A 72,089-nucleotide genomic window follows, 5' to 3' on the forward strand; every position below is an offset into this window, starting at 1 on the left:
CCACTTAAATTGAATTTATTTACTTATAAAATGAATAGACCATATAATCTCTAAAAACAATCAAATCAGTGTAAAATATCACCTGCTTTACGGCCTGCTTTTCTGATTTACATTCAGGACAAAGCAGATTACAGCATTTAGTTGAATCCTAAACAGTAATTAAATGAATACATAAAAACTTCCTCATTGCTGTCTCATCACATTTCTCTTTTCCTCGCTCATCATTAAAATCCCAACACAAAATATCCAAACCAAAAGACAATATATAGATCCCTCATCTCCCATAATCCCACTAATAATCCCATGTATATAGCAGACCTAAACCGGTGCCTGCCGTATCTCGACATCTGTCTGCTCCATATACACACGGTCTAGTCGATCCTAATGAGTCCCACATTTTATGCGATCACAGCAGTAACTGTGGCACTGATCCTTAATTTTCCAACATTTTTCACAAATTGATTGCATCTAATACAAATAACTACAGCGCTTAGCGCATTGCAGATTCCCTCAGAAGCTCACTTACTAGCCTGGCACCTTGTAAGACTTTCCTTATCCTAAATCTCCTAGGCAGGGTTGGCTCTAGGCTATGTGAAAACCGAAATTAGTGAACCCCTTTTGTGGCTGCTCTGGCACAGTACTCCCTCCTTTGGCTGTGGTGGTGACTCTGGCATAGTATGCCCATCTCCCCCGCCACCCTCCGCACAGCACCTGTATCCCTTCTGTCCCGCTCCTTCCCCGTTCTCACAGTGCCCATCATCCTCCTCCCTCCCTCCTTTCCTGCACAGCAGCAATACCCGCTCATTCTCTCTTCCCCTCCTCCTCTCAGCAGGCTGATCCTTCACAGCATTCCCGAGGGGGCCGGTCCCGTGATGATGGTGCAGGAGGGAGGGTGTGCGGTGCCAACCTGAGCATGGCGCACAGGTCGCACACGCCAATAATACCAGGCAGTTACCCTAGAAAACTGGAAACTGATAATGCACCTAGCTCTGAGGTCTTTCTACAGAGCCATGTCTTTGATCATTGATAAAAACTCTGCCTCGTCTCTGATTTCAGTTGGCACGGAAGACCAGAGCTGTGGCATTATGCCAGTGAATGATTTATTTCTAGTGCTAAGGCTGGGCCTGTTTAAGGAGATGTTAAGAGGGTAAGAGAAAATACTTGCAGGACACAGCCAGGTCCTCACCAAATGGAGAATAAGTGGCTGAAAATTAGAACTAGAAATGTGAAGGCAAAAACTGAACTAGAAACCCCAAGAAAGCCAAACAGAAATGAATTTCCTCCTGTACTATGTAAAATACAAAGATACTGATATGCATATTTCCCAAAGCTGACAGAGGAAATTTGAGGTGGAAATATGGGGGAAATTCCTTCCAATAAAGTAGCAAGAAAAGTGAAATGCGCACTAGGTTTTCCATGGTGGTGCCTCAGCTTCAAAGTCATCTACCCCCCCATATTAGAGTGGAAACGAATGAATTTGTCTTTTAGGAAGCAGTTACAAGAGGGGGCTGTCGCTGGATAAGTTTTAGTGGGTGGAAGGGGAGGCGGGGTATTTTATTTGTTATAGTTTTGTTTTGTTTTTTTCATTTGTTGGAGATTAATTTTTTTTATTGTACACTGCTTTGGGCAGCTTGCATTGGTCGGGTGGGCGGTTTATAAAACCCAATGTTGATTCTAGAGCAAATGGCTCCCTCCTCCCCCCCCCCCCCCCAACCCCCAGCCATGCTGCATTCTTCTACAACTTTCTCTCTGCCCCCCCCCAATACTCTTCTACCACTGACCTGAGACCAACTGGGGTCAACAAGACAGGGGTGGAAAAAGAAAATGTAGGCACTAGCCACATATTTGTAGGAGCTGGGGACGTTTTGTTTTCCTTTTCTCTTTTTTTTTTTTGCTCATTTTAGTTTGCTCTTTATAGTTTCATTTCTTTAAGGATTATTTTTTTCATATTTTTTCACTTTTTTTTGTTCTTTCTCCAGGCATTCTCTCCCTCCTTCTCCCATCCCCCCCGCCCAGTAGGAACCTCGAGATCTCACCTCGCCACCTCTCAGGATCATCTCCATCCTCCGCTGCCTTTTTCTGTTCTCTCTTGGGAGGGTTGCAGCAGCAGCCTGATGACTCAGGGGCTGCTGCTTATTCACAGCCGGCAATCAGCAGGGGGGATGCTGCCATCGGAAAGGCAGGGCTGTTTGGAGCGTTTTAGGTTATAACTGAAAAGCCACATTTTCTTTTCTGGGGTGGTTCATCGGCGGTGTTTCAGTTGTAACAGAAAATCAGAAGCTGAGTAGCAGGACTTATTTGTGGGGGGAATGGCCTGGAATGGAGTTCCAATCCGTTCTTTTCAATTTCAAGAGGCAGCCTGCAGGGACGTGCAGGAGAGGTAGGGTTGCCACCTTTTCCTCAGACCAGGACTGGACACTGGGGGAATGGGGGGGGGGGGGGGGGTTTACAGGCCTATTTCCATAGATTTTAATAAGTTTACTCCTGCCTGTGAACTACCTTCCAGTCTCTCCATTTCTTAGCTCAGCTCCATGGGGCAGGCTGCTATAGATCCCTACAGAGAAATTACACGGTAGCAGAATCCCTCACCTCGGTCACACATGCAGAACATAGACAGACCCTCGCCAAATACACAATAAACAGACCATAAAATACAAACATGCAGATAAAATCTAAGGGGGTCATTTACTAAGCATTTTTCCCATAGAGGCAGAATGGGAAAAAACCTTTAGTAAACAGGGCCTTAAGCTAGAAACTGCAACAAGCTGGACTGTATGCAGTGCAATTGTAAAACAGAAACATCACTATTCTTCATAATACAACAATAAAAGCAAGAAATAGAAATCATCAATCATAACAGTAAAACCATACAAATAAACAGAAATAAATATTTCAAAACAACTGATGAATAGAACATGCAGTAATCAAAAATGTAGATGTTTTAAAAATTTCCCTAAACACCCATAAAGTATTTCAAAACAGCTGACACATCAACTAACACACAGGCCAATGCATTATCGGCGCGTAGAAAGCAGGCACTCAATGCTGAGCGCCCACTTTCTTAATGCACGCCCAGCCACCTCTCCCAGGGACCTGATGTAATATTCAAATGACCTGCCATGCTAAAAAGGACATGCTAGGGAAAAATGTGCAACCTTAGTGCCTCGGGTACCTAGGAGACATGGCTGGGAGCCCTGTCTGACCTGACCTAAGCTCTCTCCCCGCAAGGTCTGGCCTCCGATTGCTCCTTTCCACTGCCATTTAACTGTGAAAAGGACCAATCCCCTTTCAGGACAGCCTTTTGAAAGGTGATTGGTCCTTTCACTGACGTGACAGTGAAAGGACCAATCGGCAATAAGTGAAGGACTGAATAAATCAATATTAAAGTGTCTGACAAATGTCAGTGAAAATGACCAATCGGGAACAGCCCTGGAAATACAGAAAAGCATGCTCCCTTCCTCACACACTCTCTCTCGCACATCTCACACACTCTCACACATGCTCTCAGGGGGATGCTGGGCAGGGAAGGAGGAAAAGAAAGTCAGCCAGGACTGTCAGAAGGGGTTGGCACTGGACAACTGCACAAGATGCAATGTACAAAATCTGGGAGGGAGGCATTGATGCACTCATCAGGGGGCTGGGTGCCAGCACTGCATGCCATAACTGGCATGCAGTGCTGGCACCCAGTCCCTATGCAGTGCTGGCACCCAGTCAGCAGCTGCATAGGGACCCTTAGTCCCTATGCAGCTGCTGACTCATCTGAACAGTCATGTCATCCAAGGACCCACATGACCAGCCATGTTCCCTGGGACTGCCTGGGGCACAGAGCAGCCAAGGAACAGGCCTCAGGAAAGCAGGGTGATACTGGGCAGGGAAGTGGGAGACTGGGTTCAAGGCTGGGGATGCTGGGCAGGGAGAGGAGAATAGAGGGGATGCTGGTCAGGGAGGGGGGGGGGGTCACTGCAGTGCACTACATTTATGTTTAACACTAGGTAATTCCAGTTTGCTAAGGGGTAAATTAAAATGGTTTCTGTTTTGTTTTTTCCTTTCTTTACAAACATGACTGTTTACCTCACTGGATTGCCTGGCTTTGGCTGCCACAGGAGAAGAGATAACAGCCAGGCATCGGAGGAGGAAGAGTGCCAGCAGAGGAAGTAGAACAAAGAAACAAGAAAATAGGTAAGGAGCAGAGGGGGGCCTGCCAGCCCATAGTGCTGTGAGGCTAAAGCGGCCAGGCAGAGTGAGACCGGAAGGAAATAGCTGAAGGCAGAGCCTACGTGCATAGCAGAGAGGCAGCCATCGGCTGAGCAACCTCACAGACAGCCACAGTGAGGTGGGAAGAAGAGACTGCAGTTCTGAAGGGCCGGGAAGGGGAAGGGATAGCAGCAGTGCTGGGGCAGCATGACCGATTAAGCTGCAGGAAGTAGAGGCAGAGAAAGGTAGCTGTGAATTCAACTCCAGCGTGCATGCCAGAGCTTCCCAAGCTGTGGGCCGGGACCCCAAATGGGGTCATACATCCTTCAGTTGGGGTCTCAAGTGCCTCAAGTGACAGCACATTTTAGGTGCCAGCAGCATTAGTAGTGGAAGTCAGCATGGGGCCTGTAAATAAGCACACACTCATATTTTGTGCAGTGGCACAGCCCTTGCATGCGTTTCTGTAGTTGCAGGAAGCCCTGCGCAAGGAGGGATCAGGGCCTGATGCGATCAGCATGTGGCAGCAGCTTGGGACCAGCCATGAAAGAAGGGGAGGGCTGTGTGCATGGCCAGTGGAGATTTTCACTGCCACCCTCCCCTCACCAACCACTGAACCTAACCAAGAGAAAAATGTTGCCTCTGTCATCAGCCTGCTCTCTCTTCCCACTTTTATCATCCACCTTTTGTCCAGAGCCCCAGGAAACTGTTATCATTGATCTGGCCAGTGAGATGTTTGGAAGAGGGGCTATTTGAAGAAAGGGATGAGAGGTAAGAGGGATTTTTTTTGTGTTGGATAAGGTGGGGAGGGATTACTTCTGGAGAGTGAGAGAGAAGGAAAGACAGAAATCAACTGACAGGATGTAAAAAGAATGGAGATGTGAAAAAAGGGGTGGAGGGAGGAGTTGAAGCTGGAAGGTTTCAGAGAGAGGATGAGAGGGAGGAGGCAATGGGAGATGGCGTGAGAGGGAGCGGATGACAGAATCAACTGGGAGATATGAAAAGGACTGGAGGAGGTGAGAGAGAAGGGGTGGGCTGGGGAGTGAGAGATACAGAGATTGAGAGAGGGGAGAAGTTTAAGAGAGCAATCAGATGGAGTACAGGAAGAGTGAGAAGGAGTGATTGATAGAGGGGAACTTCATCACCGCTAATTTATTTTGGTCATCCCCTGGGCATACTTGGGAACTCTCCGGATTTGTCCTGGAGACTCCGGAATTCTGAAGGAAATGCCAGGTCTCCGGGCCAACACCCGATAACTCCGGGTGCCCTGCTGCAGAAGGCTGGAAGGAAAAGGGTCTGGAGCAACGCAGGCTCAAGGAAGGAGGAGCGTCAGTACCTGTGCCTCAGGAAAATGGTGTGAAAAGCGAGATGAACAGGCGCGCTGCCCTCCCCTGCAGGAAACAAGAAACTACAGATGCAGGAGGAGGAGCAACAACCTTGGGCCGCACTGCAGGAGGAGGAGGAAGTGGAGCACATGTCCTGCGGGCCTGGGGAAAGAAGAGGCTCCTGTGGCTAATAAGAATCGAGGTGAGAAGAGAGAATGAGAGTGCATATGTGTGTGGAAGAGGGAGAGAAGTAAATGAGTTGTATGTGTGTGAGTATATTCATTTATGGGCGTATGTGGAAAAGGGAGAGGAGTGAGTGTGCATGTATATGTATGGAAGAGGAAGAAGAGTGAGTTTGTGTTTGTGGAAAACAGGAGTGAGTGCATGTATGTGTGTGGAAGGAGAGAAGTGAGTGTGTATGTGTTTGGAAGAGAGTGAGTGTGTGGGTGTAAAAGGGAGAGGAGTGAGTGCATGTGTATCTGAGTGCTTGTATGTGTGTGGAACAAGGAGAGAAGTGAGCGTGCATATGTGTGTGGACAAGGGAGAGAAATGAATGAGTATGTGAGAATGAGCATGTATGTGAGTGAGTGAACATGTGAGTGTGCTAATGTGTGAGAGAGAAAATTTGTGCATATGCTGCTATCGCCTCCCTCCCCCCCTTCCCCGACCCTCGACAATCTCAAGGTGAAAGGAAATCAAAAGTTCTCAGGTATGCCTCTGGGGTCATATGAATTTTCAAGTTCCAAAATGGGGTCACTTTGGATAAATGTTTGGGAAGCCCTGGTACATGCACAGATTCTGCACACCTCTCCCTCCCGCACCTCCTGTGGCTGCGTCAGCTGCCTGAGACAAAGAACAATCAGCTTATTGGAGGACTGATGCCAGAGTCATGTATACCAGGTTCTGATTGGCTGTGTGCAGCCAACATAATTCAGACACTGTCCTAGGGCCATGCAAGCAGCTTAGACTGGACATTACAGTGTCCAGTTATCTCTAACTGGACATTGTACAGTTACCTTGAAAACTGGACAGTCCAGTCCCAAACTGGGCAATTAACCACCCTAAGGAGAGGGGGTGAGTCTGCATCACACAGAGCAAAGAACAGCAACTCTGCTGCCTAATCCAACCCCTTTCCTCCTCATTCACCCTCCCCTCTTGTTCCGCAAGAATGGGAGGACTGGTGGTTGATCCTGAAGCAGATATTGCAGCTCAAAAACAGACACAAAGGGTTCGAATTAGAACAACTTTCAAACTTGTGCAAATTCATCCTCCTTTAATATCTGTAGTAGTAGTGGGGATTCGTTGCTGGAGACTAACTTAGTTTAGTATTAAACATTTCTGCGGATTTTATGAATCTGACTTGAGATGAGCAGGTTATATCCTGGAATAGCACGCTGAAAAATGCTGACAATCAAGTAGCTCCAATTTTTTACTGCGTGCCTAGAATGGATAATTGTTCCTTATGGTATCATTCAGGCTCATGACTCTTGAAACAACAAAACCAGTCTATGTGAAAGCAGTGGCAGAGAGGCAAGTCTGACTTGTTGAAAAGTAGCACTTGATAATACCTTATTTCAGAAAAGCTACAGTGAAGCAGAAAATAGATCCCGACTACTTTTAAACTGGTTTCACAGGTTGCTTCTAACCATACTAGAATAGTTTTTCATCTGGTTTACCCTCAACAGAGGACTTTGCCTCTGTTTTTGACAAAATGCAGGGCAGAATTTTCTACTAACGCTTAAGGGTCCCTTGTAGAAGTAAATGGTGAAGCTCCAGCAAACTAAACCATTCAATCCAATAACTGTCATGGGTCTTCAATTGGTCTTGAAACAGATGAATTTAACTACTTCTTTGTTTGATCCCATGTTTTTAATATACTCAGGTCTGGATCTTTCTCCATATTATCCTGGGTTATTAATTCAAGTTTGGAGCAAAGGTATATTCCGGAAATCCTAAAAACTACAGTAACTTGTCCAGTACTGAAAAAAAAGATGATCTTGATTGTACTATCCCAACAAATAGTAGGCCTATTTGTAATCTTCCAATTTTATCTAAGGTTACAGAGAAAGTAGTTTTAGATCAATTTTTAGACTTTCTTGAGAAGATTTTTTTTGTATCTCAGCCTAGGCAGTCTGGTTTTAGGAAAGGATATAGCTCTAAGTTGGCATTAACTGCTCTTCTAAAAGTGGTTAGATTGAATTAGACAAAGATAAGGATGAAGTTCAAGGAATGGTCTTAATCGTCGAATGAAACGCGGAAAAAAAAAGTGTTACACTACACTTGAAATGTGATAGGAAAAATAAGGCTTGAATTAATTTTAACTTCAAGAATAATAAACAGATCTTTAAGAGGAATAGGAGACTTGGCCATGAAGGGATGTGAAAGTTTACAATTATCCTTCTTCCTAGAAATCCACATGGTGTCTGATTTCTTGGGGCTAACTTTTAACTTGACAAGAGAAAGCCAATCTGTGATTTCTGTCAAGCAATCATTGAATTTGTTTAATGAATCAGCACAACTAGAGTCTAAATAAGCAATAATCTGATTGTCATCTGCATTAAAAAAAACAAAACCTGGCAGTTTAGAAGAGAGTATTGATCCTTGTGGAACTCCGCAGGTTAAATGACATGGTTGAGAGAGTTTTGAATCCAAGTTACCTGATATTTTTTATCTTTTAAAAAAGAAGTAAACCTTAAAGCTAAGCTACCTGATATTTTTTATCTTTTAAAAAAAGAAGTAAATCTTAAAGCTAAGCTACCCCAAACTTTAAAAAGTAGTTGATGATCAATAGTGTCAAAAGCTGAGCTCATTTTGAAAAGAATAATAAGAACAAGACTTGAACACATTAATGGGGCAACTAGTCACCATTAGCACTAATCATAGTCAGCCACTGTGAGCCTTCTAGATTAACATAAACCACCTGGATTATTGTAACATTCTTTACGAGGGCTTGTTTTATGGCATCTGTTGTTAATGCTGTTGGAAAGAGAATATGACCGTGTAATTCCATTATTACAGGACCTCCACTAGCTTCCAATTATTTTGGGAATAAGATTTACGATCTTATGCCTTATGTTCAGGGATCTCCTTCTTAGCTTGCAAATTTTCATTTACCTAGCAATTTGTTATGTTCTTCACAACAAGAGTTATTAAGACTTCCTTCCCCTACAGAGATCAGGTTAGAAGGAAGCCATGAGTCAAGTTTTTCCTATCAGGCACCTCTTCTTTGGGGCTCTTTACTGCTAGGCATTTGCCTTGAAAAATAATATTTTCAATTTAGGAATCACATCAAAGCCTGGTTATTTACTCAAATATTTTACTCATAGTCTGTTTTAGTTGTTGTAAGCTGTTTCATTATTTTTAATAATGGTATTTATAGTTATTTATTGTATTTGCTTTACTATTTATTTATTTATTTATTTATTTATTTATGTGGGGGTTTTTTTTATACCGAAGTATTAGTGTTGGCCTTCACTCCGGTTTACATTTAGAAACAAGTCAATACATTAAAACATGGGTGCAACTTTAACAGGGAGCAAACATAAGAACTTTGGGATAACAATATAAAATAATATATTAATACTATGACAGGTAAAATTATAATGCTATAAATGATGTGAGACACATTGTTCATATGAGGGTGTTAGTTGTAGGAGATTCGGAGGGTGAAGCTGAGGGTGTTTTGACAGAGTTCAGTGTTTAGTAGAGCGGCCGGGGGTAATGGTGATAAATGGGTGGGAGGTAGAGAGCGGAGGTGACAGCCAGGGTTCACCCGTCTTTCTGCTGGGGTCTCTGTGGGAATAATGACTAGGTTTGCCACCTTCTCTTAAATGCTGTGCTTACATTTTATTGTATTTGGATTTTATAATTATAGTACATCACCTTGATTTCTAAATTAGAAAGGTGATTAAGTAAATAAATAAACTTAACTAAACTAATCCATTACTCATAGCACTCAACGCTAGTGCAGTCTGGTTGCCCATTGTTGACTGATTAATGCTAGTGGGGACTGGCTCACAGTGTTTTGACTAGTTGCCCATGATGGACTACGGCTGCCAGTGGTACTATAACTGAATCACTTTGAACCCCTTCCAGAAGCAAGCATAGGTCCACATACATGATCAACAATATCAGAAAACATATACAGCCAGGGTTTACCCGTCTTCCTGCTGGGGTCTCTGTGGGAATAATGACTAGGTTTGCCACCTTACCACAGGTAAATTGAACAGGCTAGCCCAGTTCCGGTTTCACCCTATTGCATACTTGGGTTCGCAGTTATGATATTCCTATTGATTTTCCTAAGAAAATCAGAGTTACAAATTCATGCATGCAATAAGGCAAAACCAGGACTGGATCAACCCATTTGGTAGTAAATCTAGTTATAAGTCTAAAGCAGGAATTCCCCTGCTAGCAATTCTATGACTCAGTCTGAAGGAGGAAGGATGGATACAATCCTAGCATTTATCACAGCTCAATAAGTAGCTTGTACAAGATAATACTCTCTTCCGATGGTACTGAATGGCATCCCCCTTTCTTCAGAGAAAGACCAAGTTTCATCTGCCAAAATTCAGTTTTCATGTGCAGGCCTGCCTTACCCAAGAGAATCTTATCTCAGTTTAATACCACGGAATTCTGAATAACGCAAGCAATAATTAAAGTAAGCATGGGAGGGAGGCTTCCTTACTCCTGGCATGCTTGCTGTAGTTTCTGGGAAGGATTCAGTTTGGGCTTGGTTAATGCCTTGAATTAAATTTAGAATCCTGATCGTGACACTGCAGTCTCCTCGCTGGAAAGGTGCTTGGAAGATAGCCAGATTTCTTAAATTTTGGGAACTGAAATAAAGAACTCAAATCCTGAAGCAAAGAGCTCAGTCTCCCAAAAGTGGTAATTTAAAGTCTTAGGAACTCGCCTTCCCAGACGGTTACCAGGAATAAAAAGATGCATTCCTAAACAGATTAAGCAGAGCATTGTGGAATAAGAGACACAGATTCTGTGATTAAGGGTGGGGAAATATTTAAACTTGCCTAGGTGCAAAGTTGCACCCATGGACCTTTTACCTGATTTTCAAAGAGAAAGAATGCATAGACTTTACCTTTGAAAATTTGCCTATGGGTACAAAGTACCTGCAGGCTTTGCACCCACTTTTGGTGCAGGTGAAATTTTGATGGAAAATAACATGATCCAGTCCCATTTCATTTTAGCTGGATTGAGGGGGCAAGATTTTCAGACTGTCCAAGTCATCTGGCTAAATAGCTTTGAAAATGACTCTTCCCCGGAATAGACTCTGAAGAATTCAGAGTCTCCAGGGAATCAGGGCTCAGGGAAGTAACAGACCAGGCATTGAATGTCTGTTTTTCCCTCTGCTGTAACACTTGTTTGAGACTAGGGAGAGGGTCATAGGATGGGTGAGACCAGTTGCAGGTACAGAGGGGTTCTCAGAATAACAAGGTCACAACATAGTTGTATTTTCACTCAATTATTTTTTATTCTGGAATTAGCCATTTAGTCACAGAATAAGTTTAACTTTTATTTTACCTTTCCTTGTGCTTTCTTGCAAAGATTGAAGGGTAACTAACAGATAAAACTGGAGCAGAAGCTAAACTGAATCATTTTCAGCCATTTTCACCACAATCTGCTTGCTTTGCAGAAGAGTCATTACCGATCCCTCAAACTTTAATCTTTCTGGGTTCATGAACCATACATTTTGGGTTTTTTTATTTTTTAGTTTATAACTATGATGGACAATTATCATAGACAGAGCATGCGGACCCCAAACTGAGCTCTCTCCACTACTATAACTTCATTGGTTTCACACCCACTGCTCCCATGCTGAGTCCTCCCTAGTAATACAGCCTCATGGGTTCCACACCCACCATCCCCAGGCTGAGTCCTCCCCAGTACTACAGTCTCATGGGTCCCACATTCAATGATCCAGACCGAGCTCTCAGTACTACAAGCTCATGGGTTCCCCATCTTACTGTCCCTAAGCTGATCTCTCCTCAGGCACAGCTAGTAGAAGTTTAGTATCTGCATTATTCTGGTGCCTCATTTTTCTTTCCTTATTTTTATCTTCTCCATGATTCATTTCTCCATAAGACTCCCAACGAGAGCAAATGTTACATTGAAAACATAGTTTCAAAAATTCAAGATCAAACCATGAATTGCTGTCATAGACCAGGCACAGCAGAATACTAGATGATGAGTTAGATTTATTTTTCATCTTTTCAGCTTGTTTCTCCTTTATTTAGGTTTTTTCTGTATTCCTTTTTCTTTGTTGTCTTTCTCCTTTCTTTCTTTGTTCCTGCACCTCTTTTGCTCTCTTCACTCAGTTTTACTTTTTCTCGTCTTCCCTCATTCTTTTTCTTTGTTGCAGTATATGTGAATATTTATTAAGCTTCCTTTTTTCTGTCACACCCCCTCTCCCACAGGCAAGGAAGTTTTCATGAAGACATGATATCTCGCCTTTGGCTATGCAGTAGCAGTAGTCCTCTCAGCTAGCCGTTACTGTCATTTCTGCCAGTCTGTCAATGGAAGTGTCTCTCCTTCTTCTGTGGCTCTGTTCGGAGTAGGCTGTCTCATCTAGGAGGGAACGTACGAAGACAGCATAGATAGACTGCTTCACCTTCTTCTGGAAGTCTAGGCCCATGAAGAAATAGAGGAAAGGGTTTACACAACTGTTAAGGTAAGCCAAGGAAGAAGAAAGAGGACTCCCTATGGTCATGGCTAGACCTTTCACATTCATAAGCTTGAGGAGGAGGAAGATATGATAGGGTGTCCAACATAGGAAGAATGTCAAGATGATGGCTAAGATTACTTTGAATGGCTTCTTAGACTTAACAATGTTCTTTTGCTTTAGTTTGATAGCTATGATTATGTAGCATGTGAGAATGATCAGGAATGGAATCAGAAAGCCAAAAATAAATCGGTAAAGAAATATCGCCTGCTTATTGAGCTCCTTGTCCTGTGAGAGTTCGATGGAAAGCGTGATTGAACATTTGGTTTTGTTTTTGGAATCCAGTGCCACACCACGGAAGATATAGAAAGGCAGACTGGCCATGACAGCCAATACCCAGGAGAAAGCACCAAGCACCCAAGCCAGCCTTGGTTTTCGATGGTTTTTGGACCAGACTGGAAGGACCACCGAGGTGCAGCGATCCAAGCTGATGAAGACCAAGAGAAAAATGCTGCCAAACATATTGAAGTATTTTATGAAACTGTTGGCCTTGCACAAGAAGTCACCAAATGGCCAGTAGGAGAAGAAGGCATTCTTTACCAGGGGAATAGAGCGGGTGAAGGAGAAAAGGAAGTCCGCTATGGCCAGATTGAGGAACCATATACAGTTGACTGTCTTGCGTATCCTGAAACCAGTGATCCAGATAACCAGTCCATTTCCAAGCACTCCCAGGACAAATACAACACTGTAGAAGAAGACTTGGGTATAATCCATGATCTTCTCTATATCAATAGTGCCTTCTTCCTTGGATTTTTTCATGCTATTGATCATTAGGGTTATGTTGGAATCCATGAGTTCTGTATTACCAAGGTAAAAACAGAAAATGTTAATGAATTCTTTCCTCTCACTTAACATATGGGATGCTGATACTGCCCAGCGAGCCAAGTTTTTTTGATAAAATAATTTATGTATTGGATAAATATTGAGAAAAATAATTAGCTAAGAAATATATCTGTCTCTCACACTCGTATCTAGATATAGTAAAAGATAAATATGGTCTGAGTTATCCAGCTTTTGCCTCAATAGTAACAATAGTGTATATTGGTTACTGAGATTTTTGTACAAGCACCATCAACATAGTAATGGATAAAAGTGATATAATACATTTTTCATATGGAAAAAAACGGGGCCGGCTCTTCCATTAGGTGAATATGCAGTCACTTAGAGCAGGATTTCCCAACTCTCTTCTGAAGGTATACCTATCCTGTTAGGTTTTCAGGATAGCCACTATGAATATGCATGATATAGATTTGCATATACTGTGTCTTCAATGTATGCAAATCTATCTCATGTATATTGATTGCAGATATCTTGAAAACCCGACCGGATAGGTGTTGTCTGCAAGAGAGGGTTGGGAACACTGGCCTAGAGTGCCAAACTTTGGAGGGTGGCAAAATCCGAGAAACTTCTGGGTGCCACCCATCCACTTTTAAGGAATGTCCAGTACTTCTGGGTGTACCTTGTTGTTCATCAACAGTGACAGCTAAGCGGAAGTGCTTCTGCTATCTCTATCTTCCCAGATCTCTCTCCTCTTTTGATTGGATGGGGGCTGTCAAGACATACTCCCATTTACTGCTCATTTCATTACCAGGTCAGGCCTTAGACGGCTAGCTATTGCAGCCACTGCTCCTGCTGTTTCTCTCGCTTTCTCCTCATGTATCAACTGGTAGGTAAATTGGGAGGAGTGGAGAGGATGCAAGGCTGAAGATTCGCCTAGGGTGCCTGATATCCTTCCACCAGCCCTGGAAGCCTTGATATATCTGAATGCTGATTGCTAATTTTGAATACATAAAGCAGAGTTGCTTACCTGTAACAGGTGTTCTCTGAGGATACCAGAATGTCAGTCCTCACACATGAATTACATCACCTGATGGAGCCCAGCATGGAAAGCGCATGTCAAAGTTTGAGGATTAAAATAATAAAATAAAATAAGAGCAAAACTCACAAAATGGAAACTCAACTCTGAGGGTAGTGAACAGGCTTCATGAGGAATGACATCCTGCTATCCTCAGTTAAGCAACTCTGCTTTCTCCAAGGACAAGCAGGATGGCAGTCCTCACACATGGTGAATCCATAGCTACAGGTTGCTCCCCAACATAAAAGGCACCAAAAAAACAAGTACCAATGGGCACAACAAGAACAACAATGTTTTGTTGGTAACAGGAGGGGGGCAGCCTGAACAGAAATAATGTGCCCTAGGAGGGAACAGAGTTGGGTTCTACACCTCAGACAAGTTCCGAATGATAGATTGGCCAAACCTGCTGTCGTGTCAGCCATCCCTATCCAGACAGTCATGAGATATGAGTGAGTGGATGGAACTCCATGTCTCAGCTCTGCAGATCTCCTCCATGGGGACTGCTTACAAGTAGGCCACTGATGCTGCCACGGTTCAAACTGAGTGAGCCTTGACATGGCCCCCAAAATGCAATCCAGAAGGCAGTACAATCTATTAGCCAATTGGAAAGTGCCTTCTTGGCAACGACGATCCCCAACTTGTTCTGATCAAAAGAAACAAAAAGTTGAGTGGCTGTCTATGGGAATCTGTCTGCTCCAAATTTATTTATTTATTATTTATTTATTTATTTATTTAAGAGTTTTTTATATACCGGGGCACGTTAAAAACATCACCCCGGTTCACAGTGTAACGTAACGTAGCAACGGGCTTTACAATAATTTAGAGTAGATAAACATAGGTAACGTAGCAACAGGCTTTACAATAATTTAGAGTAGATAAACATAGGTAAACATTATTTAGATTTACAGCTATTCACAAGGTGTCAGGTCTTTAACTATTCACAAAGGTGTCAGGTATATGGTATTGGAGGGGGGAAGGAGGATGGGGGTATTTATATACCGGCAACTAGAAGTCTAAGGCTCTTTTGCAATCCAGACTATATAGGGCTTGTTCGTCTTGGTGCAAAAAAATGTTGGTAGGATCATGGACTTGTTAACATGGAAGTCTGATACCACCTTAGGTAGGAAATTAGGGTGTGTACGGAGGACCACCCTATCGTGAAAAAAATTAATGTAAGGTGGATAAGTCAGTAAGGCCTGGAGCTCACTGATCCTGCTTGCTGAAGTGACTGTCACCAAAAATATGACCTTCCAAATCAGGTACTTCAGATCACAGGAGCACAGTGGCTCGAAAGGAACTTTAATCAGTTGAGCTAAAACCACACTGAGGTCCCAGGACACAGTGGGAAGCTTTAGGAGAGGCTTCAACTGAAGCAGACCTTGCATGAACTGTACAACTATAGGATGTACAGAGATGGGCTTACCCTCTACAACATGGTGATATGTGCCAATCACACTCAGGTGAACCCTAACAGACTTAGTCTTGAGATCAGTCTCCAAAAGGTAGTTAAATAGATTTTGTGGAGTGCAGAAAAAATGATTTAGGGTCTTTTGCTCACAGTACATGGAAAACCTCCTCCACTTCAGTGAATAGGACTTTCTAGTGGAAGGCTTTCTGGAAGCTACAAGCACCTGAGACATATTCTCCAAGAGACTGAATGGTTGTAGAATCAACCTCTCAATATCCAGGCTGTGAGGGGCAGGGACTGGAGGTTGGTATGCCACCACCTGCCTTGATCGTAGGTGATAAAATCTGGAGAATACCCCAGTCTGATCAGTTTCCTATTCGATATCTCCTGAAGGCGTGGAAATCAGATTGGCCTCGGCCAATGAGCAGCTATGAGAATCATAGTCCCTTTGTCCCTGTAAAGCTTCAACAAAGTCTTCACTACCAGTGAAGTTGGAGGATGTGCATACAGGAGACCTGTATCCCAATAGTGGGTAAAGACAGCTAAGGCTGGACTGACATATGCAGTCTGAAGAACTTTTCTGTTCCAAGGAGTAGTAAACAGATCTACCTCTGGGCTTCCCCACAGGTGGAAGATCCAATTCACTACCCCTAGGTCCTGAGACCATTTGTGATGTTGAAAGAAGTGACTCAGTCCATCCACAATTGCATTCTGTGTACCTGCCAGATACATGGCTCTGAGCACTAGAGATGTGAATCGTGTGATCGATAGTCTTAACGATCGATTTTGGCTGGGGGGGAGGGAATCGGATCGACGCGGTTTTGTTTTTTTAAATATCGTGTAAATCGTAAATTGGGGGAGGGCAGGAAAACCGGCACACTAAAACAACCCTAAAACCCACCCCGACCCTTTAAAATAAATCCCCCACCCTCCCGAACCCCCCCAAAATGTCTTAAATTACCTGGGGTCCAGTGGGGGGGTCCCGGTGTGATCTTCCACTCTCGGGCCATGGGTGCATTGATAGAAATGGCGCCGGCGCTATTTTGGTTCCTGTCCCCCGACGTCACGAGCGTAGGAGATCGCTCCCGGACCCCCGCTGGACCCCCAGGGACTTTTGGCCAGCTTGGGGGGGCCTCCTGACCCCCACAAGACTTGCCAAAAGTCCAGCGGGGGTCCGGGAATGACCTCCTGCACTCGAATCGTGTTGCCGTACGGCCGGCGCCATTTTGCAAAATGGCGCCGGCCATATGGCCATTTTGCAATACGGCAACACGATTCGAGTGCAGGAGGTCCCCCCCCTGCTGGACTTTTGGCAAGTCTTGTGGGGGTCAGGAGGCCCCCCCCAAGCTGGCCAAAAGTCCCTGGGGGTCCAGCGGGGGTCCGGGAGCGATCTCCTACGCTCGTGACGTCGGGGGACAGGAACCAAAATGGCGCCGGCGCCATTTCTATCAACGCACCCGTGGCCCGAGAGTGGAAGATCACACTGGGACCCCCCCACTGGACCCCAGGTAATTTAAGACATTTTGGGGGGGTTCGGGAGGGTGGGGGATTTATTTTAAAGGGTCGGGGTGGGTTTTAGGGTTGTTTTAGTGTGCCGGCTTTCCCGCCCTCCCCCTTCCCCCGATTTACGATTTTTGACGATAAATCAGGGGAATTCCTATTATATATCACCTCTAATGATTTTTGATGATTTAAAATATATCGGACGATATTTTAAATCGTCAAAAAACGATTCACATCCCTACTGAGCACCATCCTGTGGGAGAGGGCCCATAACCATATCTGGAATGCTTCCTAACACAGGAGGTACGATCCCAAAGCTCCCTGCTTGTTGACATATCTCATTGCTTCTTGGTTGTCAGTCTGCATCAGCACAATTCTGTTTGATTGCTGATCTCTGAAAGCCCATACGTGATTGCCCGGAGCTTCAGGAAATTGATTTGACACAGTCATTCCTGGACAGACCATAGACCCTGGGTGCAGAGCCCCCCAGTCCATGGGGGGTTGCATCCGTCTTTAGCACAATTTGGACCCGAGAACTTTGGAAGGAAACCCCCCATTCCAGATAGGAATTAACTCGCCATAGGACAAGGAATCCTGGAGGGATGGGTTGATGCAGATGTAGTCCCATAGATCCTGTGTAGCTTGTCGCTACTGGGACCTTAGGGTCTGTTGGGCTCTTTACATGTTCAAACGTGTCAAGGGAGTAACATATACTGAATAGACCATGTGGCCCAACAGTCTCAAAATGTGCCATGCTGAAACTTGCTGGCTCGCTTGAATCTGCTGCAATGGCCATCAGATTGATGGCCTGTTGCTGGGGCAGGAAGGTCTTGGCCTTAGCCGTATCTAGCAGGGCTCCAGTGAAGTTCAGTTTCAGTGATGGGCTGAGATGTGACTTGAGGTAGTTGATGATGAACCCTATTGAGTCTAGCACCCAGTTAGGCGAGCACATGGCCTCCATGGCTCCTGCCCAATAGGTACTTTTGAATAGCTAATCATCCAGATAAGGGAAAACATGGACTCTCAACCTACGAAGTTGCGCTGCCAGCACAGATAAGCATTTCATGAAGATACGTGCGGCTGATGCTAACCCAAACAGCAGGATTTCTCCTGCTACTCAGCCTTATCCTATCTTCATGATGTCTCCCTAGAAGCAGAGGCCCTCAGTGAGCCTCATCACTAGACTTGTCAAGCTACTCCTCACTGCCCTTGCCACCCAAGTCCCAGCACTATGAAGCTGTTGCCTTTTCAGAAGCTTCTTGTCTTTTCATGGTGTCACTTCTGTCTCTGTGAGCTAACTCTTGTTCTTGCCTTGGCTTATGCCTTGCTTTGTGGTCTATGGGCCTTCGGTCTTGCCATTTCTTGAGGCCCTTGGGCTTATCTTGCCTTGTTTTCTGTCTTGAGGCTGTCTGGCCTATTGTCTCTTGTATCCTGCCCTGAGGCCTTTGGGACTATTCTGCCTGTTCTAAGCTTTGCTGCCTTCAGACTTCTATGTTCTTTGTTCAGTGTTTCCCTTACCTGCCTTGTCTAAGTCCTGCCTTAGTCTGTGTTGTTGGTCTTGGCCTGTCTGTTCCTGTATTCTGTCCAGTCCTGCCTGTACCAGAGTTGTGTCCTTGCCTTGTCTCACCCTTGTCTTGTGAAGTTCCATGTTCTGCTTAGGATCCATCTTTGCCTTGTCCTGCCTGCCAAGCCTTGTCTCCATTCTGCCGTATCCTGCTGGCCAAGTCAGCCTGCCTTGTCCAAGCCTTGTCTATCCAGCCTCGCCATGTCTAGTCATGTCCTGTCTGTGTGAACTCACCACTGTGATGTACTGCTGCTACAGAGACCTACTGGCCCCAAGAACCCAAGGGTTCAACCTGCAAGGGAGGAAGCTGTCTAGGTGAAAGACCAGCCCTTGTCTTGTCCTGGGTCCTGCCTTGTAGTACCATGCTGCTTCCCTGGTGGATTTCCAGGATTCCGAGGCCTGTAACACTAGTTCTGGAAATGCTGTTTTCTCACCACATTTTGGAGATATTTCTGGTAACCAGGGAAGATCTCAATGTGAGGGTACACATCCTTTAGATCGAGGGAACATAGCCAGTCCCCTTTTTTGTAAGAAACCTCTTTTTTTTAGAAACCTATTCAAGGCCCTTGAGTCTAGGATGGGACAGAGTCCTCCTGTTTTCTTTGGAATCAGGAAGTATCAGGAATAGAATCCCCACCCTCTTTGCCCTAGTGGAACAGACTTGACCGCTTTGGCTGTTAAGAGGAGGAGAAGTATCTCCTGATATGCTACCGGTCCCCAAAAAGGACTCGGGGAAACAATTTGGTGGGGTAATCAATAGATTTAATTTGTATCCTCTGTGGATGACAGCCAGAACCCCCTGGCCTGAGGTTAAATTGGGCCACCAGTTCATGAAGAACTGCAGCCTCCCCCTGACTAAACTCCATCATCCCGGGTATGGCAGACGTGGATGTGCTCCATGCAATTCAGTCAAACCCCCATCCCCAGAGTTGACTGAGGTGCTGGTTGGGGCTTTGGGGCCCTCTGTTGTCTGGGATGGCTATGAGGGACCTGCTGCTGCTATTGACGGGGCCAAGGAGGAGAAGGATAGCATCTCCCTGGGCAGAAGAAAGACCTCCTCTGACCAGATCTTGGAGTTTCAGATCATCAGCGAGTCATGCCTGCATTTCCTGATGAAGATCTGAAGCCCACAGCCATGCGAGCCTACAGATGCTGATCCTTGCGGCAGAGACACTCAATGTCATTTTGAAAACATCGTAGGTCAACCGGACTCCATGTTTTCCATACTTCAGACCCTTATGCACCAGTGACTGAAGGGTGTCCTGCTGCTGTTGAGGCAGCTGCTTGGCCACCTCCTGTACCTGCTTTAGGATGTCCCACTCATAGTGGCCCATGTAGAGCTGGTCAGCTGCTATGTAGGTGATGAGCATAGCACCCTGAAATACTTTCTTTTCAAGAGCATCCATGGCCCTCTGATCCTTTCCCGGGGGTGCCAAGGAATGGGTCACTGTGAGCTTGGCCTTCTTGGGATTGAATTCAACCACCAGCTGACAATGAATCCGACAGCCTTCTGGATGAGATAAATCATGTCCACTTTCCCGTTAATGGGAGGAACTGAGTGGGAGTGTTCCCACATCCTCAGCAGTAACTCCACAAGGATCTAGTGTACTGGGACTGCCACAATCTCCTTGGGAGGCTCCAAGTACTGGAGGATATTTAGCATCTTGTGCCAAGTATCCTCTTCAGTCTGCAGCTGAAATGGATGGCCTTCACCATCACCCTGACAAATCTTGTGAAGGAGAGGTCTTCCAGAGGAGACTTCCTTCTAGTCAGGAGGAAATGGTTCTGAGGGAGACCATCTGATGCATCGTCAGAAACATCAGAGGAATCGTCCTCCCAGAGGTCATAAGTGCCTTTGTCCTCACTATCATATGTAGGGGATGGGACCCTGGGTGTCTGGCCTTCAGCCAACAATATAGGAGCCAACTCAACCAGCAGTGGGAGCTCTGACTCCTGTGTCACCTGTTTCACTGTGGGAATTTCTATCTCTGAGGAACCGTGGATCAACACCGGACTGGTCGAGGGCATGACCAATGACCCGCTGGGTGTCGATGCTGCCCCGGGTACTGTCTGTATTGGTAAAAAGCCAATGAGCACGTGCAGGGATTCTAGCAGCAACATGATGAGAGTAATGTTGGCCTCAGTGCCGTTGGTAGCCCAATGCTGAGGACCTGCACCACCTTCCCACTGCCATATATGCACATCCCTCTCCAGTTCCTCCTCAAAGAGTGCTGATACCAGCTGGGATCCAGGAGGTGTGATGATCCTCATTGTAACCGAGAGGAGGAGCAGTGCTGGGCATCGAGACTGGTGGAGACCAGGGTGCATCCTGGGTATCAATGGAGGACTGGCATTCCTCACCACAAGGACACTTTGGTGGCAGAAGCTGGTTTATCCCCTTACCTGGAATCGTGCATCAATGGGAACTGATACCGATACTTTTTTGGCTTACCTTGATGTTCGAATTGGTCCTTCCCCGGTGCCCAGGCTGAAGAGAATGAACCTGATTATCTTCGACCAGGGGGAGGCAGATGATGACACATCTCCGAAATCCCTGGCAGCCAATGACACCAATGGAACCGATGGCCCCACCAATGTTATTGGCTTAGTGTCCATTGGTGCGGCTCTGAGGTCCCTCAGTGCCATTGCTTCCAATGCCATTGTCGATGGACTAGTCTTCTCTGGCCTGAAAAGTCATTCCAACTTATCGAGCCGGATCGTACATCCCATGGAGATTATCCTGGTGCACTTGCTGCAACCCCGGACATTATGTGATGCCCCCAGGCAGAGGACACATCTATCATAGGGGCCCATGATAGACATAGTCCTTGTGCACTGAGGGCACCACTTAAACCAGTACGTGAACATGTCGTCACAAAACAAAATGGATGTGATATTGAAATCGATGGTGGTGGCACTTGATGACCCGCATGTTGCGGTCCCGACCGCCCCTCTCCTGATCGGGCTCAGGCCCGCCTACCTCCGCTCCGGCAGCCGCGGAATTCCGCCCAGCCCAGGTCCCGGGAGGCCCTCCGTCCGCGCGGTTCCCACGTGGCGGACGCCATTGCAGGCCTGTTCTCTTCCGGCCTCGCGCACGCGCGAATAGGCTGCTCTTGTGTGTCCAGGTCCCGGAAGCCCGGCTCCGCCTCCTCGGCTGACATCACACTCTGCTCCCGATATAACCGACGTTCAGCCGTTCACTAAACGCCTTGCAACGAGGTTCCTAGCTGACTAGTTGCTTCCTGTTTGCGTTTCCTGTTGACTCCCTGATACCTGCCTTGACTCCGGTTTGCTTCTGACTTCGCTACAGCCTGTCGCCTGCCTTGACTCCGGTTTGCTTCTGACTTTGCTACAGCCTGCCGCCTGCCTTGACTCCGGTTTGCTTCTGACTTCGTTTCAGCCTGCTGCCTGCCTTGACTCCGGTTTGCTTCTGACTTCACTACAGCCTGCCGCCTGCCTTGACTCCGATTTGCTTCTGACTTCGCTACAGCCTGCCGCCTGCCTTGACTCCGGTTTGCTTCTGACTTCGCTACAGCCTGCCGCCTGCCTTGACTCCGGTTTGCTTCTGACTTCGCTACAGCCTGCCGCCTGCCTTGACTCCGGTTTGCTTCTGACTTCGCTTCAGCCTGCCGCCTGCCCTGACCCGAGTTGCCACGGACTTCTTTACCACTGCCTGCCTGCTCTGGCCCCGAGTGTTTCCCTCTGGGCCAGCTTCCTGACCCGGCCTGTCTCTCTGACTCTCTGGCAAACCTCTAGCCGGCTCAGCTCCTAGTGGGCCTCCTGCCTTCCCTACGCACTAGCTCTTCAGGACATTCTCAGCAGTGCCCAAGTCCCAAGGGCCTGGGTCCCTACGGGCTCCTCCCGGGGGGACCCCAGGCTCCGGGTGAAACCTTGCCAGATCATGCCTCCGCCTTCCGGCCTGCCCTGTGGTCACCGGTAGGCCGGCCCAAGGGTCCACCATCTACCCTCACAGCAGTCTAGCCGTAACAGTTTGCAAGGCCATGGACTCGGCGGAGGCTCCCGGTCTACAGGCCATCCCTGGGATGGCACAACGCCTCCAACAACAACAGCATTGCATCGACACCCTTGCTGCCACCGTGGAACAGCTGGTCAGCCGCCTGGAGGCTTCCCCACTGGACCCGCCTCCAGCTCCGCCCCTTGCTTCCATCCCCAGCTCCGCGTCGGTAACCCAGTTGCCTGCACCGACTCGCTATGCCGGGGATATCAAGACATGCCGAGGCTTCTTGAACCAGTGCTATGTCCGCTTCACTCTCTTGCCAGGACAGTTCCCCTCGGACGCAGTCAAAGTAGCTTACATATTCTCGCTGCTGGATGGCAAAGCACTCGACTGGGCTTCTCCAATGTGGGAGCGTCAAGATCCCTTGCTACAGAACCTTCAGGAGTTCGTTCTCAACTTCCGCTTAGCTTTCGACGACCCTGCACGCCAAACTACGGCACCTCAAGCAAGGGGTGCGCTCAGTGGCGGACTATACTATAGACTTTTGCACCCTCGCCATGGAGGTCGGTTGGCGGGACAACTGCCTTAGGGGGATCTTCCTGGAAGGTCTAGCTAGCCATATCAAGGATGAGCTAGCAGGTCGAGATCTCCCGGATGACCTCAATGACTTAATTGATATCGCCGGAAGGGTGGACCGTCGTCTACAGCAACGAGACAAGGAGACACGCTCCTATCGAAAGGCTCCACCGGTTCCCCAGAGTACCACCCGGCCCTCAGCACCCAAGATACCACCCGCTTCTGCCGCCCCCGGAGAGCCTATGCAGTTGGGCAGATCCCCACTGACCACGGAAGAAAGGAGGAGACGCCGTTCGCAGGGCCTTTGCCTCTACTGTGGCGGCAAGGGGCACTTCCTCGCCAACTGCTCGGAGCATCCGGGAAACGACCGTGCCTAGGTTACCCTGAGGAGCTACTCCTAGGCTTTGCGGGCTCAGCTCCTCAATGCACCATACCAGTGACTCTTAAATACCCTGGAGGGGAACTCCAGACTTGTGCCTTCATCGACTCTGGGGCCGAGGGCAACTTCATAGTAGCGGACCTGGTAAACCAGCTATCGCTCCCCACGCGGCCCAAGGTTCCTCCACTGCGTATCTCTTCCATCCGAGGTACGTTGCTCCCTGGGACCATCTCCTGCTGCACAGGTCCCTTGACCCTTCAGACCGGACTGCTCCATTCTGAAGAGATCTCCCTGCTGATTCTGGAGCGGGCAGTGCATCCTCTGGTCCTTGGACTACCGTGGCTGCAGCGTCACTCCCCGGTAATTCAATGGGACACCCTCCAGCTGACCCAGTGGAGTCCCTTCTGCTTCGCACACTGCCTGCAGGTCCCGCGTCCTCTGCCGCCGCTCCAGCTTTGCTCATCTCTTCTCTTACCGGAGCCGTATCAAGCCTTCGCCAACGTGTTCTCCAAGGAGATGGCAGAGATTCTCCCTCATAACCGGCCTTTCGACTGCCCTATTGACTTATTGCCTGGTACCACACCCCCTTGAGGCCGGGTTTATCCGCTGTCCCTGCCAGAGACTACTGCCATGTCCCAGTACGTTACAGAGAACCTTGCCAAGGGCTTCATTCGCCCTTCTCGTTCCCCCACTGGAGCCGGCTTCTTTTTTGTGGCAAAGAAGGACGGCTCACTCCGCCCCTGTATAGACTATCGAGGCTTGAACGCCATTACCAAGAGGGATTGCTACCCCCTTCCGCTGATCCCTGAACTTTTGGACCACCTCCAGGGGTCCCAAGTATTTACTAAGCTAGACCTTCGGGGGGCCTACAACCTCATCCGTATACGTCCTGGAGATGAATGGAAGACGGCCTTCAATACCAGGGACGGGCATTACGAGTACTTGGTAATGCTCTTCAGACTCTGCAACGCCCCGGCCGTCTTCCAGAACCTCATGAACGAGGTTTTACGCGAGATGCTACACTCTCACGTCATCGAGTACTTTGATGACATGCTAATCTTTTCAAAAGACCTGGAATCTCACCGCCAGCACGTCAGGCAAGTCCTCCAAGCTCTAAGGGATAACCGCCTCTATGCCAAGTTAGAAAAGTGCGTCTTTGAGGCGGAGTCCTTGCCCTTTCTGGGGTACATCATCTCGTCCACTGGCTTCCGGATGGACCCCGAGAAGGTCTCGGCCATAACCAAATGGCCCCAGCCCCTGGGTCTCAAGGCTCTTCAAAGATTCCTGGGATTTGCTAACTTCTATAGACATTTCATTCCTCGCTACTCCCATTGGGTCGCTCCCCTCACTGCCCTAACCAGAAAGGGAGCCGACGCCAAGAGCTGGCCCGACGCCGCCGTCAAGGCATTCTCCGATTTGAAAGAGGCATTCTTGGCCGACACCTGTCTCCGCCACCCGGACCCGGCGAGACCCTTCATCGTCGAAGTCGATGCCTCCAGCGTGGCCATTGGGGCGGTCCTCAGCCAACACTACGCTTCAGGCCAATTACTACCCTGCTCGTATTTCTCCAAGAAATTCTCCCCAGCCAAAGCGAATTACTCCATTGGGGATAAGAAACTTTTAGCAATCAAACTCGCCTTCGAGGAATGGAGGCAGTGGCTCGAGGGAGCTAAACACCCAGTCACCGTATACACTGACCACAAGAACTTGGAGTTTCTGTCCCAAGCCCAGCGGCTAAACCCCCGTCAGGCCCGGTGGTCTATGTTCTTCAGCCGCTTCGATTTCACACTGCAATACCGCCCTGCAGCAAAGAACCTTCGGGCCGATGCCCTGTCGCGGACCTCCATGTCTGAAGAGGACCTTGAGCCTCCCCAATACATTCAGGACCCCAGCAAGGTCCGTCTATCAGCCCTGACGGTCCTTTCTCAAGGTAGAACCGTGGTCCCCCGACGAGACCGACTAAAGACCCTGCGCTGGGCCCACGACTCCCTTACTGGAGGCCACGCCGGGCAGGAGCGAACACTGGAACTCCTCAACCGGTTCTACTGGTGGCCCAACATTCGGCAGGACGTCCGCATCTACGTAAGCTCTTGTCCCACCTGTGCCCGACAAAAACCCAGTCCTGGTCCTCCGTGTGGCCTTCTGCAGCCTCTCCCGGTTCCCACAGAACCTTGGACCCACCTCGCTACAGACTTTATGGTCGACCTACCGCTGTCACACGGGAAGACGGTAATCTGGGTCACCGTCGACCGATTCTCCAAAATGGCGCACTTTGTGCCGCTGCCCAAGCTGCCATCCGCACCCGAACTGGCCCTTCTTTTCGCCCAACACATATTCCGGATTCATGGCCTTCCCCAGGATATCGTTTCTGACCGAGGGCCGCAGTTCACCGCGCGGTACTGGAGGGCTCTCTGCAAATGCTTTAAGGTTCAGCTCAGCTTCTCCACTGCTTTCCACCCTCAGAGCAATGGTCAATCCGAAAGGATGAATCACTCCCTAAAGACCTTCCTGCGTGCCTTCATCAATGAAAGGCAGGACAACTGGACTGAGCTCCTACCCTGTGCCGAGTTTGCCTATAATAACCAGTATCATGCCGCCACCGGACGCTCACCCTTCCAGCTGGTATATGGGAAGCAGCTTAAACCTCCGCTCCCCATTTCCACGCCTAGTGTTTCCCCGGCCGCTCAGCTGACGGCTCAGCAACTGCAGATACTTTGGCAAACAACCCAGGACAAGTTGGCTGTCTCTGCCTCCTCCGCCAAGTGAGCAGCTGATCGCCACCGACGCCCGGCACCCATGTATCAGCCTGGAGACCGGGTCTGGCTCAGTACGAAGAACATCCATCTGAGGCTTCCCTCTAGGAGATTTGCGCCCAAGTTCTGTGGACCCTTCCGGGTTGCCGAAAGGGTGGGGCTCGTTTCCTACCGATTGAGGTTGCCATCCTCGCTACGGATCCACGACGTCTTCCACGTCTCCCTGCTAAAGCCTCTGGTCCTCTCCTGCTACCACCGCAAGCCTCCGGACTCTTCCGCTACTCCCATAGCTGATGATCCAACGTACCAGGTATGCGAAGTACTAGACGTACGATTCTACAACCGAAGATGGGAGTACCTCCTAGCCTGGGAGGGTTGCGGAGACGAGGACAACCCCTGGGAGCCAAGCCATAACATCCTGGACAAGTCCCTCCTTCAGCAGTTTCATCTTGACCACCCTGAGAAACCCGGCCCTCTGAAGAGGGGCCGTAAAGGGGGGGGGTACAGTTGCGGTCCCGACCGCCCCTCTCCTGATCGGGCTCAGGCCCGCCTACCTCCGCTCTGGCAGCCGCAGAATTCTGTCCAGCCCAGGTCCCGGGAGGCCTTCCGTCCACGTGGTTCCCACGTGGCGGACGCCATTGCAGGCCTGTTCTCCTCCGGCCTCGTGCGCGTGCGAAGAGGCTCCTCTTGTGCGTCCAGCTCCCGGAAGCCCGGCTCCGCCTCCTCGGCTGACGTCACGTTCTGCTCCCGATATAACCGGCGTTCAGTCGTTCACTAAACGCCTTGCAACGAGGTTCCTAGCTGACTAGTTGCTTCCTGTTTGCGTTTCCTGTTGACTCCCTGATACCTGCCTTGACTCCGGTTTGCTTCTGACTTCGCTACAGCCCGCCGCCTGCCCTGACCCGGGTTGCCACGGACTTCTTTACCACTGCCCGCCTGCTCTGGCCCCGAGTGTTTCCCTCTGGGCCAGCTTCCTGACCCGGCCTGTCTCTCTGACTCTCTGGCAAACCTCTAGCCGGCTCAGCTCCTAGTGGGCCTCCTGCCTTCCCTACGCACTAGCTCTTCAGGACATTCTCAGCAGTGCCCAAGTCCCAAGGGCCTGGGTCCCTACGGGATCCTCCCGGGGGGACCCCAGGCTCCAGGTGAAACCTTGCCAGATCGTGCCTCTGCCTCCCGGCCTGCCCTGTGGTCACCGGTAGGCCGGCCCAAGGGTCCACCATCTACCCTCACAGCAGTCTAGCCGTAACACCGCAGGCACCAAGCACATCACTCCCTGGGAATATCTGCAAAATAAATAGGGATGTGAATCGTTTTTTGACGATTTAAAATATCGTCCGATATATTTTAAATCGTCAAAAATCATTAGAGGCGATATACAATAGGAATTCCCCCGATTTATCGTCAAAAATCATAAATCGGGGGAAAGGGGAGGGGAAGGGGGAGGGGAAGGGGGAGGGCGGGAAAACCGGCACACTAAAACAACCCTAAAACCCACCCCGACCCTTTAAAATAAATCCCCCACCCTCCCGAACCCCCCCAAAGTCTTAAATTACCTGGGGTCCAGTGGGGGGGTCCCGGTGTGATCTTTCACTCTCGGGCCACAGGTGCGTTAATAGAAATGGCGCCGGCGTTACCTTTGCCCTGTCATATGGCCGTATTGCCGTATTACAAAATGGCGCCAGCCATACGGCCATATGGCCGGCGCCATTTTGCAATTCGGCAATACGGCCATACGGCCGGCGCCATTTTGCAATACGGCAACTAGTGCAAGAGGTCGCTCCCGGACCCCCGCTGGACTTTTGGCAAGTCTTGTGGGGGTCAGGAGGCCCCCCCAAGCTGGCCAAAAGTCCCTGGGGGTCCAGCGGGGGTCCGGGAGCGATCTCCTGCGCTCGTGACGTCGGGGGACAGGAACCAAAATGGCGCCGGCGCTATTTCTATTAACGCACCCGTGGCCCGAGAGTGGAAGATCACACCGGGACCCCCCCACTGGACCCCAGGTAATTTAAGACATTTTGGGGGGGTTCGGGAGGGTGGGGGATTTATTTTAAAGGGTCGGGGTGGGTTTTAGGGTTGTTTTATTGTGCTGGTTTTCCCGCCCTCCCCCGATTTACGATTTACACGATTTAAAAAAAACCAAACAAAACCGCGACGATCCGATTCCCCCCCCCCCCCCAGCCAAAATCGATCGTTAAGACGATCGATCACACGATTCACATCTGTAAAAATAAAACTTACCCAAAAATGTTGATAAACCTAGCTAAAGACAATAAGGGGAGAATCAAGAGGGGACTCCTTGTTGACCACGCGATTTCGCCAAAAAATTACAAAGAAAAGCAACTTTAGCAAAGTTTTCAGAGAGGCTCCAAAATTGCTGCGAACATGAGGCTTTGCGGAAAAGAAGATACTGAGGGGACCCCACGAGGATGCACGGTATAATGCATGCTTGAGCATGCTCAGAGGCTCAGTCAAAGTTCTAGAAATTTGACATATGTTTTCCATGCTGGGCTCATCAGATGATATCACCCATGTGGGAGGACTGCCATCCTGCTTGTTCTTGGAAAACATGCAAAACACTGAGACAGACTTTGTAGGTTCAATGTGACTGATATAGATCTGGAATTCAATGAGAATGTCCTGCTGGTAAATTATATCTGATAAAATAATAAAAAAATAGTCTGTAACAAAAACAAACAAATATATTTTGCTGCATGGAAAATTTGTTCTAACCAGAGAGTTGTATGTGCAAATTATTCTTAGCATAGTTTTTAGTTGTTAAAAGCTTCTGTGTTCACCGTGTGCCCCTACTTCCTTTGGCAGGGGGATTCATTGCCAGAAACTGCCTGCCCCCAGAGTGCACCCTTACATCAGCAGTGAAAGAAAAAAGCTCGTGGGGTGGGGGAAAGAGGTTTAGATGTGTAACAGGAAGTTTATGCTGATAAAGAACTTCAGCAATAAATATTATCATCTACCAGCTCTGTTTCTTTCTAATTTGTTTATGCACAAATTTTTGCACAGAAATAGAATTAGCAAATTAAATCTTTGTAAGCTCATCTATTTCAATTCCTGGCTTGTCAGGCTTATGCCAGAAAGGTGACATAATGGAAACTGATCCCCTTCATTTAACCTTGAAATATCTTTTAGCCTCACAAAAATTCCACCTACACCCGACTACCTCTGTTGGCTTTCTGTTGACCTGCATGACACTCCTTAAATACACCAGTGAAACAGGCATGGTGGGCAAAGGAATTTCCCTCCCCAAAGAGCTTCCGGTGTAAGTAGAAAGAAAGGGCAGACATACAAGAGATAGGAAGGTGAGGGCAGTTGCAGGAATGGTAGCATTAAAATGAGGGAACTCCTCTCTCCTACCCCAGGCAGTTTGGAATTAAGGTTTAGGGTATGGTAGCCCGAGAAAGTCTGGTTATGATTGAGCTGCACACCCAAAGGTGCAGGAGGCAATGACTAGCACTCAACAAAGCAAAAGAGCTCTTCTAAGGGTGGATTTTAAACCTGTTCTGGGAACAGCTCCTAAAATCCCATCTGAAATGCCAAAGAGCCTACCTTAGCTTTACAGCTGGAGAAAGGCAGCATTATGGGTGGGCTAGTGTGGTGATGCCTTTCTACTTCCATGGCTTCTGGCCATCTATTATCATTAAACTCAGTGGAGGGAAAAAGAGTTCTGCAATGTGGTTATCTAATTGCCATCTTTACAGCGAGGCTTTGAGTTCCTCTGATCTCAATTAGCCCGATGGGATGAAAAGAGCAGGGCAGAGATTCCTGGCTAAGCGCCCTCCATTCCAATCCGAGATATGAGGACAGCAAAGGTTTTAATGAAATACTGTACAAATGGACTACTAGGAATCGAAAATCGGCTACCTTCCTTTTTCTCTCCAGAGGTGACTGCATATATGTATTCCTAAAACATAATTGTGAAGTGCATTCTCTGAAAGGAGCTAGAAATAGCAATAGTGTGCAGTCTGGTGTGACAGATCATGCAGGAGCTGGTGAGGGGAAAAGAGAGGAGATAAAGCTTCATTCCCACTCTCAATCTTGCACATCCCTAGCAAACTTTTCTTTTGGACATGCAGGTAATAGTTATGACTCTTTGACGCATTTACAAAGTCACAGAGGACTCCCCGTTTTAGGTGTGACAGTGATAAAATTGAGAGCAGTTACCTGGCAGGGTCTTCTGATGGGTCTGTACGGGGCAGCTCTTCCGTGCAGAGAAGAAGGCAGATCAGACTCAGCTGCTCCTTTTCAAAACCTGGGTCTCATCCAAGAGAAGATTAGACACTGTCAGCAGAGGCAAGAAGAGGAAGAGAAGGCACTTGATTTCTCTGAATCTGAAATTGTTGTGGGCTCCTCCCATGGTTTATGTAGAGATCACTGCCAGTGCCAATAGAAGGCTGTGAGCCATTCCACAGCAGAAACTATGTATTAGGAACAGTAAGGGGAACGGGCATTTTATCCTTCCGATAAAGTTACTCAGTGTATCCTGTGTATCAGGGATGGTGAGGGAAGCAGACTTTTTATCCTTCATTTAAGGATAACTTTTATAACTTTTGTAACTTTTATATCAGGGACAATGATGGCAACAGATATTTTATCCTTCATTTATTTATTTATTTATTCAAGAATTTGTATGCTGCCAATCCATGGCTCTCGGCAGCTCACAGAAAAACATAAATAAAACAGAACAAAAAAAGGCAGAAATAACAAACGGGCCGATACAGTAAACCCCGCTCTCCCGGCACATGCACAGACCACTCTCCTGTGCGCGTGATTCAGTAACTTAATTTATTTAAATTAGGGCCCGCGGTAAAAAGAGGCGCTAGGGACACTAGCGCGTCCCTAGCACCTCTTTTTTGATGGAAGCGGCGGCTGTCAGCGAGTTTGACAGCCGATGCTCAATTTTGCTGGTGTCGGTTCTCAAATCCGCTGACGGCCACGGGTTCGGAAACCGGACGCCGGCAAAATAGATCGTCCGGTTTTCAACCCACGAGCCACGGGCCCATTTAAAATTTTTTTTTTATTTTTAACTTTTTTTTAACTTTTGGGGCCTCCGACTTAATATCGCCATGATATTAAGTCGGAGGGTGCATAGAAAAGCAGTTTTTATTGCTTTTCTGTGCACTTTCCTGGCGCCGGCAGAAATTAATGCCTACCTTTGGGTAGGCGCTAATTTCTTAAAGTAAAATGTGCGGCTTGGCTGCACATTTTACTTACTGTATTGCGCGGGAATGACTAATAGGGCCATCAACATGCATTTGCATGTTGCAGGCGCTATTAGTCTCGGGGGGGGTTGGATGTGCGTTTTTGATGCGCTAGCTTTACTGTATCGGCCTGAAAGGCAAAAAAAAGCCCCTAGTGTCCCTAGTGCCTCCTTGCTAACGAGAACCTGATCGGCATCGGCCATCCGCCAATTAGGAAAACCGACACAGAGTTTATCAGTGTCGGTTTTCCTAAATGCCTCACAGTTTTGTTTTTCCTCCTACTCAACGATATTAAGTAGGAGGCAGCACGGAAAGGCAGTTTTTTCTGCTTTTCTGTGCTAGTTTTAAGAGTGCTCAGCTATTAACACTTGCTCCAGGTGGGTGTTAATTTCTGATCACTAAGAGGCAGATTTTATTAATTTGCGCGAGCTCGTACTTTTGTTCGCTCACCAGGCGCGAACAAAAGTACGCTGGATTTTATAAGATATGCGCGTAGCCACGCGTATCTTATAAAATCCGGGGTCGGCGCGTGCTGCCTGATCCCACCGAGGCCGCTCCGAAATCGGAGCGGCCTCGGAGGGAACTTTCTTTCCACCACCCCGCACCTTCCCCTCCCTTCCCCTACCTAACCCACCCCCCCGGCCCTATCTAACCCCCCCCCTACCTTTTGTTGGCAGATTTACGCCTGCTGAAAGCAGATGTAAATCTGCGCGCGCCAGCGGGCTGCTGGCGCGCCATCACCCGACCCAGGGGCTGGTCCGGAGGCCTCGACCACGCCCCCAGGCCGGCGCCACGCCCCTGGTCCCACCCCGAACCGCCCCCCTGGCCCCAGACACGCCCCCGGACACGCCCCCTCCCTCGCCTTTTTACGAAGCCCCGGGACTTACGTGCGTCCTGGGGCTGTGCGCGCGCCGGCGGATTTACGTGCGCAGGGCATTTAAAATCCGGCCCTAAATGTGCATCCTAGACACTCATTTTTTTCTTTGCATCGGGAGAGAATACCTAATAGCCTCATTCGCATGCATTTGCATGTGATCAGCACTATTAGATTCACTCTGCGTTGGTCATGCATTGATGAGGCGGTAATCCCCTTATTGCATAAGGGAATTTGTTAGTGCCTATACAATTTACGTCCAACTGCGTGTTATACAGTGCGCTCAGCTGAGCGCATTGTATTGCATCAGCCTTCCAGAGCATACAGTTGCCCTCATCTGAGCAGATATACATAAATTCAGATCTAAGATTACACCCAAGCTCTTCACCTGGGCTACCACGGGGATAGAGACATTCTCAAAAACAAAAGAGGGGAGCATCACCAATTTATCGGAGCTTTCTAGCACCATAACTTCAGTCTTTCTGATGTTCAGGGCCGGCATATTATGAACTAGCCAGCATTTAACCACTGACAGACGAATGGAGCCAGCTTCATACTTTTCAGCCCAGGATGACAATACAGGGAGAACAAATTGTATATCATCTGCGTATGACTGGTATCCCTTACAAAGTCCAGCCAGCAGTTTACAAAGAAGGGCCGGGTGGATATTAAAAAGAGTGTCAGAAAGGGCTGAGCCTTGTGGAACAGCAGTCTTCAGGGGATGCCATGATGAATGCCTTCCTGCACTAGACGCCTGGTAAGTCTGATCTGTTAAATACGAGGTAAACCAGTCCAAAACCTTACCGTCAATGCCACATTCTCTCAAGTGGTAAAGAAGAGCAGTATAATTGACTGGGTCAAATGCTGCAGAAATATTTAAGCACACCAGCACAAAACTTTGACTTCTATTGAAATCTCTCCTGAGGATGTCAAGGCATGACAGAAGGAGAATTTCTGGGTTTTATCTGTTTACTAAATCTAAACTGAAATTGATTTAAGATGATATTGTCTTGCAAAAACTGATCAAAATGTACACTGTGTAACTCTTCTGTGTATTAAGGACACAGAAGGGAAAAAGCGTTTTACCCTTAATGGAAAGTTATATTGTGGAGCTCATGTACTGGAGATCCCATTAAAATCAAACTTCTGTTAAAAGTAGTTTATTTCACAATTATTGAAGTAGCGATGGGTTTCCTGGTCATTCATCTAGTCATGGAATCCATGTCAACTGTTGCAAAAAGTGTGCTAAATAGACCAAGGGAGTCAATGTATGAAAGTGCATTAGCACACGTTAAAATCTCTGTTAGTGCATACTAGCTAGGTTTACGCATGAAAGCAGCGCTGTTAATGTGTGCAAATTAGCTTGCAATAGTGCTCCTAATACTCTTGCACTAGCCCTGTTTAGGGCCTATATGTCATTACTTTCACCCACAATGAGCAGAGACATTTTGGGGGTCAGGGATGGGGAGGGGGTTTATATTTCCGCACATATGTTTTGCGCTTTTAAAAGTATGTTTGGAAACTCTGTGCACAAATATTAGCAGGTGTAATTGTGTGCGGGTAGTTTTGGTGGGATAATTTTCCCTTGGAAAGCACACGTGGATTTTCCCTTTGAATACTGGTGAATACTGGTGACTTTAAATCTGTGCAGGCTGTTACAAAATTCCCTGCTTAGAGGGCAGCGTTAAATGTATTGATCCTTGATGAATTTTGGGACATAAGATCATCTTAACCCTATTTCTGCTTCCATTTGCTCATTAATGGTTCCACTTCACTGAAACCTCTTCTGTGTCTTGCCTGTGGGTCTTGACTAGATTGTGGTGCTCATAAACCTAGACTATTGCAATATTATCTACTCAAGACTATCTAAATGAACAAACTACAAATATTGCAAAATGTGGCCACTGGAATTTTCACATGTAGAGATCTTTTGGGTTTCCACTAGATGACTCTAGTTCTACCGTGGGGTTAGAGAGGTAGGAGAAGGGACCTCCCCTGTGGCTACCTGGAATGATGAGCTTAACATAGAAACATAGAAATGACGGCAGAAGAAGATCAAACAGCCCATCCAGTCTGCCCAGCAAGTTACGCACTTTATCCATTTTTATTTCCCTTTTTCTCTCTCCCACCTGTTACTATTGGCTTCCAGTACCCTCCAGCCCTAATTCCCCTCCACCCCACCACCAATTTAGAGAGCAGCGCCATATCTGCATCCAAGTGACATCCAGCTCAATCAGGGGTAGCAACTGCTGTAACAAGCAGGCCACACCCTTGCCCCATACTCTTACCCACCCCTGTTATTATTATTATTTTTTTTTTTTGAGATAGCAGCCCTCCATCCTTCCGCTCCGTGAAGGTGGAACAATAACTACTGGCCACTGGCATCCCGCTCCGTGAATGCCTCTGTGGCTACTGCTGCTCCGTGCAGTGTTTGAATGCCTCTGAGGCTACTGCCGCTCCGTGCAGTGTTTTGCTGCCTCCACTGTATCATAAGAGAGGAAGAGTTTAGGTAGGAGTATGGCAGTCTGGAGTTCCTTTTGGAAGGATCAGGAGTATTTTTGGTGTTCTTTCTCAGTTCAGGCCTCTGCCTAGATCATGAAGGGAGAGGCACTGCCCTGCCAGTACCTTTACAGAGCTGTAAGGGATAGTTGGGAGTGAGAAAGAGATTTTGCCTTAGAAAAAGTTGTGTGAGTTTTCCTGTTGAAGACCCTGTGCCTTATTGGGAAGCTGTGTCCCCTGCTTAAGAAGGCCAGGAAGGTCTAGCAGACCTCATTGCCCAGATCAAGAGGGGCTTGTTCCAGCATGGCTGACAGTCTTACCCTCTGCCAGGCCTGCAAGCTCCCAAGGCCAACAACAAGATGATGTTGGAATGTGAATGGTCCTCTGACCATTCCGAGCCCTTTCAGACCTGCCGCTTGGATCGGCATGGAGCAGCAGGCCTGGCCTGAGGACGAAGGCAGATGGGCCTTGACATGAAGACACAATACCAAGGTCGATGCTTCGGCATCGCAGACGAAGACATGACACCAAGGCTGATGCAGATGGCATCAGAGACGAGGGCTGGCACAGGACATGACATCAAGGTAGTTGAAGACATGACACCAAGGCTGATGTGAAGACATCACGGACAAATGGTCGATGCGACGACATCAGGAACAAGACGTTGAAGCAGAGACATGACACCAAGACTGATGCAACGGCATCCAGGACGAGATGAGGAACTTGACGAAGTCCAGACGAGACGAGAGCTGGGAGGGTGAACATTGGCACTGTCTCTCAGGGCGCCCTACACAGTCCACCCGCGGGACTGGTCGTGGACTACCCTGTCCCACTGCGCACCCTACACAGCCCGAGGAGGCTGGTCACGGACCACGCTGAGAACGGGACGAGCGCAGGGAAGAATCCAGCCGAGGCAGAACTTCGACTACGGAGCCATAAGTCATCCGAAGCTCCGCAAAGGCTGGCAGGACATGACGGCTCAGGAGCACAGGAACGAATTCCACCTGCAGGCCACTCCACGCTCGGGAAAGACGTCATCCGAGGAAGCAAGGCCTGACAGGACCAGAAGGCTCAGGAGCGCTGAAGACATAGGAGCAGGACACCAAGGAACTTAGGACATCAGGAAGCAGAGGATCAAGACGAGACACCAGGACACCTGGACGGGGACCTCAGGCACGAACATGGCTTGACATGAAGAGACGAAACAAAGAGGAGCTCCACGGAGAAGACCTGACGGAGCTCTGGCAGGCAGGAGCCTCCAGAGTGAAGTAACTCCGATGCAAGACAAGACTGAAGTAACGGAGCAGCCCTTATATAGGGCTCAAGCAGGAAGTCCATCCATATGTGGGCAGCAGAAAGATGAAAAGATGGAATCGGTAAAAAAATGGACTTTATTGAAACTTGCCCGACTCTGGCCGAGTTTCGCTCTATCGAGCTGCCTCAGGGGCTGTGGCACATACATATAAACAATTAAAAATACACACAAACATAAATATTTGTACCAACAAATAAATATGATATCAAAATATATTTCACCTTCAGCCTTACCATCTATCAAACATACTAGCAATGACCAGACAGGACATGGTCCTTGTGGGAATTGTAGCGTATGTTCAGTTAATCTCAAAACACGATCTGTGCTCATCCCCAACACTGGCAAAATCTTCAAGCTTAGTGGTCGCACTAATTGCAAAAGCATAGGCGTGATCTACATAGCTAAGTGTCCATGTGAGAAAATCTATGTAGGAAAAACTGTAAGACAATTTAATAGAAGAATTACAGAGCACAAGAGCGCTATTAATAGAAAATGCGAGGGAAAACCTTTGGTTACACATTCAGTAGAGATGGGTCATAGTTTCACAGACTATAGATTTTGTGTCATCAAACAGCCGCTAAAGAATTGGAGGGGGGGGGGGTGACTTTGATAATTTGCTATTAAGATTGGAACAACAATTCATTTTTGATTTTAAGACCCTTTCCCCCATGGGTCTCAATGGTGAAACAGATCTCAGTGTATACCTTTAGATCTTTATTTTACATCATTCACACACACCCCAGTTGTTAACATATGGCATTTTTTTATATTTTTTTAAAAAATGTTGTTCATATATTCATGAGTACATGCTATACATTGAATCCCGTTTTGGTTTAATTCATTTTATTCATTTGTATATTTTTTGCGCATTTACTTTCCCATTCTTTGTGCCCCCTTCCCCTCTTCCTTCTCCCCTTCCCCCCTTCCCCCCTTTTCTTTGTTTTCCCTTCCCTCCTCCACACCCCCACCCCCATTTCCCCCCTCCCTTTGCCCTCCTATCCTGTTCCCTCTTCATCCCTTCCCCTTCTTTTCCTCCCCCCTTTCCCCCTTTCCCCTCCCTCCTTCCCCCTTTTTTTCCACATTGTTTATTTTTATTATTATTTATATTTATGTCTATTTTCATTTTTATTTTTGTTGTTTATTTATATTTGTTTACATATTTTCATTCAATTCGGTTCATTCAATTCCCGTTTCTTGTTTGTTGTTTTTCAATAGTGCTGTTTTTAAGAGCGTTTGGTTTGTGATTTTACATGTTTACATTTTATCTGTTTTCCAGCAGTTGGATAATTGAAGGAATATGGGTCACACATTGAAATTACGAGCCACACATATTTGTTTTATTCTTCTCCCCTTGCTAATATATGTTTACATGTTATATCATCATATCACTTCACAGATCCAATTAGAATTATCCGGCTTAATTTACTGTGGATACACAAGAGTTTTTTATGAGGATATAAACTTAATATTTTCCATTACTCAGAGCTCCAGTGAGCCTATTCATTGTTCACACTAATTTGTCTATATATGCGTCTGTTCTCGCGAGATTTTAATTGAGAAGCGGGATGCATAAAGGCTGAATACAGGCACAGACTGGTTCTCGCAGCGTTTGTTAGAGCAGTATATGACTGGGTGCCATTCTATTGAAGGTAAAGATTACAAGTCGATATCCTGTTGTTTAATGCTTATTTTAGTTCTATCAGCTAGCGATTGTATTTCCAGTTATTTTTTGATAAGTGTTGCATTTTCATTCTGTCGTTACGTAGATTCTATTGCATGCATATGTGTGGACAGTCACTGTATGCCGCCCCACTTAAGCAACGCCATTCTCCCTAGAACAGTCACTATTAAACTAGAAATGCAGCAATTTTTTATTGGATTTTTAATTTGATGTTGGTTGGTTTTGTTTTCATCACCACATGATATTTGGACCTATTTGATGTGTGTCCGTGCGGATAGCCCCCGTACACCACCCGATTAAAGTTAAATATACTGTTTCTAAGAATCGCTGCTCATATTGAAATGTGGTGAGTTTTATTGTTTGGTAAGTGTTGCAATTTTATTGTGTAGTTTCATAGATTCAATCGTATGCATTTGTGCGGATCGTCACTGCATGCCATTCTCTCTAGAACAGTCACTATTAAACTAGAAATGCAGCGATTTTTCATTGGATTTGTTTTCATCACCATATGATGTTTGGACTTGTTTGACGTGTGCCTGTGCGGACAGCCCCCGTACACCACCCGATCTAAGTTAAACATACTTTTTCTAAGTATTGCTGCTCAAATTGAAATGTAGTGAATTTTATTATTTATTTGTTTTGTAACACGATGTGATTCTATGTTTTCTTATTAATTTATATTTTTATAATTGTATTTCTCCATCCATGGTTGTTTAGTTGGTTCAATGGATTTCATAGGGAGAAATATAGTAGCCTGATATTAATAATATAAGATGCTAGCTTTGTGCCTCATATGTAAAAGTATTTTAGAATGGAAGCATGTAGTTTTTGAGTTTTACTAATATGTGAGTTCATCATATTTTTTACATTAATCCTTGATAGTGATTTTGAATGTATTGAGGTCATCAAGCTAACTAGAAATTTTTGTAAGAATCGCATCAACACCGCTTGTACAAGTGACTTATGAATCGCAAATGACAGGTCCTAGAATACGTCAAGATTTGGTGTGTTGACTCATGTTCCTTCATCCTTGAAAAACATTGGAATTATATAGAGCCAAGTTAAATGGTTCAATAAGGTACAAGATTAAGTTTTATTGTCTTTGTACACTGTGTATCACATGAATTTTTATTGTAACAATTTTATTAATAACTATTCACATCGATTGAGTCATCAATACATTACATGTTTTATTTATTTTTTCATTTATTTTTTCACCTATTTTCTTTTTCTTCTTCATATTTTGCATGTACCAGCCCCAGGCTGTTTGATGAAGTGCATTTTGCATTGCTACAATTGTCATAGACCATGTCTTTTTGTAATATGCGTTTTCACTTTTCTCTCCAATTTTTTTTGATTTGATATTTCAGTTATCAGTATCTGTACTTCCAAAGACATAATTGTCTTATGCAACAATTGTTATGTCATACACACAAAAACCATGCACTGTACTTTTTATGTAGTTGTGTATTTATATTATTTATTATGTTTTAAATATTTTTATATCATATTTATTTGTTGGTACAAATATTTATGTTTGTGTGTATTTTTAATTGTTTATATGTATGTGCCACAGCCCCTGAGGCAGCTCGATAGAGCGAAACTCGGCCAGAGTCGGGCAAGTTTCAATAAAGTCCATTTTTTACCGATTCCATCTTTTCATCTTTCTGCTGTCCGCTACATTGGATCGGTTACCGGTTTGTTTTCTTGGACCATCCATATGTGGGGCCAGCACACATCCTTTGTCTGGCCCTTTAAATATTGAAGAGAGATGCGCGCCGGCGCCTAAGGGGAAGGAAGCAGGAACTGTGCAGGACCGCGGACAGCGGCCTGCACCGACGTCCTCGCATAGAGAGAAGGGCTGGGCCAGGATGCAGGCCCTGATGATGGCAGCGGCTCCCGCCGCTGCAGGAGACCCCGGGGGTGGCTCCAGTTGCTACTCGAGCCCGGGGAGGCGGCCTCCTGCCGCGAAGATGGAAACAGCGTCGGCGACGGCTCCTGTGCCACGAAGAGGAGCAGAAAGTCCAGCCATGGTGAAGAGGAGACCCGATGGGTGGCCTCCGGGCCGCAGGGGAAGGCAAGTCCGCGGCTCCAGCTGCGCGGGAAGGCCCGACTCCAGTGGCGTCTATGCCGCGTCGGGCAAGCAGCGTGGGGGAAGGTGAGTGCAGCCTGCTCGCGGGAGTTAGCTTCGCAGGCAGGGTTCCATAACACCAGTCTCAGGATCCAGTACTGAGGGACACTGAGTTAGAGATACCTTTAATCTGCCTCCAATAGAACAGCTAAACATGGAAGTAACTGGATATCACTTTGTTTATGCAACTTAATTATTGAATTTATTTACTTATTTCAGGATTTATATTCCGCATCATCCAACAGATCAAATCGGATTACAAAATACATACATAATATTATAAAAATATAAGTGGATATTTATTCCTCGGGGTAGGTACACTGAAAGAACAGGCTGGACTCACTGCCGGTGTGTTCAAATTATTTGACTTTGTCAAATAATAAAAATGGGGTCAATTTTAAAAGCAGCACTTGGCTGTCCTTGTGTGTGCGGTTCCCGGCGTGTGCACATGGACATGTCGATTTTATAACATGCACGTGCCGGATTTTAAAATCCACGCACACAATTGCAGGAGGCGCACGCAGGGGAGATATTTTCTCTAAATACATGTGGCAACACAATCGGGCCTCCCCCAGTTCCCTCCCAGTCCACTCCAATTAAGGAGTAGACTGGGAAGAAACTTCCCCATCCCCCTACCTAACCTTCTTCCCTCTTCCCCTCTCCTTCTTCCCCTCTCCTCCCCACCCCCTAAACCTAACCTAACTAGCCCCAAATTCTTTTTCAGTACTTACGTCTCCTCTGAAGCAGAAGTAATCTGCATGTGCTGGCCAGCTGCCGGCGAGCGCTTCCCCGGGACAGCATCAAATGTCGCTGTCCTGGCCCGTCCCCCCCAGCCAGCTCTCTTTGAGAGGTCTGGCATTTGTGTGCATACTGGGGTTTATGCGCATGGCTGCGCCCTTATAAAATGCACTCGGTGCACGCAAGGCCCGGCCACCTGCATAAACCCTGGTATTTGTGCACGCGGGCCTTTGAAAATGTACTTGAATATGAATAAGCAATTTAAAATATTCAATAAAATACATAAAACCATAAAATAACAATAAGAAACAAACATAAAAAACATAAAATCTGTTAAATATGCCATAATATTACTCAGTCTGTGAGCCAACCAACAGAGAGCCATGTTAAAAGTAACTTATACCATCAAGGGCTGCATTAAAAAGAAATGTTTTGAAAGTTTTCTTAAAAAGAGTGGTGTCAGATTCAAAGGCAAAGTGATTTGCACCAAATCACAATAAACATTTTATTTGAAACCCCTTCTTTCAGAGTATCTGATAGTAACATTCAAAGAAGGGATTCCACACCCATGCCGTGGGACTTGAAGGACATCCTTTCCCCCAGAGGTCAGGAACCCATACCTCAGGGCAAAAAGACTAATGATAGTAACGCTGGAACTCAGCCCCAGGATTTTTATGGCCCCATTAGAATTCAGCCCAAACCCTGAGTTGGGTTATACTTAGGTAGCTGGAAATGGGACCATGCCTTCTTAAACCCTCTAGGATCTAGCCCTCACATGCCTAACCAAGAAGGTAAAAGAATATCACCCACAAAAAAAAAAATCTCCATTCAAGCCAAAAACAACTAGCTACTCCTCAAAATTCTCTGATTAAAAAAACAAACCAGAACCAGAGCTTTCACAGGAGCAGCACCAGAACTATGGAATGCATTTCTCTCTCTACCTACAAGGAATCAATGTTTGTGGTGATTTTCGAGGCCAGCTAAAACATGGCTGTTTCCCTAGCAGGCCAGCATGCTGTAGAATAAATTATCACCCTGGTCTTCCCTCCACCTCAAAAAAAACAAATCTACCGATACACTACAGTGCACACAAACTAGATGAGCTCTGAATCTGACCTAACCGACCCATATCAGATGTAATAATTGCTGAACTAATTAAATAAGATACTCTTTGTAACTGTAATTGAATAAACTGTAACTGTAATTGAATAAACTGTTCTTTGCAAATCATAACTGTGTAAATCATGATTATCCTCTATTAGATGAACACACCATAATGCATTCAAACTGCTGTAATATAATGCTGCTTAGTGCTTCCTTGCCTATAATATAATCCATTAATTTGACTAACCATTCAGTATGTAATCCACTTTCAAGGGCTGACCAACTACAAAAGGAGGAATAAAAATACAAAATTAATTGTAAGCTCCAGAGAGCAGGGACTATCCCTTATGTGTATCTGAACAGTGCTGTGTATGTCCAGTAGCGCTATAAAACTGATGACTAGTAGTAGTGCAACCCAGGCGCCCTGTCCCATAGCTCATTGGTGGCCAGAGTGGCTTCTTTTATCTTGTTTCAAAAATATGTATTAGGGGAATCTTAAGATGTCTCCTTACGCCTAGCTGTGGTCACCAGGTACAATACACGTCAATAAAAGCAGCCTGCTCTGGTTTCTCAGATGCATTATACTGAATGGTGACAGGAATGAATTCCCTGTGTTGAGGAGTTTGTGGGGCTGCTAAAGTATTTTATTCTGCTAATGGCTGCTTTTGTAACTTTCTCTGTGGAAGCGTGTGGAACCTCTTGAATATCCCTATTTTCATGTTAAATACATTTGGCATGATTAGAATCCGCATTCCACAGGTTGGACTGAATCCTTTATCCCAGGATTAGGGTTTGCTTGAGGTGAACAAGGCCTGTGAAGACTGTCAGGTCTGAAGAGTTAGCCAGTTTCCAGTAAGGGGGTGTCAGTTCAAGCCACAGAAGAGAATGCCATTCTCCTGGCCAGTGAGGAAGATCATCAAGAAAAGCATCTGCTACGTCATCTGCTTAAACAATTTTTCTTTTGAATGCACAGACCAGTGCAAGAAAGGATCAGAACCTCACAGCACATGTTTTTATTTTATGTACTTCTAGCAGGGGTTACACATAACATGTGTTCCTAACTCATGTATTGTGCACGCAACTCATAGGAGCATAGTTTCAAGATGCACAAATTTTGAGCTCCTCATATTGTGCTGCTAATTTTTATGCCCAGAAATCATGGTTTATGCTCCTGAATCAGGTTTTGTGTGCATTAACTATGTTTGTGTCCCTAAATTGTGAATTGTATACATAAATTATGTTTTATATAAACATGGTTTGCACATTAAACTTGATTTATGCATGCTATTCATTTTTTGTGTACATTTTTAGGTTTACATGCTTATTATAACTTTCAATGCATTTGCACACTATGGGGTAGATTTTTAAACTTGCGCGAGTGTGTCCCTGGACGCGCACTACCCGCGCACACACGGATACGCAATTTTATAACATGCGCACGCAAGGGGGTGCACAATTGTGCACCTTGCGCGTGCTGAGCCGCGCTGCCTTCCCCCGTTCCCTACCCCTACCCCTACCCCTCCACCCCACCTTCTCTTCCCTTCCCTTCCCCTACCTCCCCCACCCTTTCCCCCCCTACCTTTTTCTTTTTTTGGTTTCTGTTCTAAAACTTACTTCAGTCCTGGTGCTGAAGTAAGTTGTGAGCGCTGGCCTACTTCCGGCACTCAATCCCTGGCACAGCGGCAAATGGTCGCTGTGCTGGGAGCCTCTGACCCTGCCCTGCCCCTTTAGTAAAGCCCTGGGACTTACATGCTTCCCGGGCTTTACGTGCATCGCTGGGCCTTTTGAAAATAGGCCCTGTGCGTGTAACCCTTTGAAAATCCGGCCCTATTAGCTTACTGCATCAGGAGATATCTTTTCTTTTAGCGCATGAATAAAGAAGGTCTGGGCATATTCTTTGCTCATATTTTACTACACCAAGGCCCTAAAGAGCTGGTGCAGGTGACAAAATCAGCAACATTTTACATTTACATTTATTAAATTTATAGATCGCTTAATGCAAAATAGGTCTAGGCGATTTGCAAAAGAACAAGCATAAAAACAACAATAATAAGCTTAATAAAATAACAAAATGAAATAATATAACATCACAAAACATAGAATAAAAAAAATTAAAAATAGGCAAATGTTAATTAAATTGTTTTAAGGAGAGATCTGAAGTTTTTGCCAGAGTTGCATTTTCGCATATCGAGAGGGAGTGAGTTCTAGAAGTCAGGACCTGCTTGTGTATTATCATACCAAGTTTATATTTGATACGTTCAGATATGGAAAGCCAATGTAGGTGAATTAAAGTGAGTGTAATATGATCTGAGTGCCTTTTTTCAGACAGAAGTCGTGCAGCTCAGTTAATGAATAGTTGAATGGGGCATAAGGTAGCAAATGGAAGACCAATGTGAAGAGCATTACAATAATCAATGACAGGAAAAATAGAAGCCTGGAGTACTGTGCGAAATTCAGAAGGAAAGAGAAGTTTTTTGAGACCAGCCAGCAGACGAAGTCTGAAAAACCCTTGTCTTAAAACATGCTTGAATTGAGGTTTAAACGAGAGTACTGTTTAGGAAAACACCTAAACTTTTGATCTGATTACTAACAGTCAGGCCAATACAGTACAGTGCGCTCCGGTGGAGCGCACTGTTAACCAGCATTTGGACGCGCGTTTTCGACGTGCTAGCTTTACCCCTTATTCAGTAAGGGGTAATAACGTGTCAAAAATGCGCGTCCAACCCCCCGAAACTAATAGTGCCCGCAACATGCAAATGCATGTTGATGGCCCTATTAGTTATTCCCGCGCAATACAGAAAGTAAAATGTGCAGCCAAGCCGCACATTTTACTTTCAGAAAATAGTGCCTACCCAAAGGTAGGCATTAATTTCTCTCGGCACCGGGAAAGTGTACAGAAAAGCAGTAAAAACTGCTTTTCTGTACACCCTCCGACTTAATATCATGGCGATATTGTCGGAGGTCCCAAAAGTTAAAAATAATCTAAAATTTAAAAAAAAATTTTAAAATCGGCCCGCGGCTCGCAGGTTGAAAACCGGACGCTCAATTTTGCCAGCGTCCGGTTTCTGAACCCATAGCCGTTAGCGGGTTTGAGAACCGACGCAGGCAAAATTGAGCGTCAGCTGTCAAACCCGCTGACAGTCGCCGCTCCTGTCCAAAAAGAGGCGCTAGGGATGCCCTAGTGTCCCTAGCGCCTCTTTTTTACCGCAGGCCATAATTTGAATAATTGTTTTTTCTGAATCGCGCGCACAGGAGAGTGGCCTGTGCTGCTTCTGATGGAAAGGAGAAAAAAAAGAAAAAAAACCAGCCAAACTCCAGAACAAACCAGGAGCAAAATTAAATCAATGAGCATAAAGATGCATAAATCTCCATGGTAGAAATCAAGGGACAACGTTCCAGGGTTTCAGGAATCGAATCAGGCCTATGCGTCTCCCTAAAAGCCATCTTTGCTCTTCCCGATACAGTAGGTTGCTGAGACTCCTCATAAGGTCTATAAAAAGCAGCCTCATGTCGTTGCCACCACTGAACCAACTATATTTAGTAAAGACTTCAAGTAGCTGTTGCCGCCAATCTAGATTTTTCCAAACAAGATGCTAATTTTACTGTGTCTTCTACAGTTTGGAACCACTGAACATCCTCAGGAAGCATGACACGAAGCTTAGAAGGGTACACGACTGCAAATCTCAGACCCAGAGCATGCAGCCCTGCGCACAGAGGGGTAGATTTTAAAAAAGCGCGCCTTCGCGTACTTTTGTTGGCGCATCAGGCGCCAACAAAAGTACGCTGGATTTTAGTAGATACGCACGTAGCCGCGCGTATCCGCTAAAATCCTCGATCGGCACGCGCAAGGCTGCCGATTTCGTGTAGCCGGTGTGCGCCGAGCCGCGCAGCCTGCCGCTGTTCCCTCCGAGGCCGCTCCGAAATCGGAGCGGCCTCGGAGGGAACTCGCTTTCGCCCTCCCCTCACCTTCCCCTCCCTTCCTCTATCTAACCCACCTCCCCGGCCCTATCTAGACCCCCCCCTACCTTTGTCGGGGGATTTACGCCTCCTGGAGGGAGAAGTAAATCCCCGCGCGCCAGCAGGCCGCTAGCGCGCCGAGACGCGACCTGGGGGCGGTTCCGGAGGGCGCAGCCACGCCCCCGGACCGCCCCGGGCTGAAACCATGCCCCCGGGCCCGCCCCCAAAACGCCGCGCCGATCCGACACGCCCCCGACCCGCCTCCCTCGAAAAACCCCGGGACTTACGCGAGTCCTGGGGCTCTGCGCGCGCCGGTAGGCCTATGGAACATAGGCGCACCGGCGCGCAAGGCCCTGCTCGCGTAAATCCAGGCGGATTTACGCGAGCAGGGCTTTTAAAATCCGCCCCAGAGGTGAGAATTCCTTGGATAGACAACTTGAAAGAAAAGTCCTGGAACACAAAAATCTTTTTGTTTTCGTAGGTCAACTTTTTGCTGGACCTTAAAGCTTGAAAGATGTCCACTTTATAGGCGAAATCCAAAAAACGAGCAATAATTACCCTTGGTCTCTCCAAGTTTTTCTCTGAGAGGTAGTGTTTCTTTGAAGAGAAGTTGTTTGTAAAGTTCTATTTATATTTAATAATTTACTGTGGAGATGTTTGGAAGTGGCAGGCTAGAGGGATTATGGTATCAGAACTGATCTCGCTGTTTTGGGTGATAACATGAGATATGGGGGTACTAGGAGAGGGGGGTCTGAGGAAAAGGGGAAGGGAAAAGGTACGGGGAGAGTTGATTGCATGGGATGGAAGAGAGCTCTGTTGGTGAGATGGGTAGGAATGAGGATGAGTGGGTACCTTACCTGCAGAGGTGCCCACTTTCAAATGAGAATTTATCTTGGATGTTTACTGCCATGTAGATATGAGAATGAGTAAAACAACTCTGAAATTGGTGTCTTGGAATGTGTGTGGCATTCACACGCCAGTGAAGTGTACCAAACTCCCGACAGCTCTCAAAAAATTAGCCTCTGATGTAGCTTATTTGCAAGAAACATCAGAAGCTTAATATATCTGTATCTGGCTGTGGTGAAGATGCGTGCACATAGACATTTCAAAATGAGTTTGTGGAGACCAGAAAAAAACAAACCTGCCTTCTACCTTCTGATTCATAAACCTTGTCTGGAAAGTCTGAAGGCAGTGGTATCATGCACGGAGCGGCAGTAGCCACAGAGGCATTCACGGAGCGGGATGCCAGTGGCCAGTAGTTGGTGTTCCACCTTCACGGAGCGGAAGGATGGAGGGCTGCTATTTCCAAAAAAAAAAAAAAAACAAAACAAAAAAATAAAAACAGGGGTGGGTAAGAGTATGGGGCAAGGGGGTGGCCTGCTTGTTACAGCGGTTGCTACCCCTAATTGAGCTGGATGTCACTTGGATGCAGATACAGAGCTGCTCTCTAAATTGGGTGGAGGGGAATTAGGGCTGGAGGGTACTGGAAGCCAATAGTAACAGGTGGGAGAGAGAGAAAAAGGGGAAAAAAATGGATAAAGTGCGTAGCTTGCTGGGCAGACTTGATGGGCCGTTTGGTCTTCTTCTGCCGTCATTTCTATGTTTCTATATGTTTTTTAGTAGTCAGTTTTTTATTTATTTAGATTTTTATATTCTACTTTTTGCACTTCAAAGCGGATTACATACAGGTACTCTAGGTATTTCTCTGTACAGAGTGCTTACCATCTAACGGCCAAATTTTAATTCCCCTGCGTGCATAAAAAACGGAGGTTACGTTTGTGACTGGGCCTTGCGCACATCTTCAAAAGAGCCCAACCACGCACATAACCCCTGTTACATGCTGAAGTGCCGGGCCCAGATAAAGGGGAGGTCCAAGGGGCGGGGCTGGAGGCGGCTGGTATAGCGGCCATTTGCCGCTGTGCTGGGAAAGGGACTGCCGGCTCGCGTAAGTTGCTACTTCTGCAATGGAGCAGTAAGCAACAAAATAAAAAAACTAAAAGGTATGAGAAAAGGTGTAGGGGGTGGGGAGGGGAGGGGAGGGAAAGGGGAAGGGAGATTAGGTAGGAGGTTAGGGAAGTTCCCTCCCAGTCTGCTTCCGATATGCACGGAAGTGCCAGTCTCTGTAAAAGGGGGTGGGCCGGGGATGGGAGGCTAGGCTGGCTGGGGGCTGTCCAGGACAGTGTGCGCCGGCAGCCGCCAGTGCGGGAAATTTACTCCTGCTCCAGGCCTACCCCAGTTCCCTCCTGACTGGGAGGGAACTGGGGTAGGCCTACTCACATCGCCGCACGGTTTTTACAAATATTCCCCCCCCCCATGTATGCGAGTTGCGACTCGTGCACACATGCGAGCGCCAATACAAAATCGGCATGCATGTGCGGACGGGTATTGTATTTTTGTTACGGTCCCGGGTCGTGCCCCAGTCCCTTCACCTACCTCAGGGCCGGCCCTGGCTGCTGCTACTCCTCCCTGGCCAGCAAGGCCCATCCTGGCCTCTGCCGTGGCGCTCCCTCCTCGAGGGAGATGCCGTCGATCCTCGGCGCCTGGCCCCACCCCCTAGGTGCGCGTGCGCGCGGGGGCTCAGGACTTAAAGAGGCCAGCGCAGGAAAAGTGAGGACGGCCTACAGATGACGTCAGACGCTGCAGGGGTATTTAAACCCTGCAGCTGGGCCTATGCGTTGTCTTGCAATGAGATTCACTCTCGTTGAGAGCTACTAGTTGCTGCCTTCGACTACTGGCTTCTAACCCCGGCTTTCGACTACTGGCTTCTGACTTCGGCTTCCGACTACTGGCTTCTGACTTCCGCTCTTCCACTGGCTTCTGATTCCGGCTTCTGTCCACTGATTCCTGACTTTGGCTTTCATCCAGGAGGCCTCTCCTAATTCCAAGCGACTCAGGTCCTCACGAACTCCTCTTGGGGGGACCGCGGGCTTCCAGTGGTGAAGTTCCAGTTGGCCTCCTGGCTTCAGCCCTATTCTTCTCGATCCTCTGTAACTCCTATTCAGACACCGGCCCACAGGAGACCGCACGTAAGTCCAAGCGGCTCGGGTCCTCACGGGCTCCTCCTGGGGGGGGACCTCAGGCTTCCAATGGGAAGATCCCTCCGGTCTGCTCAGTGCCACCTCCAGGCTTCGACATCCACTGTGGGTCTTCCCACGTGAGTCTTCATCTTTCCCAGCCAGCTCAAGGGTCCACGAATCCAACAGTTTGCAAGGCCATGGACCCGGCAGACGTGGCGGGCTTAAAGGCCATCCTCGGAATTGCCCAACGTTTGCAGCAACAGCAAGTATGCCTTGATGCTCTGATGGTGACTGTAGACAGACTGGCCAATCGTATTGATGGAACACCTGCACTTGTACCTCCTATGCCAGTCGCCGCAGCCGATCCTGGACCAGTGACGCCCACACAGCTGCCAGCACCCTCTCGGTACTCGGGGGAAGCGAAGTACTGCCGCAGATTCCTAAATCAGTGTTTCATCCAATTCAATCTGCTGCCTTCCCAGTTTTCGACGGATCAGATTAAGACTAGTTATATTATTTCCTTGTTGGATGGGAAGCCCCTGGCCTAGGCTTCTCCACTATGGGAGCATAAAGATCCCATTCTAGGGAATCTGGAACAGTTTGTCTCTGCCTTCTGACATATTTTCGATGAGCCTTCTTGCAGGCCCATTGCCACCTCTGAGTTACTTCAACTACGCCAAGGCACCCGGTCCCTTGCCGAGTATGCGGTGGAATTCCGTACCCTGGCAGCTGAGCTAGACTGGAGAGACGACAGCCTCCATGGCATATTCTTGGAAGGTATCTCTTCATGACTCCAAGACAAGCTGGAGGCGAGGGACCTCCCAGATGACCTGAACAGCCTGATTGATCTGGCTGGATGGGTGGACCACCATATCCAATGCCGTTTCCGGGAAGGGAGGTCCGGTGTAAACCTAGTAACTCTGGGCCTACATTTCCCCGACCGGTACCCTCCTCCTCTGCCTCTCCCGGGAACCAAGATGTAGAGCCTATGCAGTTGGGTCGAGGTCCAATCCCGCAGGAAGAGAGAAGACGGTGCCGTGCTCAAGGTCTGTGCCTATATTGTGGTGGCAAGGGGCACTTCCTAGCCCGATGTGGTGAGCAGCCAGGAAACTCCAGAACCTAGGGATCAATGGGGAGCTGACCCTAGGTAATACATGTTCCGCCTCCTCATGTACTGTATCGGTTATCCTCGTCTACCCTGGGGGTACATTTGATACGCTGGCTTTGGTCGACTCCGGAGGCGGAGGGAATTTCATCCTCACAGACCTCATCCAGCAGTTGCAGATTGGGGTCCAACCCTGAATCCCTCCTATCCGGATATCTTCTATTCATGGTACTTTCCTTCCAGGGAGCATTACTACCTGCACCAAGCCTTTGGTTCTTCACACCGGCCTCCTGCACGTGGAAGAGATCTCTTTCCTTATACCGGAGAAATCCATGCATCCCATCATCTTGGGCTTACCCTGGCTGCAGAAACACTCCCCAGTCATACACTGGGATACTCTTCAGATCACATCTTGGGGCCCGTCTTGTTTTGACTCCTGCCTGATGAGTATTCCTCGTCCCAGTCTGCCTCTCTTGACCACACCCATGGCACTCCTGCCACAGTACCAAGACTATGAAGATGTCTTCTCCAAGGAGAAAGCTGAACTTTTCCCGGAACACCGGCCCTTTGACTGTGCCATAAATCTGGTTCCTGGCACTACACCTCCCAGGGGGCGGGTTTACCCCTTGTCGCTTCTGGAAACTCGGGCCATGTCTTTGTATATTCAAGAGAATTTGGACAGAGGTTTCATTCGGCCCTCTAACTCCCCTGCCGGGGCCGGGTTCTTCTTTGTGGCGAAGACCGATGGGTCACCTTGACCCTGCATCGATTACTGCGGCCTCAACACCATCACGCGACGGGACAGGTACCCTTGGCCTTTGATTCCTGAGTTTCTAGACTGGCTGCAAGGAGTGAAGGTCTTTACCAAGTTGGACCTCCGGGGTGCCTCTAATTTGGTATGGATACGACCCGGCGATGAATGGAAGACCGCCTTCAATACTAGAGACGGGCACTATGAATATTTGGTCATGCCCTTTGGCTTGTGCAACGCCCTGGCAGTCTTTCAAAACCTCATGAATGAGGTCTTGAGGGATATGTTGCATACCTCGGTTATAGTGTACCTCGATGACTTGTTGGTATATTCTAAGGATTTGTCCACACACTGTGTACAAGTGCGGCCAGTACTACAGAAACTTCGGGACAATCGTCTATTCGCCAAGTTAGAGAAGTGCCAGTTCAAGCAGGAATCCTTGCCATTCCTCATATATATAGTCTCATCCACGGGCTTCCATATGGACCCTGATAAAGTGGCGGCCATTCAGGATTGGCCACAGCTGGTAGGGGTCAAGGCCCTACAACGCTTCCTGGGCTTCGCCAATTTCTATCGCCAGTTCATACCCCATTACTCCCGGATGGTGGCACCACTTACGGCTTTTACAGGTAGGGTGCCGATGCAAAGAATTGGTCCCAGATGGCAATAGATACTTTCCAGAGGCTGAAGGAAGCCTTTCTCCTTGATGTCTGTCTCCACCATCCAAATCTGCAGCGTCAGTTTATCGTGGAGGTAGAAGCATCTGATTTTGCGGTAGGGGTTGTCTTGAGCCAGTTATCCACGAAAGGCAAATCACTACCATGTTCCCATTATTCCCAAAAATTCTCTCTGGTGGAGAGAAATTATAGTATCGGCGATAAGGAGCTCCTGGCCATAAAGCTTACGCTGGAGGAGTGGCGGCAATGGCTGGAGGGGGCCCAATACCCCGTGATTGTCTATACGGATCACAAGAACCTGGAATCCTTGTGCCGAGCCCAATGCCTTCTCAACAAGCCCGATGGTCGCTCTTCTTTAGCCGGTTCAATTTCCTTCTCCGGTACAGGCCAGCCTCCAAGAACATTAGAGTGGACGCCCTCTCATGCACGGCTGAAACAGAGGATAACCGGGATCCGCCCCGTTATATCCTCGATCCAGCCAAAGTCCTTCTTGCAGTTTCAGAGGTGGTTCCTATGGGTAAGACGGTTGTACCCATTCACCTGCACAAGAAGGTGTTGTCATGGGCTCATGACTCCTTGACCACAGGGCATTCAGGGGTCGCGCGGACTTTGGATCTGCTGACCGAATATTACTGGTGACCTCAGGTAAGGAGAGATGTTCGTCTTTATGTCAGCTCCTGCCCGACCTGTGCTCGGCAAAAGATGCCGACTGGTCATCCGTGGGGGCTCCCGTGGAGGCTCCTTCAACCATTACCTATCCCCACTGAGCCATGGACTCATTTGTCGACCAACTTCATCGTAGACTTGCCAACTTCTGAAGGGAAAACCGTGATATGGGTCACGATCGACAGGTTTCCGAAGATGGCCTACTTCGTCCCCCTCACTAAGTTACCAACGGCACCTGAGCTCGCTAGTCTTTTCACCCAGCACATCTTTTGCCTACACGGACTTCCTCTCCATGTTGCCTCCGACCGGGACTCACAGTTCACGGCTAAATATTGGAGAGCACTCTGCAAGAACTTTGGGGTCCAGTTGGGCTTCACGACTGCCTTTCATCCCCAAGGCAATGGGCAAGCAGAGCGCACAAACTGGACCTTGAAAGCCTTCCTCCGAGCATTCGTGGGAGACTTACAAGATGATTGGGTGGCTTTACTCCCATGGGCAGAATTCTCCTACAACCACCATCGGCATTCGGCCACCGGTAGGCCTCCCTTCCAGGTAGTCTATGGGAGACGTCTCCGACATCCTTTGCCATTAACTGTCCCATCACCAGCCGTGCAACTCACAGCCCAACAGCTACACAGCCTCTGCGGCTCTACTCAGGAGAAACTTCAAAGCACGGCAGTCACAGCAAAGAGGTATGCGGACCATCTACGATATCCAGCTCCAACATTCCTTCCCGGGGACAAGGTATGGCTAAGTACCAAACACCTTCGCTTGCGGCTTCCTTCGATGCGCTTGGCTCCAAGGTACATTGGCCCATTCCCTGTCACGGAATGGGTGGGTGCGGTCTCCTATCGGCTCTGCCTTCCCTCTATGCTCAGGGTTCATAACGTTTTTCATGTCTCGTTGCTCAAGCCATTGGTCTTGTCCATCTTTCATAACAGGATCCCTGCATCCACCACTCCCGCGACCCAGGAGGATATGGTCTAACAAGTAAAGGACGTCTTGGATGTACGGTTCCACCATCGTAGATGGGAGTACTTCCTTTCCTGGGAGGTCTACGGCCCCGAAGAGAATACGTGGGAACTGGCCTCTAACATCCTGGACAAGGGGCTGCTCCGCCAGTTCCACTTGGACCATCCTGCTAAGCTCAAGCCTCCAGGAAGGGGGCATAGGAGGAGGGGTACTGTTACGGTCCCGGGCTGTGCCCCAGTCACTTCACCTACCTCGGGGGTGGCCCAGGCCACTGCTACTCCTCCCCGGCCGGCAAGGCCCGTCCCGGCCTCTGCTGTGGTGCTCCCTCTTCGAGGGAGACGCCGTCGATCCTCAGCACCTGTCCCCGCCCCCTAGGTATGCGTGCGCGCGAGGGCTCAGGACTTAAAGGGGCCAGCGCGGGAAAAGTGAGGATGGCCCATAGATGACGTCAGATGCTGCAGAGGTATTTAAACCCTGCAGCTGGGCCTATGTGTTGCCTTGCAACGAGGTTCACTCTCTGTTGAGAGCTACTAGTTGCTGCCTTCGACTACTGGCTTCTGACCCCGGCTTTCGACTACTGGCTTCGGCTTTTGACTACTGGCTTCTTTTTTTTTTCCCATTTATAGTTTATTGAATATCCAATTCTTATACATAAAATTTATGAAGAACATACAACAAAGAGATGTACAACAATAAACATACTGTAAAAGACCAATGATACAATATAACTATCCGCATATCCGAGGCGTATGTTCATATATATAAATCGCAACTGTGCATTTGCTGTATACAATGATTGCCCTTAATCATTTTGCCCCACCCCCCTCTCCCCTCCCTTCCACCCTCCCCCTCCATACCACACTGACATAGACATCAGTCAAAATAAATATTTCCATATAAGAAAATAAGCAATTAGAACTATTGTATCAATAAACCAATAAAAATAAAAATATGCACATAGAAATCAGAAAGGAAAAAACTCATATTAATGTAGGATATGTAAATCTCTCCCTCAGAGTCATGTAGCCTTATACATATGTCATAGGAAAAGAAAAACAAACAGAAGACTATTGATTAAGGAGCCATTTCTCTAACGGCGCCCAGATCTGTGCAGTCCCCTTTGTACGACTTCTGGCTACAGTGATACCATTATGAAGAGACCATAAAGCCTGCAATCGTCGTCTAATATTGGCTATAGAAGGTATTTCACTAGATTTCCACATCTTAGCTACCTCACACCGGGCACAGATTATAATGAGGCGTACTACTTTCCAGAGTGCCGGTGATATGTCCACTGGTAGGTTCAATAAAGCATTCTCAGGGGGTCCAGCTTAACCGGGGTCTCTGTTATTTGAGTAATGATCTGCGTAATGGTATTCCAAAAAATAGTTATTCGGGGGCAGGTCCACCACATATGAAAATAGGTGCCCAATTGTCCACATCCCCGCTAGCATAGAGGGCTCTCACTTGATCTATATTTAGAAATGCGCGTGGGAGGTAAATACTACCTGAATAATACTTTGTAACTGTTCTCAGCCAATAAAGTGTATGGGGAGCTCTGCTTAGTGGCTGCATAAATACTGCCCCATAAATCTTCCATGGCCAGCCGACCAATTTCAGCCTCCCATGCCCTTACATAGGCCGGTTTTATAAGAGGGTCTTTATTTTAAAAATCGTATGAACGCGATATTGCCTTGGTTAGAAAATCAGCTCTCACACCAATGCTCAAACTGGGTTTTCCCTAATGCGAGGTCTTTAGAGATGCCCTCTGTGTGAAAAAGGTGACGGACCTGCAGATAAGCAAATACGTCATTCGAAGATAGCTGATACTGTTCTCTCAGCTTGGAAAAAGGTATCATTTGCCCATCAGCCCAAACTTTCCCCAGGTCCACTATGCCCCGTGCATCCCATAATCTTAACAATCTCATCAATCCTCCTGGATTCAATAAAGCATTGTCAACAATACTAGAGCTGTAAAAATACTTTCTAGCACCCACAAGGTGCTGTTTCCACGACTCCCATACAGCAAGAGTGGTATGGACTGACATAGGGGTATGTTGTAGTGGATACCACGCAGTCCTAGGCAACCAAACAAGTGTATGAAGCGGCATTTTCCCCACCATGCACTGCTCGGCAACTCCCCATTGTTTTTTCTCCCTCTTTCTGTGCCAATCAAATATTGCCCGGAGCTGGGATGCCGTGTAATACCTCCTCTTAGCTTTGGGCGAAACATTACCAATTGAGACATCTGCGGGGGCTGGCGTCGCCAGATATAGGAAAAAATCTTGCATTGCCATAATTTAAGAGTTGCATTCGATATGGGAATGGGGAGTGCTTGAAAAAGGTATCCCAACCTAGGTAAAACATTCATTTTTATGGAAGCAATACGACCAAACCAGGAGAGATAAAGACCAGACCAACGATCCAGATCTGCAAAGATCTTTTTAACAAGGGGAGGATAATTTAATCTGAAAAAGTCATCAGGATTCTGAGTAATGTAAACCCCCAAATATTTAATCTTCTGGGGTGCACAATGGAAAGGAATCACCGCTTGTAGGTCAGGAATCTGAGCAGCAGGCATGGAGATATTTAAAATCTCGGATTTCTCCACGTTTAATTTGAAACTTGATGCCTTTCCAAATGTCTGCAGTTCTAATAAGGTAGCTGCCAACATGGAGGCCGGGTTTGTAAGGGAAAACATGATATCATCTGCAAACATTGACATCTTGTAAGTCTGTTCGCCCATTTGTAAACCCAAGATGTGAGAATTCTTATGCACCCTATTCGCTAAGGGTTCCAAAAATAGAGCGAAGCGCAACGGTGATAGGGGGCAACCTTGTCTAGTACCTCGTTGAATGGAAAAGGCCTCCGAATAAGTACCATTTACCTTGACTCGAGCTTGAGGGTCAGTATATATTTGACATATGCCGTTTAAAAATTTCGGTCCAAAATTAAATTTCTCCAAGGTGCTAAATAAAAACGGCCAATGGACCATGTCGAAAGCCTTTTCAGCATCAACTGACAGTCGGTATATCTTGGCTCCGCACCCACCATATTAAATCCACAATCTTACGAATGTTGTCTACCGCCATTCTGCCAGGAATAAAGCCCACTTGTCTGAGTGAACTAGATGACCCAATATTCGATTAAGGTGAGTGGCCATAATTTTAGCAAAAAGTTTGAGATCTATATTTATAAGGGAAATAGGTCTATAAGACCCACAACTGGTGAGATCACGTCCCGGTTTCCCAAGAATAGTAATACCAGCAATATTGGCTCCCGCACCCATTGGGTTCCGTTCCCATAAATGATTAAATTATTTCTGTAAAGCAATTAATAATACAGAAGAGAACTTTTTGTAAAATGTGGGCGTATACCCGTCTAGTCCTAGAGCTTTATTGGACTTGAGACTTTTAATGGCCTCGCCTATTTCATCTTGAGAAATCTCTCGCTCCAAATACTCCTTTTCCCCCTCTGATAAACACGGAAGATTTACATCCTGCAAGTAATCTATAATTTGTTTAGTATTAATGTCAGGATTCCGAGAATAAAGGTCTCCATAAAACTGTTTAAATTGATGTCTTATTTCAGGTGGGGATGTGTGAAAGGATCCATCTGGGCCGCGGATCCTAGTAATCTGTGATTGTGTTTGCTTGTGCTTCAAATATCTCGCCAGCAACTTCCCTGACCGATTGCACCACTCAAATTGTTCTTGGGTCCATAGGGCCAGTTGGGCTCTCAACTCATCATCAGCCAACGTTTGCAGCTCCGCTCTAGTTTTTTGTAATTGGGCGTATACTGATTTAGACAATGTTTTACAGTGCTGTTCTGCCAAGTGAACAATTTGGTCAAGCAGGCCTTGTTTCAATTTCTCCTTTTGTTTTTTAAAATGTGCAGATAAGTTTTTTAAAATGTGCAGATAAGTTTTTCTACTGTTACCGATCTATGCAAAATGCTGTGGTGTGGGTAAAGACTGCTCTAAGAGTAAGGTCCTTCGACATACATCTTGTCAAAGAAATTAAAGTGCACTGTTGGCAATTTTTTTAAAAAGGGTTTAGTGAGTTCCCCAGATTGGGGTCAAGCTCTTTATAAAATAAAAAAAGTGTTTTCAAAAAATAACATGAGTAAATATGAAATAAAATTGGACTTATGAGTTAAGACAGGATGTGTATGGTACATTCTGAAGGCTTGAGGGTCCTACAAAAGCATTAATGAAAATAAAAATAAGAAAAAGCCAAGAAATACAAAAATATATTTTTTGAGGTATTGTCAATGAATTAAATTTACTATTGGGGCTGTTTTTGAAATGTTGATGATTGGATAATCCCCAGAATACATTGTGAATTTGGACTGTTATTGATTGATTTGTCTAAGGAGGGAGCATTATTATCGTTCCAGACATTATAGATTCAATTTGACCTAAATGCGGTTGATTTTTTTTCATATATGCAATTTATTTATTTATTTATTTATTTATTTATTTAGGATTTTTATATACCGACATTCTCGATACAAATATCAAATCAGGTCGGTTTCCATAGAACAAAACTGTCACGGTTAAGGCGTTACATTAAACAGAGTTTCTGAACATAAGAACATAAATATTAAATATTAAATATTAAATAGACAACAATAACTCATCAAAATAACGTGAATAAATGTAGGGAATAGCTAAAAAAGAGGGTAGGCTAAATTGGGATATACAGGTAACAGAGAACAGTGTTGATGGGCATAAACATGAGTAATGCATGAGCTAAAGAACTAATGCATCAACAAAGGAGTCTATCAAAACAAGTGGGCTGTCCAGATAAGGCGTAATCGGGCCTTGAGGGGATATGGGCGGTCATGGAACTTATAGTGGACTATTTTGCTCTTTGACCGGTGTCGGAGTGTTCCTGCGATTCTGGATTGGCTTGCCGGAAGAGCCACGTTTTTAGGTTTTTCTTAAAAGTTAGATGACATGTCTCTTGGCGTAGATCCGGCGGTAATGAGTTCCAGAGGGTGGGCCCGGCTGTGGAGAGTGCTCGTTTTGTTAGTGCAGTTTTGATCGGGGGAGCATATAAGGAACCTTTGTAATTGTATCTGATAGGTCTTTGTGATGTGTGAGGGCGGAGTTGCGAGTTTAGATTTAGGTGGGCGATGCCCATAATATCCTTGTGGATCATTGATAATGTCTTGAAGGTAATTCTGGCTTTTATAGGAAGCCAGTGAAGGCTGTGAAGAATTGGTGTGATGTGGGCTCTTTTATTTGTGTTGGTGAGTAAACTCGCCGCAGCGTTCTGCACCATCTGTAAGGGTTTTGTAGATAAGACCGGAAGACCTAGCAGTAGAGAGTTGCAGTAGTCTAACTTAGACAGAATTATAGACTGGACTACTAGACGGAAGTCACTGAAGTGGAGGAGTGGTTTCAGATTTTTTAGCACTTGAAGTTTGAAATAACATTCTTTAGTTGTGTTGATAACGAAGGATTTAAGGTTGAATTGATTGTCGAGATGCACCCCTAAGTCTCTGATGGAAGGGGAGTGGTTAATAGATAATTTTGCGAATTGTGTTGCGCTTTGGGAGTTGATGAGAGTATGGTTTTCGTCTGGCGAGATGATGAGGATTTCTGTTTTATTTGAATTGAGTATGAGGTTCAGGCTGGATAGCAGAGTATTGATAGATTGTAAGCAATTATTCCAATGTGCCCAAGTTTTTTGCAGTGATTCTGTGATGGGAAGGAGTATCTGAATGTCATCAGTGAAAATATAATGTTTTAGCTTGAGGCTGGAGAGTAGGTGGCAGAGTGGAAGCAGGTACATATTAAATAGCGTAGGGGAGAGAGATGATCCTTGTGGTACTCCTCGGATTGATTTAATAGGAGGCGATTCTTCGTTATTGATCTTGACTTTATAGAATCTATTCTCCAGGAACGATTGAAACCAGCTATGAGCTTCTCCTTGAATTCCTATATCGGATAGCCGCTCGAGAAGGATGGCATGATTGACTGTGTCGAATGCGGCGGATAGGTCGAGAAGAGCGAGAAGGTATGGTTGTTTTCTTTCAAGATTGAGGAGGATGGTGTCAGATAACGATGCAAGTAATGCTTCTGTGTTTTGCGATTTCCTGAAGCCGAACTGGAAAGGGGAGAGTATGTTGTTCTCCTCCAGGTACTCCGACAATTGCTTGTTGACGAATCTTTCCATCACTCTTGAGATCAGGGGAAGGTTAGCGATAGGGCGGAAGTTTGCAGGGTCAGCCGTTGAAAGGTTAGGTTTTTTTAGTAAGGGTTTCAGAATGGCTATTTTGAGTTGATCTGGGACCTTTCCTTGAGTTAAAGAGCAGTTGATGATGTCTGCTAATGCTTTAGAAATGGTGTTAGGAGTCGATAGCAGAAGATTGGAGGGTATGGTATCCAGTGGATGAGAAGAGGGTTTGAGCTTATTGAGAATAATTTCGAATGATGATGGGGTCTCGAACGATGATAAGCTGCATTCTTTGTTATGTGATGAGAGCCTCGGAACTAGCAATCTTCTTTGATAAAAAGATCACCAACCCCTCCTTAAGCCAATCTCCTCCCAACAGCCAACAGCCAACATGCGTTGCTGTTGGCTGTTGGGAGGAGATTGGCTTAAGGAGGTTGGTGATCTTTTTATCAAAGAAGATTGCTAGTTCCGAGGCTTTGTTGGCTGCTTGTTCGTCCGGGATGATAGGTGGAGAGGGTTTTGTTAGGGATGATACAAATGAGAATAAGGCTTTGGAGTCGAATGCGAAGTTGTGGATTTTTTTTGCAAAGAAGTCTTTTTTGGCCTTGAGGATGGCTAATCTATATGTGTTGAGGTGGGATTTATAGTTTAGAGTTGAGATGGTGGAAGGAGACTTGCGCCAACTGTTTTCTTTTTTCCGAAGTTCTTGTTTAAGGATTTTAAGTGTTGGAGTGTACTACGGATGTCTGTTGGCTTGGGGTGGTTTCAAGGATTTGGTGATGGAGGGACAGGATAGATCTGCGACCTCGTTTGTTATCTTGAGCCAGGAGTTGATAGCTGAGGAAGCGTCTGTGAGATCCAGTCGGTCGAGTTCTTTGGTGAGCAGATTACTAAGACTGTCTATGGGGCAGGGTTTCCTGTATCGTATAGTGGTTGCCGGGTATATGGGACGAGGCTGGTCTTTAATTTGAAGTTCGGCAGAGATGAAGTGATGGTCAGACCATGGGACCGGGACGCAAGTAGGGTTATTGGTTGAAGTTATACCGTCGTTGAGAAAGGGTATGTCCCGCTTTGTGCGTGGGATCTTTGACAATCTGATTGAAGCCTAGGTGATTGAGTGCTGTGAGAAGGATGTCGCAGTTATGGGATAGACGAGCGCTGTTTACATGAAGGTTAAAGTCTCCCATCAAGATAGCTGGTTTGTCCTGCTTAAAATGTTTGGTTGTGAATTCAATTAATGGTGAGGGGTCTGTATCTAAGGTTCCTGGTGGTGAGTAGACTAAGGCTATTTGTAGATGGTCTGAATTGAAAAAGGCAATTTCAGTATTGTTTATTGTAGTAGATAGTTGTGGTGAGAGCCCAAGGCCCTTTTTTGTGGCTAGCAGGATCCCTCCACCCCTTTTTTTGATTCTGGGGATTGAATGTAAGTCATAGAGGTGGTTGGGGAGCTGGTTTAAAAGTACTGTGTCTGTGGGTTTCAGCCATGTTTCAGTAATGGCGCAAATATCGGGGTTGTTGTCCGTCAGGTGGTCATTGAGGAGGTGGAGTTTTTTTGTGATCGATTGGGCGTTGAATAGTGTGAGCGTGAATAGTGTTAATCCTAGCGTTTGAGAGATGGGGGAGATCATAATTGGAATCAATCTCTGGTGTCGGATGCCTAGAATCCTGGGTTTGTTGGATGTGAGTTTGGGAGTGTAAGGGATTGTAGGTATAGGGATAGGGTGCATGTTGAGGTGCTAGTGTGTTGTATTGTATCCTTGCTTGAAATCAGGAATTGTGGTTGGGATTACAGGGAGCTGGGAGCTTGATGAATGGTAGATGAGTGGCTGCTGGATGAAGATTAGATGAGTGGCTGCTGGATGAAGATTAGATGTGTGGCTGCTGGATGAATGATTAGATGGGTGGCTGCTGGATGAATGATAGATGGGTGGCTGCTGGATGAAGATTAGATGAGTGGTTGCTGGATGCAGGATGGATGAGTGGTTTCTGAGTGACAATAGAATACTTGCTGGAGACTGCAGTGATGATTGCTGGGTTAGGATAAGAGTGATTGCTGGCGCTTGGTGTGAAATGTACTAGGCACTCTAATGAAGGCAAAGGTGAGGCCGTTAGTCTCTGGATGTGTCGACCTGATCTTGGATGTTTAAGAGCGAGCGCTAGAGGTACTGGTGAGGATTTTCAATGGCTGACTTGGAGGGTGTAAACGGCCCTGGCTCTGGGACGCTCGGGAGCCTCGTTGGATTTAAAGGGACTCCAGCCGGCTTCCGATTGGCCCAGTGCCGATCAGGGGCGTGGCTTTTACTCACGGCTTGCAGCGGAGAGTTCCCTTCTTGTTTTAAAATGTTTCTTCCTGCCGCTCTTGTTTCCCTGCTGATGTGAGTACTTCTTCCTGCCTTTGTTCCCGTCATTACATCATTTCTCTGAACAAGACGGATCTAGACATGAATGTGGTTGATAAGACAGATACTTTTTTTTCACATAGAATGGAGGAGGGTATCACTTTCCAGGCTTCATAAGGGATTGCCTAGAAGTAGAGGTTCAAACACTTTGGGATCACTCGAGGGTGGAGAGTGGCTTTCCTATTTCTCAAAAAGATTTGTTAACTTGCTTTAAGACAATGAAAAGTATTTCATCTAATAGCTACCTAAGGGAAATGCAATTTAAGTCCTACATAGAGCATATATCTCTCAAGCACTAGCTTTTAAGGCACAACTTAGTACTTCTGAAGTTTGTATAATGTTGTTATGCTGGAGAAAATCTGGATGTGGATCCTTAGGCCGACCGACCCGAGGGACCAGTCGGTAGGCAGAACTCCCACTGGGCAATAGGATCTTCACCTGGAAACCCGAGACTCCTCCAGAGGAGCTGTGGGAGCCCGGGTTGCTAGGACTTAGGAGACTTCGCCCTGGAAGCCCGAGGTCCCCCCAGGAGGAGCCCGTAGGGACCCGGGCCGCTGGGACTTAGGCGAGAACGAAGAAACCCAGGAGTGGAATCCGGACTGGAGTCTGGGCAGGCAGCGAGCGAGCAGTAGTCGGGGTCACGAACCGAGGTCAGGGCAGGCTGAAGAGAAACAGGAGTCACAGACACGGACCGGAGTCAAGGCAGGCTGAAGACAAGCAGGAGTCAAAACTACGAACCGGAGTCAAGGCAGGCTGAAGACAAGCAGGGTCAGGCTATCCGTGGTCAAGGCAGGTAACAGGCAAGTGGAGTCAGGCAATCCGTGGTCAAGGCAGGTAGCAGGCAAGCGGTGTCAGGCAATCCATGGTCAAGGCAGGTAACAGGTAATCGGAGTCAGGCAAAGCGGAGTCAGGCAAAGCGGAGTCAGGCAGGTAACAGGCAATCCAGGAACGCAACTCAGAGCTACCAGAAGTAGTGAACCTCGTTGCAAGGCAAAGAAGGGAAGGAACTGCAGGGCTTAAATAGCCCTGCAGCGTCTGACGTCAGAGAAGGGAGGAGCCGGGTTTTCCCGCGCTGGTCCCTTTAAAAATGGAGGTCAGCCGCGCGCGCGCGCCTGGGGGCGGGGCTAGCCGCGAGAGCACGCCAGCGGCAGCGTGGGAGCCGGCGCATGGCGCCCGAAGGCCCTGCAGGCCCGCAGAGGATCGGAACGGCCGAAGAAAGCAGCGGCCGAGGTCCTGAGTCCGCGGAACGCGGCAGCTCCCCGGGACCCGAGAAGAAGGTAAGGCCTCGGGCGCCACCGTGGCGACCGAGACCGCAACATAATGTGTTCTTTTGATAGAGGGTCACTTACTCATGTCTTTTGGGGATGACCGATAATGTCCAAATTTTGGAAAAGAGTCTTATCTTATATTAGTGATCTTATGGGTTGTGATATTGCCTCAGTAACGGAACTGGTATTATTTGGAGAAGGGCTGCATAAGTATTTACGAAGGGATGGAGAGAAACTCTTAATTAAAAAATTATTGGTGCAGGGAAAATGCTCTATTTTATCAGTTTGGAGGGAAGAGACTTCTCCTTCCTACTGGTAATGGCGTAATGCTGTACACAATATGATGTTTTGGGAATCTTTGGGTGCACAAATGTCGTTTAGAACCAAGACACATTTTTTGAACACATGAAGTCATTATATTCAAAGTTTATTAAGCAGAGCTCGTGGTTTAATTTTAAACCCTTTATAAAGAGGTTATATTCTTTCTTTCTTTCTTTTTTTTAATTCTTTATTTATCGTTTTCAAAATACAAACTAAATCATCAGTTTGCAACAGAAAAAACATGGTTTTGGTTATTACATCGATACATATAATAAGTATAATATTGTTTTAAATCATTATTTCTTAATACCAATTCCATTTTTGTATCAAACAAAAAAGTAGAAATTCCATAAAGGGGCAGAAATCTAAGGGAGAGCAATAACCTCATATTAATACAAAAGTAAAGGCATTAACATAGCACTCCTGTGTTGTGAAGTTACCTTTTGTGGGACTGGTGTTGGGTCAGCATTTTCGCCGGCTTTGCCGGTCTGTGCGTCAGCCAGGAGCTTCCGGCGGGGTTTGTCCTGTCTCGCGCGATTTTCGGCGGTATGCATCTCGAATGTGCACACGTTTGTGTCCTTGACGTAGGCTTGCACGCGTGTGCTTTGGCTGGGGGGTTCTTCGCGGCGCGCGCGGATGTTTGGCACTGTTTGGAGCAAGGGAGTCTCGTGTCGGGATGTGGGGGTTCCATGTGCTGGGGCTCGAGCGGATGGTGTCGTTCGGGAGAGAGAGGAGTCTTATGCCAGAACGTGGGGGCCTCGTGCAGTACTAGGTTCGAGCTGATTCCAATACTAACTGCAAAAGGTACGTCACAAGTTTATTTCTATAACTGGGAACACTGAGAGGAGAGGATCACCTTGCTGGTGGCTGAAAGGAATCAGTAAGTTTTTGCTTGGGACATTGTCTTTTTTAAAAGTATTGGGGCAAAGTTAACTATTTGGGGATATTATTTAGTGTGTTTGTGTGTTTGTGCCTTTAATAGTCAGAAAGGCAGTGAATAAACAAGTTAGTCTGTTTGCATTTTTAAATAGTCAGTCAATAAGGTAGCAGTAGGTAGGCATTGAATAAACAAGTTAGACTGTATTTTTAGTCAGTCAATAAGGCAGCAGTAGGTAGGCAGTGAATAAACAAGTTAGACTTTGTATTTTTAGTCAGTCAATAAGGTAGCAGTAGGTAGTGTGTTTATTTTTAAAAAGTCTGCAGAACTGAGTGTTCTCCAGACTTTTAAAGAGTTGAGTGTTTGTATTTAATACTAACTGAGTGCTTGTATTGAAAAAAAAAACCCCACAAAAAAAACAAAAACCCCAAAAAGTAGCCAGAAGCTAGAAATAAGCTAGGAGCAGTGTATACCAAAGTATTTATTTTATTTATTTATTTTAATTCTTTTAATATACCGATACTCAAGACCAGGTCATCGTACCGGTTTACAATAAACTAGGGGGTAAACCATTTAAACCAGTAAAAACATTGAGAGCGAAAGTTACATTACAACAGGGAATGTACAACAAGTAAAAAAGTTTAATAGTTCAGCTCAGTTACTCACCTTGGAAAGGTGTTGAGGTAGTGTGATTGGGTTTGAATAGGGACCAACATTTGTTAATCAAGAGAGCAGTGAGTCACTCAGGCTGACTAACTAAAGTTAGACTGTTTGTATTTCCCAAGCATCCCACCCCTCGCCCACCCACCCCTAGCTCATCCCTTAATGTATAGGCAGGTGCCACTTTCACAAAAAAAAAAAAAAAAAGCATCAACAAAAACTTTATAGAGAATTCGATCAGACCCCGGTAGGCCACTACCAGACACATAGTGAATTCACTAATACATTTAAAGGAAGTTAGACATATTCCTACTCCCATAGCAACCTAAAACTTAACTAGGAACTGATCAAAATTGAGATGAAGGCAGCAGTCCAGCAGCAAGAGGGGGGCTTCCCAGTCTTTTGCATCGAGTGTCACATGTATGATTTTTTACTGGAGGCTAGAGTGGCAGACCTGGAGGAGCTGAGGCAGACAGAGGTATATAGATGAGACCTTCAGGGACATAGTAGTCAAGTCCCAACTTCAGACTGGCAGCCCTGGTGCTGCCTTGGAGGAAGAAGGTCTCATGATGGGAGAGCACCAACCAGGTGTAGCAGGAAAGGATCCTGTAGCAAGGACCTTCTCTCCAGGTGATGCATTATCCTTTCGCACTGAGGATATCTCCCCAAGGCCTACTGCCCAGGAGGGAAGGGTTAGGTCAGCCGTCATAGTTGGTGATTCGATTATTAGGAATGTAGATAGCTGGGTGGCTGGTGGGCATGAGGATCGCCTGATAACATGCCTACCTGGTGGGAAGGTGGCGGACCTCACGCGTTACCTAGATAGGATTTTAGACAGTGCTGGGGAGGAGCCGGCTGTCGTGGTACATGTGGGCACCAACGACATAGGAAAATGTGGGAGGGAGGTTCTGGAAGCCAAATTTAGGCTCTTAGGTAGAAAGCTTAAATCCAGAACCTCCAGGGTAGCATTCTCTGAAATGCTCCCTGTTCCACGCGCAGGTCACCAGAGGCAGGCAGAGCTCCGGAGTCTCAATGTGTGGATGAGACGATGGTGCGAGGAAGAGGGATTCAGTTTTGTTAGGAATTGGGGAACCTTTTGGGGAAGGGGGAGTCTCTTCTGAAGGGATGGGCTGCACCTTAACCAGGGTGGAACCAGACTGCTGGTGCTATCCTTTAAAAAGGAGATAGAGCAGCTTTTAAACTAGAACAAAGGGGAAAGCCGACAGTCGCTCAGCAGTGCATGGTTCGGAGAGAAGTATCTTTAAAGGATACTAATGATGCATTAGAATTAGAGCATCCCGACAGTGAGGTTCCAATAATTAGAAAAGTAGTCCAAGTGCCTGTAACTAAAAACTCACCTGACCTAAAAAATTCTAACTTATCCCTATCAATTAAAAAGCAGAATGAAAATACAAACAAAAAACAAACTTTGAAATGTTTCTATGCTAATGCCAGAAGTCTAAGAAGTAAGATGGGAGAATTAGAATGTATAGCAGTAAATGATGACATAGACTTAATTGGCATCTCAGAGACATGGTGGAAAGAGGATAACCAATGGGACACTGCTATACCGGGGTACAAATTATATCGCAATGACAGAGAGGAGCACTCGGGAGGAGGTGTGGCGCTTTATGTCCGGAATGGCATAGAGTCCAACAGGATAAACATCCTGCATGAGACTAAATACAAAATTGAATCTTTATGGGTAGAAATCCCTTTGTGTTGGGGAAGACTATAGTGATAGGGGTATACTACCGTCCACCTGGTCAAGATGGTGAGACGGACAGTGAAATGCTAAGAGAAATTAGGGAAGCTAACCAAATTGGTATTGCAGTTATAATGGGAGACTTCAATTACCCCAATATAGACTGGGTAAATGTATCATCCGGTCACGCTAGAGAGATAACGTTCCTGGATGGAATAAATGATAGCTTTATGGAGCAATTGGTTCAGGAACCGACGAGAGAGGGTGCATTTTTAGATCTAATTCTCAGTGGAGCACAGGACTTGGTGAGAGAGGTAACGGTGGTGGGGCCGCTTGGCAATAGTGATCATAATATGATCAAATTTGATTTAATGACTGGAAAAGGAACAGTGTGCAAATCCAAGGCTCTCGTGCTAAACTTTCAAAAGTGAAACTTTGATAAAATGAGAAAAATTGTTAGAAAAAAACTGAAAGGAGCAGCTACAAAAGTAAAAAATGTCCAAGAGGCGTGGTCATTGTTAAAAAATACCATTCTAGAATCACAGTCCAGATGTATTCCACACATTAAGAAAGGTGGAGGGGGTCACGTGGGGCGATGCGCTGAGGTAGACGTGTCTCTCTCAGCTCTGGGTGCCCTGCCCCAATATCTACCGGCATCGTTCAATACCGGCTCACTAGAGTTGGATATATTGGCATTATTGGCATCGGCTAATGTCGATTGTCCACTACATGAGCAAGGCTTCACCTCCAATGGCGGCTAGAGGGGGAAAAAAGGAGCGAGAGAAAGAGAAAGGCAAGGCCGCTGAGCCTAAGATGGCGGCGGGTGGCGCCGAGCCCGGGCAGACAGTGGGATCGCCTCTGACTGTGGAAATTCTTAAGGAAACTTTAGATGCGGCTTTGGATGATAAGTTGACCGGCATTGCCCACAAAATATCTGAGGTAAAGGCGTCGTTGGAAGTCCTGGGCCCGCGGATTGATTTGCTGGAGGAACGGGTGTCGGGGCTAGAAGATCGGGAGGCGACTCTCACATCTAAATCGGGCGTTCAAGAAACTGAGCTAAAGGAGTGCCGAGACAAGCTTGATGAATTAGAAAATAGGCTCCGCCGTGACAACCTACGATTTCTGGGCCTGCCCAACGCTGTGGATGAAAAGGGCCTGGGCGGGTTCCTGGAGGAATGGCTTCCAGAGGCGGTCGGATTGCCCGACCTGAAGGGAGAGCTGCGGGTCGAGAGAGCACACAGGCTGGGCGCCCGTAAGCCTTCAGACACAAGACCCCGGATCGCCATAGCGAAAATTCTAAACTCGGCGGTCAAGCACCGCATATGGCTGGCATACAGACGGAACCCGGAGCTTCTTTATCAGGGTCAAAAAATACGTATTACTCAGGATTACTCCATTACGGTGTCGCAGCAAAGACGTAAGTTTTCCCCGATATGTTCTCAGCTCTTTGAAAAAAAGATTAAATTTGCCCTTTCCTATCCTGCTACACTGCGTGTATGGCGAGAGGGCAAACAACACAGTTTCTCTGATCCTGAAGCCGCGAAGAAATTTCTGTCCACATTTTGAGGCCTGTTGAGTTCGAGTTCTTTGTCTCCTGCACGTGGCCGCGGAGTGGGAATGCCGCACATCTATTACAACGGCAGTTTAATGTCATTCTTCAGGTTGTTTTGGAGACGGCCAGCCTAACCGCACTGGGCTGTAGCCATTTGGAGGCCATTTCGGGCCGGACATTATGGATTGTTTTTGTGCTGGAAGCCCTTGCTCATACCTGGACCGTTAATGAACCCTTGCTTCACAGACAGCTTTACCGATTTTACAGCAGGCACGGCTGTGATATGAGGGACTTTTCTTTGCCCGTACTCTTATGGGGGCATGTAAGGGAGCAGGGCACCCAAGCGTCCTAGTAACGTACCCTCCGGACTTAGTTCTTCCTTAGGGGAGGGCTGAGGCAATTCCATATTTCTTTTAAGGGTTTGTTGGGTGAACAAGTGGGGGTGGGAGGGTGGGGGTTGGGGCTTTTCAGGGGAGGGAGGAGAGGGAGCGGGGATTTGCATGGATGTATGATAACAGCGCTTAGTATGAATGTGAGCTTACGATTAGGTGTTGGTATATTACAATGGACAAAGACATGGGTGGCAGGGGGGATCGTTGAGGGGAGGCACTCAGATAGATCTAGTGGGGTGGGGCTGCTGGGACCCCGCCCCCTGAGACACACTATTCAATGCCGGTCATTTCTCATTTTTTTTTGTGTAATACTTGCTGGTTAAGCTAGTGTCTTGGAATGTTCATGGGCTGGGTTCGCCCATTAAACGTAAGAAGGTCTTGACTCATTTACGGAGGCTAAAAGGGGACATTGTGTGCCTGCAGGAAACACATCTGACGGCGAAAGAAAGCCTTAAACTTCAGAGGGATTGGGTTGTTACCTGCATATCTGCAGAGGCTAAGCATAGGAAAGCAGGAGTGGCAATACTCATCAGCAAACACGCTGACTTTGTATTAAATAAGTCAGTTGTGGATGAGGACGGGAGATATGTCATTTTGATTGGGCTATGGCAAGGAACGTTGGTTACGATTTGCAATGTATATATCCCTACAATACACCCCCAACGATATCTCACTCTTTTTCAAAATGTGGTGATGTCTCATAGAATGGGTCTATTGCTGATAGCGGGGGACCTTAATTGTGTAGCAGATGGTACCCTAGACAGATCAGCCGCCCGGGGATTTGGTGCTAAGCTCCGTGGGGAAGGTGTTGGTCCTTTTTCTCATTATCTCAAAGTGCTAGATGTATGGCGGACAATGCACCCCACGGAGCGCGATTATACCTTCTATTCAAACCCTCATGATTCCTCTTCCAGAATAGATTACATCTTACTGGCAGAGGAAGGGTTCCCATGGGTTCAAAAATCTGATATAGAATCTCCTGTGATATCGGACCATTCCCCTATTTCTATGTCACTCACACTGGGGAATAGGCGACCTGGTACGGTCCTTTGGAGATTCCCCTCTGCCCTTAAGGGGGACCGGGCGTTTCAGAAACATCTTCGGGATAAGTGGGTCGATTATACGGCTAATAATGGGCAACACTCGGAAGATTCTATTTTGTATTGGGAGACCGCTAAGGCTGTATTAAGGGGGGAAATTATCAGCTACACAGCATCAAGTGCCAAACGTCTTAGTCGGGAAATCTTGCGGCTGGATGCCCTCTCTAAACAGGCTCGTAGGCACTGGTTGCGCAATCCAGGGGAAGTTAATAAAAAACAATATTTTAGTGTCCTTAACCAATTGAATACAGCTCTACATGTTCGAGCCAGCAAGGCCTTACAGGTGTCTCAACATAACTACTTTAAATTTGGAAATAAGATTGGTCGACCCTTGGCAAATCTCATTCGAGCACAAAAACCACGCACTACCGTAGCTAATATGCGCACCCTTCAGGGTGAGCTGGTATCTAGGGTCTCTGATATATGTGAAGTGTTCCGTACGTTTTATGCCACCTTGTACAAGGCTGACCCAGACCCACCTGAGGGCGTAGAGCAGGATTTTTTCTCTGATATCTCTATACCTAGAATCTCTGACGCTCAACGAGACTTTCTGAATCGGCCCATTCAAACGTATGAGGTGACTCAAATTATTAACTCAATGCCGTTTGGAAAGTCTCCGGGGCCGGACGGATTCTCCTATGATTTTTACAAGCTTTTGGGAGCCCAGATTGCGGTACCTTTGACTAATTTTTATATTAAAGGACTGGCCACTGGCTCCTTTCCTAAGGAGTTCAACAATGCTCACATCATAGTTCTTCCTAAGGCCGGCAAAGATGTGACAAAACCCGAGTCTTATAGACCGATATCCCTCTTAAATAGCGATTTAAAGATTCTCGCAAAAATTTTGGCGGAGAGATTGAATGTCCTTTTACCCCAGTTGATCTCTGCGCCACAGGTGGGATTTGTCAAGGGCCGTAAGGCCACGGGTCATATCTTAAAATTGCTCACGGCTATGGCGCTCTGTCAACAAAACAACACACCAGCATTAGCCGTGGGCTTCGATTCCGAGAAGGCTTTTGACAGGGTGGCATGGGCATATATGTTCTCGGTACTAGCTAGATATGGGTTTGATGGGGCGTTTGTGGAATATATCCAGCTGTTGTATGAGTCACCAACATCAAAAATTATTGTCAATAATACCTGCTCCGAGGAAGTGCTTATTCAGAGAGGGGTGCGGCAGGGATGTCCCCTGTCGCCTCTACTGTACATTCTTACCATTGACCCACTCCTTCAAAAGATCCAAATAAACGACGACATTCAGGGGTTTGAGATGGCGGGACATGTATTTAAAATTGCGGCTTTTGCCGACGACGTTTTGATTTTTTTAACAAGTCCGCATACTTCCCTGCTCCCTTTATTATCTTTACAGGAAAATTTTGGGGTTTTCGCTGGGTTAAAAATAAATAGAGACAAATCCGAAGCGCTAGACATCACGGGTACAGCCCAGGGGCGATGGCAAGGAGTTTTTCCCTTGCGTTGGGCTAACAAGGAGTTTAAATATTTGGGAGTTCGTATTCCCGCTTGTTTGGACGATATCTATCGCTTAAATATCACACCTAAGCTTTCTCTCACGCAGGACACTCTACGACGTTGGCATAATTTACCACTATCGCTGGTAGGTAGGATTCACCTCTACCAAATGGTAATTTTACCTAAGTGGCTATACATCCTACAAATGTTACCCATTCGTATCTCAAAGATGGATGCTAAGTCACTGACTAAAGCACTCCGGATCTTTCTGTGGAGCGGTCGTAGAGCCCGGATTCCTTTGCAGATGCTATATCAACCGGTAAACAAAGGGGGGCTGGGATGCCCAGATTTGATTTCCTATAACATGGCTTGCAATCTACGGCTGATTAGGGATTGGATTTTCCAAACTTCGGTTTATGTACCATCTCTGTCTTTGGTGGCGTGGTATGGGGTTGGATCTCTGAATAGTCTTCTTCATAAGCCAAGGGCACAACTCCCACCTCGTCTAAGGGGTCATCTTTTGGTGGATACCTGTAGAGATACCTGGTCACAGGTATGTCGATTATTTAATCAGCCTCCGGGGATGTCCCCTCTATCTAATTTGGTGGAGAACTCGTGGTTTCTACCGGGAGAGGGCCTCTCGCCTTTTTTGAGATGGAGTAAAGGGGGTCTTGCATATATATATCAGCTAGTTCACCCTATTCAAGGAGTGCTATATGCATTCTCGGACCTTCAGCTCCACTATGCCATTCCTCAAACAGATTTTTACGCCTATCTGCAGGTTCGGCACTTTATGGAGAGTCACAGGACACACTGGAGTGATGTTCAAAGAACTAAAGCTTTGTTAGACCTTTTTGCAGGACCTATTGGGAAGCCCCCAAAGGTCTCCACGTTTTACCGAGAGTTACGGTCTAACGCCAACCGACATATGACCTTGAAAGCTATATTTGATAAATGGTGTGCTTGGCCGTTGTTTATTCTATCATATCCAGATTTTGTAAAGACATTTTCCGAAATTTCGCTCGTGTCTGTTAATGAAAATTTACGTGAAACTCAATTTAAATTTTTGTGGCAGGGGTATGTCTCCCCGGAGCAAGCATTCCGATCGGGTCTTACGGAATCCTCCCTTTGCCGTAAATGTGGACAATCCCCGGGCTCTTACTATCATGTTTTTTGGGATTGTCCCTCTATTCAGGCCTTCTGGGGAGAGGTGTTAAA

At 46.7% G+C, this 72,089-nt stretch overlaps 1 protein-coding gene and 1 long non-coding RNA gene across 2 annotated transcripts; one reads left to right on the forward strand and one right to left on the reverse strand.

Moving 5' to 3' along the window:
- The first annotated feature begins 5,261 nt into the window (after window positions 1-5,261).
- LOC115076130 lies at window positions 5,262-12,675 on the forward strand. The gene is made up of 3 exons (XR_003852690.1): window positions 5,262-5,718; window positions 11,945-12,198; window positions 12,535-12,675. It is a non-coding gene; the product is annotated as an uncharacterized LOC115076130 (long non-coding RNA).
- On the reverse strand, window positions 11,971-30,541 carry LOC115076129 (chemokine-like receptor 1). Its single transcript, XM_029577257.1, has 2 exons — window positions 30,419-30,541; window positions 11,971-13,046 (listed from the first exon to the last, which is right to left on the reverse strand). Exon 2 carries the CDS (start codon window positions 13,039-13,041, stop codon window positions 12,007-12,009), a length of 1,035 nt encoding a protein of 344 aa, XP_029433117.1. The 5' UTR covers window positions 13,042-13,046; window positions 30,419-30,541; the 3' UTR covers window positions 11,971-12,006.
- Between the last annotated feature and the right edge of the window lie 41,548 nt (window positions 30,542-72,089).

The sequence above is a fragment of the Rhinatrema bivittatum genome, chromosome 14, assembly GCF_901001135.1.
Source record: "Rhinatrema bivittatum chromosome 14, aRhiBiv1.1, whole genome shotgun sequence".
Lineage (NCBI taxonomy): Eukaryota > Metazoa > Chordata > Amphibia > Gymnophiona > Rhinatrematidae > Rhinatrema > Rhinatrema bivittatum.

What these genes read in the sequence shown, in the direction of transcription:
- LOC115076129 (XM_029577257.1), bottom strand. Translation starts at nt 13,041, where the DNA reads ATGGATTCCAACATAACCCTAATGATCAATAGCATGAAAAAATCCAAG.